Source organism: Malus sylvestris, chromosome 1, assembly GCF_916048215.2.
Source record: "Malus sylvestris chromosome 1, drMalSylv7.2, whole genome shotgun sequence".
Lineage (NCBI taxonomy): Eukaryota > Viridiplantae > Streptophyta > Magnoliopsida > Rosales > Rosaceae > Malus > Malus sylvestris.
The window spans coordinates 4,652,993-4,725,081 of record NC_062260.1 but is presented as its reverse complement, the minus strand read 5'-3'; the positions used below and the strand labels follow the sequence as shown (position 1 = coordinate 4,725,081).

Sequence of the window (72,089 nt, the reverse complement as noted above, 5' to 3'; positions counted from 1 at the left end):
CTTGGCATAAGTGGTTGGATTTAATGGAATTTGCCTACAACAACAGTTTTCATTCAAGTATTGGTATGTCACCTTTCGAGGCTCTTTATGGTAAATCTTGTCGTACACCCTTATGTTGGTCGGAGGTTGGTGAAAGAGTTTTGGTGGGCCTTGAGATCGTGGATGAAACTACGCAAAATGTTCAGGTGATTAAGTCTAACCTGAAAGCAGCCCAAGATAGACAGAAGAGTCTAGCAGACAGACATGCCACTGACCGGGTGTATAATGTAGGTGATTGGGTGTTTCTGAAGCTATCACAGTGGAGAGGTGTAGTACGGTTTGGAAAGAAAGGCAAGCTAAGTCCTAGGTACATTGGACCGTATATGATCACCGAGCGAATCGGTGAGGTTGCTTACAAACTCGAGTTGCCTCCAGAGGTGTAGTACAATGCATGATGTTTTTCATGTCTCTATGCTTCGTCATTATATTTCTGATCCGTCGCATGTGATACCTCTTCAACCATTGGAAATTAATCCGGATTTAACTTATGATGAGGAGCCAGTGACAATATTGGATTGGAAAGATAAGGTTCTGAGGAATAAAATCGTATGCCTAGTGAAGGTTTTGTGGAGAAATCACTCAGTGGAAGAAGCCACCTGGGAGACAGAGGACCGAATGAGAGATATGTATCCAAGGTTGTTTTATGATTATTAGTGGTTTGTAATTATTGTATGGAAATTTCAGTGAGGAAATTTTCTTAAGGGGGTAGGTTGTCATAGCCCGTTCCGAATTATTTCTATCATGGTGTGAAAAGACTAAAGTACCCTTGAACGTTTGTGGTGTTGTGTAGTTTAGGTTTTGGTTATGGACCAATTAAATTTTTTCCTAAGTGTTTGGACCCAATTAGAATAGATATTTTTGTTAGTTTTGGTTGGTAGCCCAAACTGGACCACACACGCACACACTCAAACTCTCGTTGACCTTTCTCTCTCTCTCTTTCTCTTGAATTTTTCTACAAATCCGTACAACTGTACGGACAAACCTCAAACCAGACCATTTCTTCACAGATCGACATCAAGGAGCCAGTTTTCGTATTCCTTGTGAGCCTAAGAGTCGAATGGTGGAGGTGGTTGGACGTGAAAACCCCAGAAACCTGAAAACCCAGAATTCCCGAATTGGGTCACTATTCATGCAGTAGTGATCATGGAATTATCAATGAGCTTTAAGGTTCTAGGAAGCTTTAGGACATCTTCACGAAGCTCGAGGAAGAAAGTTGGAGTGTTTTGGACGTCGGGAAGTTTAGTTTGACAAGTTTCAATTTTGGCCAGATTATCGAGGTTTCACCGGTGAGATTATGTGGATTTCAAGGCTTGAAAGTGGTAAGAATATGTTCTACTCACTCTAAGCTTCATTTTGAGACAAATTTCATGAATTTTGGTTGAGAAATGAAAAAGATATGAAGTTTTAAAGTTTTTCCAGAAACCGACGATTGCAGCGGCGCCGGCGATGGTCTCCGGCAAACCTGACGAAATATTCCGTCAAGCCTGACGAAATATTCTAATGGTGTCAGGTAACACCGTTAAATTCTGTTATGGTTTTAATGGAATATTTCAAACGACAGTTAAGTTTCAGTTAGGGTTTAGCCGCGCGTGGGGGCGCGTCTGGCCGTGCCTTGGTCGGCGGGTGGGTGGTCGGAAATTTTTTCTAAAAATATGGGGATGTTCTTGAGGTTGAGTAGGTCATGGTGGTATATTCAAATACCCCATTTGAGCAATGTATGAGAAGTTATTTCCTAGTTTTTTATATGTGCTTTAAATAACGTTTATTAGTTATTTCGCATATAGGTGAGACCTATCTTGAGGACAAGCGCCATCAATCGAGGCTTGGGGGCTACGACCCTTTGACATATCAGTGAGTGGACTTTTAGTTTTCTGTATATACCTATATACTTGAGATTTTTCCCAAAATATGAATTTGAATGATTATACGTTTTGAAATGCCATGCAAAGTATCTACCTATTTTATTTATGCATTAGTAGTTGCATATATTTATGATTGGTGCTACGGATGCACAAGTAATTGCCAGGTAAGTTCATAAATTAAAGATATGAGATTGCTTTAGTTATGCGAGATATGATGTGATGCATTGAGAGCTCATAAACCTGCACCCCAATGTGAGTGCTCCTGCCCAGAGTTAGGGCACAGTCCTTCAAGTGATGTTCACCTACCACACCATATGCTCACCTTGGATCCAAGTTAGGTGCACAGGCTTGTCGTATAGACCACTTTAGGTGGTTCCAACTCATAGGTGACCCGCGATCATTCACACAGCCTTCACATGATCGTAGCACTAGAGCATATTTATTTTACACCCAGTCTTGTCATACAGACCACCTTAGGTGGTTACGAATCGTGCACAGAATTTGATATGATTGAGATTGGTTATGAGCTATATACTTAGTCGTGCAGGTAACGTTAGTTGGATCTGGCTGATATGATATTTGGCATTGATATATTTTAACTGGATTACTTATGGCATTTCATTGAGATACTTGGGCATGGTATATTTCTATGGATTTTCATCATGAGCATATAACATATATTATATTGCTGGGAAATTATACAGGTTTTACGAAGAGGGGTTAGAACTTTTGAGAAATGAAATGATTTTGAAAAGCTTTGTTTTTGCCCACTCACACTTTCTGTTTTGCGCCCCTCCAGGTTTTAGGTAGAAGTGATTTGGTGGCTCACTGGGATTTCAACGGTGGTTCTGACAAAACATCACAAATGTATGATCACCTTTAGGTGTTGTATAATTAATACTTGTCCAGTCGGACTGCACTTAGGCTATTTATGCTCTGATTACGTATTTCACACTTAATCTCGCACTAACACCTTATCTTAGCTAGTACTTTTAGTAGTTTGGTTTTTATTCACTCATATTTGTCTATATCAATTTTGCTTCCGCACTGTGCACATGGTTACGTCACTCTCACGTGACGGCCAGCACGCCCTGATTTAGGTCGGGGTGTGTCATTATAACTATCATAAATGAAAATTTTATTATTTTAAAATTTTATATTGATTAAAAATAAATAAATAAACACATATTTAAAATTTTTTTTTTTTCACTCTTGAGCCTAAAGTCTAATGAACCCAATTCCCACGAGCCATAAATTGTTTGAAAGAATAATAACAACAGACTACAATCTGAAGCTCTATCATTTTTTTTATTATGGATTATGCTCCATCACAGGCAAGCAACAAGATACAAAAAAATTCAAACAATTTGTTTCAATGCATCACAAAGCACATTGTCTGGCACATAAACACACATGAACATCTGGTGTACTTTATCATGTCTGATTTTATTATTTTAAAATTTTATATTGATTAAAAATAAATAAATAAGCACATGTTTTAATATTTTTTTTTCACTCATGACCCTGTCGGATATAACCGACACGAACAAAGCAAAATTTTGGATGGCCACCAGAATAATCTCTTGATGTATTTTTTTTTTTTTCATTTTTTACACATGTTATCTCAGAGTACATACAAACATATTTGATGTTGGATCGTTGAAACTAGTTTCATAGAATGCATATCCTATCAAATTGATAGATTTAACAAACACTTAAGAGTTAATGTTATACTTCCATTAAGTATAAAATCAGATTTATCCACTAGTATAAATATTTTAAATTGAAGATCAAATTCATTCATTTCATTCTTATAGGGTCAAGGAGTGTAGCTGTAAAAAATCATCAAAATCGGAGCTAAAATAACCGTTAAATTGTGATTTTTCGTTTATAACCATCAAAAACTTTTGTTCCGTTACCAATCTCTGAATGTTTTTTTTTTTGTGATTTTTTACGTATGTGATCTCGGAGTGTGTACAAACAAGTTTGACGGTTGGATCGTTGAAAAACGTTTCGTAGAATGCTTATCGCATCAAAACGGTAGATTAAACAAACAGTTAGAGTTAATATTATACTTCCCCTTAAAATAAGATTTTGTGGTATCCACTAGTGTAAATATTTTAAATTGAAGATCAAATTCATTCAATGCATTCATATAGGGTCAAGGAGTGTAACTGTAAAAAATCATCAAAATCGGAGCTAAAATAACCGTTAAATTGTGATTTTTCTTTTATAACCGTCAAAAACTTTTATTCCGTTACGTAATCTCTGAATGTTTGTTTTTTACGATTTTTTACGTATGTAATCTCAAAGTGTGAACAAATAAGTTTGACGGTTGGATCGTTGAAAAAAGTTTCGTAGAATGCATAACGCATCAAAATGATAGATTAAACAAACACTTAGAGTTAATATTATACTTCCATTAAGTATAAAATAAGATTTGTGGTATCCACTAGTGTAAATATTTTAAATTGAAGATCAACTTAATTCATTGCATTCTTATAGGGTTGAGGAGTGTAGCTGTAAAAGAATCATCAAAATCGGAGCTAAAATAACTGTTAAATTGTGATTTTTCGTTTATAACCGTCGAAAACTTTTGTTCTGTTACATAATCTCTGAATTTTGTGTAAACACGAAAAATTCCTGAAACGAAAGAGACAAGAACAACGTGCACAAAATAATATTTTGTATTTGATGATTTTGGGTTACAATCTCTCTCAAATTTGATCCTCTGATTCGATCTCCGTAAGGTGTTGATTTGTGGATGTGCGATTGATCCAAAGGGCCGTTGGGGCTTGATCTTAGGATGAATGAATGATGAACGATGAACGCTTTCTTCAAGGCTTTTGGGGCTTGATCTTGAAGAATTGTTGATGAACGGATCTTCAAGGGCCTTTGGGGCTTGATCTTGATGAACAGTTGATGAATGGATCTTCAAGGGCTTTTGGGCTTGATTTTGAAGAACAGTGATGAATGGATCTTCAAGGGCTTTTGGGCTTGATCTTGAAGGACGGTTGGATGTGTGGATTTGTCGACGTTGTTGATCCAAAGGGTAGTTGGGGCTTAATCTTAGGATGAACGGATGATGAACGATGAACACTTTCTTCAAGGGCCGTCGGGGCTTGATCATAAATTGGTGGAAGTTCTTCAAGGGGCCGTCGGGGCTTGAGCTTGAAGGCGGATTTGGCGAAGAACGAAGAGAGTTTTTTCGATCCTTCGGAATTTGCTTGAGAGCTTTAGAGTTTCAAAGCTTCAAGGTTTTGGTGTAATATCAATTGGTGAAATGAAATGAATGAAATTAGCTTCTATTTATAGAATTTTCCAATGCCTAATTTTGAATATAATATTCCATATGAAATAAGTCGCTTCTGCCAGGTGTTGACACGTGTCCTATTGAAGGAAAAATTTTGTCCTAGCTAAGAACAAGTATGAACATTTGAATACACATGCAAGCTATCAACACTTTAAAGTAGGCATGCATCCAAAAACAATTCATAAAACCCATGACTTTCAAAGCCTAGTATATGGTGAACCAAAATAAACTCTTTAACAAAATTAAAGAGAAGTAAAGATTTAGTGATTCTTTACCCTTGAAGCTCATCCTTGTTTACACAAGGGATTCACCCAAGTGGAGGGCCTTCAAGTCACCTCCAAGCTCCTTGAATCCTCCTTGTGCTTTCCTCCCTTTAGTGCTCCTTTGATGATTAGAGGAAAAAGGATTTGTTCTCCAAAAACATCAAAAGCTTGATGTCTCTAAGTCTCTTCACCAAGGTTGTATATTGTGAAGATGATATGGATGACTTAGAGAGATTTTAGATGCTAGTAAAAATCCTTTAAGTGGCCGGCCTCTATGTAGAAAAAGAGAGAAAATGTTTCACCCAATTTCTATTAGAAAACCCTAATGAGAAAATTGCTATAAAGTTGCTTTTATAACATTTTCTTTGGTGAGTGGCAAACTTGTAATTAAGCAAGCTTGCCCATTCACCCTAATGGCCGGCCTCTCCTTGTTATTGGACTAATTTGCCCATTTTGTTTTAGTTGTCATACAACTTAAACATAATGGGCCTTGTGGACCAAAACACTTTTGGGCCCCGAAACCCAAAACCAACATATAAGCCCAATACGAACCTTTCGTATAATTAATTAACTAATTAATTAATCTTGACCATTCTTCAATTAAACCATTTAATTGCTTATCCATTTCATATAATTTCTTCACTAACATCCTTATGTGGTGTGCGATCCATTAGGTTCCAATTAGCGAGGCAGTGGGCGATGTTACTCTTAACGATCGATTGTGAATTGAAACCACATTTCAATTCTCCCTTAAGATTAGTGTTTGCTAATCTTCAGGGCTTCCACAAACCATGAGTGACACCTAGCAGCATATCATGGTTACCCAAGCTAAGTAGAATTGGTTGGATAACCTATCCAGTTACAACTACAATGCAATACGGTCCTTCTCTAATACAATACTCTTAATCACATTGTTTAAGTGATAGTTTGTTTCATGTCTACTATCCAATGTGATACTTTCCTATATGATTCCCTTGAATATGATTTGGAACAAACTTCCTAAGTCATATTCATATGCTTTGGCCAAAGACTTTAGAATCATATCTTAGAGTATTCTCCTTCCACCATGAAAGGTTAGAGATCCCTTGTTGTGCATTCATATGCCTACATGACTAGATAGCTTGACCCCAACAATGCCGTGGACAATCCGAAGGAATGCCATTGACATGATCAAAGATCAAGGACCTAACCATTAGACATCTATGATGCCTCAGGTCAAAGGACTACTTTGCATATTGCAACTTTAGAGTTCATACATGACATGTATGTTCGAACTCTCTTTTGATCGACGTTGAGTGTACTCGATTACTTTTCGAGCACCTATGTGTTTGTCTCAGTGTCCAACACCAAATGACTTGAGACTAGTTCACACTCACGTTTGAGTCAACATAACACATACTAACCTTAGCGGATTGTCAATGCCCAATTGACAATCCTATGGCTAGGAACGTTTTAGGAATGAACATAAGAGAGAGGTCTCGATAATCTAACTCATTAGATCACTTCTCTCTTAGAACAAATACATTCCTTGGATTCCCTTATTGCTTAAACACATGATACAATAAATAGTGATTAACAATAAGCTTTGCCCTTCATTAAACATATAAAAGTTTAATACAATAAGTATTCCAAAAGCTATTACATCAAATGAGTGGCTTTGTGGGCATACTTCCAACAATCTCCCACTTGCACTCAAAGCCATCTTCCCATGTATCTAATACCCATCTTATCCATATGACGATCAAGCTGGATTTGAGACATTGGCTTTGTCAGTGGATCTGCTACGTTATCGGCTGAGGCAACTTTGAGGATGTTGACTTTCCCCTCGGCAGCATATCTTCTAATGATATTAAAGCGCCTATCAAAATGCTTGTTCTTTTGATGTGCCCTGGGTTCCTTGGCTTGAGCTATCGCCCCACTATTATCACAGTACAAAGTTACTGGTGATGTAATGGTTGGAACCACTCCAAGTTCAGTAATGAACTTCTTCATCCAGAACGCTTCTTTGCCGGCTTCAGCTGTAGCGACATATTCAGCCTCTGTCGTGGAATCAGCAATTACACTTTGCTTCTTGCTTTTCCAACTGACAGCCCCACCATTCAGAGTGAATACATATCCGGAGTTGGAACTTCTATCATCGACGTCAGATTGGAAATCTGCGTCTGTATAGCCTTCCACTCGCAACTCTGATGCTCCTCCATATACGAGGAACATGTCCTTAGTTCTTCTTAAGTACTTAAGGACCGTCTTGACAGTTGCCCAGTGTTCTAATCCTGGGTTAGATTGATATCGACTAGTAATGCTCACAGCATATGCGATATCAGGCCTTGTGCATATCATGGCATACATGAGACTTCCTATGGCTGAAGCATAAGGAATTCTACTCATATGCCTTATCTCTTTAGGAGTCTTAGGTTCCATGGACTTAGAAAGGTGAATTCCATGTCTTACAGGAAGAAAGCCTTTCTTACATTGTTCCATCTCGAACCTACTTAGCACCTTATCAATGTACATAGATTGGGATAATCCAATTAATTTTCTGGATCTATCACGATAGACCTTTATCCCAAGTACATAAGATGCATCTCCTAAATCTTTCATGTGGAAGGTTTTGGACAACCACACTTTTACAGAAGAAAGTATTACAGTGTCATTCCCAAATAGTAATATGTCATCTACATATAACACTAGGAATACAACTGCATCCCCAACGACTTTTTGATAAACACAATTGTCGTCTTCGTTTTGAGTAAAACCAAACGTTTTGATTTCAGTGTCGAAACGAATGTTCCAACTCCTGGAGGCTTGCTTGAGTCCATAAATGGACCTTTGAAGCTTGCATACCTTAGTCTTTTCAGACTTGGACACGAAACCTTCGAGTTGAGTCATATAGAGCTCTTCCTCTAGGTAGCCGTTCAGAAAGGCCGTCTTCACGTCCATTTGCCAGATCTCATAATCATGGTACGCAGCTATAGCAAGCAAAATCCGAATGGACTTAATCATGGCTACAGGAGAGAAAGTTTCTTCATAGTCAATCCCTTCTCTTTGCCTGTAACCCTTGGCTACCAATCTAGCCTTATAAGTCTCCACGTTCCCATCAACGCCTATCTTCCTCTTGAAGACCCATTTGTTTCCAACTGGTACAATACCTTCTAGAGGGTCTACAAGAGTCCAGACCTGATTTTGATACATGGAATCCATCTCGGATTTCATGGCCTCTTGCCATCTCTTTGAATCAATGTCGGACATTGCTTCAGTGTAGTCTCTAGGTTCCTCCTTTGTTTCATTGTCACCCAGAAGGTACAATTCATCAAAGTCATTGTCTAAGCCATACCTCTTAGGTGGCTTACTAACCCGTTCAGATCTACGTGGAGCCAGGGGTTCAGGAACAGGGTTGTCAATATGTCTAGTGCTTGTTTGTGGTTCATTATTAATCTCATTAATTTCCATCAGTTTGCTTATAGTCCCTTTGAGAACGAATTCGTCCTCTAGAAACTTAGCAGTTTTGGCGACAAAGACTTTCTGGTCGTCAGGATGGTAGAACTCATATCCCATAGTTTCTTTAGGATATCCCACAAAATAGCATCTTACTGATCTCGCTTCAAGCTTAGTAGCTTCAAGCTTCTTGACATATGCTTCACAACCCCAAATCTTAATGTGTTTAAGACTTGGCTTTCTTCCATGCCATATCTCATAGGGCGTTTGTGAAACTGATTTGGAAGGTACTCTATTAAGCAAGTAAGCTGCTGTATATAGAGCGTATCCCCAGAATGTTACTGGTAGATCAGCAAAACTCATCATAGAACGAACCATGTTCATCAAGGTTCGATTTCTCCTTTCAGAAACTCCATTGAGTTGTGGAGTTCCCGGTGGAGTCCACTGTGATATTATTCCACACTCTTTGAGGTAATCTAGGAACTCGTTACTCAGATATTCACCCCCTCGATCCGATCTTAGGATCTTTATCTGTTTCCCAGTTTGCTTCTCAACTTCATTCTTGAATTCTTTGAACCTTTCAAAGGATTCTGACTTGTACTTCATAAGATACACATAGCCAAACCGAGAGTGATCGTCGGTGAATGTGATATAGTAAGAGAAGCCTCCTCTCGACGTAGTAGACATAGGTCCACATACGTCAGTGTGGATTAACCCTAGAATTTCAGTGGCACGCTCTCCTTTTCCAATAAATGGAGATTTGGTCATTTTCCCTTTCAAGCAACATTCACAAGTACCCATCCGGTCATTACCTAATGGGTGGATGTATCCGTCTTTCGACATCTTGTGAATCTTTTCAAGGTTCACATGTCCAAGTTTAAGATGCCACATCTTTTCTTGGTTAACTTCTTCTCTAGCCCTTTTGGGTTTTGAGGTATTCCTGCTCGCAATACAGTGCATCCCACTATTCGTCTCTAGGTGAAAAAGTCCCTCTATCATATTACCATGATAGATAATACGACCGTTCAAGTATAAAGTGCAACTCATTTTGTCAAACAATACTGAGTGCCCATCTCGTAAAAGCTTAGAGATGGAAATCAAATTCTTTATACATGAAGGAAAATATAAACAATTTTTAAGTTCCAGGACTTCCCCAGAGGGTAGGTTAAGCATGTAGGTGCCTATTGCTTTTGCAGAGATTTTAGTGCCGTTCCCAACTCGCACAACCATCTCATTATTGCGCAGTGATTTGCTCCCTACTAGTCCCTGCATCGTATTACAGATATGTTGACTAGCGCCTGAATCAAATATCCAGGAACTGGAGCTCACTCTAAAAGCACTCTCTATGACAGAAATAGTCTCTTCAAAAGTTCGTGTCATAAGGCTCGCAATGCGCACCCTGTATTTCTTCTTCCAACGTTCATCCTTTCCACAATGAAAGCATGTTCCTTTAGATTTCTTTGCCTTCTTCTTATGCAACCTTTTCCTTATGTTTGCATTCTCACTCCCACTGTCTATTTTGAAACCTTTTTCAAATTTACAGCACATGTCAATCATCTCTTTCAAAGAATGATCGAATCTATTCACTTTATAGTTTACAATAAACTTAGTGAAATCATCCGAGAGAGATGCAAGGAAAAAATCTTGGGCCATTTTCCCATCGATGGAAGTTCCTAAACTTTTAAGATCTTTAAATATCTTTTCCATCTTTTGTCCATGTTTATGGACCAATGTCCCCATTGCCATTTTGGCATTCATTAGACTACAAACATTTGAGAATCGTATATTACTAGTCTCAATGTCATGCATCTTATGCAAACTTTCAACCATGGCACAAGAAGTGTCCATGTGCTTATGTAGCTTCATAAGCTCCTTACTAAGTGAACTAAGGATTAAGCATTTGGCTTGTAAGTCATCCTCATAGTGTCTAACATAGTTTTGACACTCCTCCTTTGAAGCTAATTTCGTAGGAGGTACATGAGGAGGGGATTGCTTAAGCACATACAATATGTCTTTCACCTTTGAGACATTCTCAATGTGGCGATTCCAAGCAAGGAAACGTTGGCCCTTAAGGCCCCTTTTGTCAAGTATAATGGTGGGTATAATTTTAGGCATGTCGTTCACTACATAACATAACAGAAATCGTATTAGATTGTTTGTTTAAAACTATTTGATTGGGTCTTTGAATCAAATAGTACCACCCACTATTTTTGGCAAATTCCACATCCCTCAATAGAATTCGAGAGTTATATTGAACTCTTAGCGGGTTATGGGAGACTCACCATTACCAAGCCCACCTCACGATGATACGATGTTGGCTAGCAAAAATAATGATGAGAGAATAACGCATTATTCATTTACAACTTTTGTAATTACCCATCCGTTTGGCCTCTAGAGAATGTTGCCTCACGATGATACGATGTCGGCTTCATTGCACTTAGTTAAGTTATTCCCACCATGCTTAGTTTGTATAGGGGTTCAAGAATAGCCTCACGATGATACGATGTCGGCTATCCTCGTTGCCTACATTCACCTCATCATATGTATATGAATTCCTCCTGGATGTAAGCACATGCTTTGTACTTCCCCATGATAGGGTGAAGCCGGTGCATGAGTCACAAACGCTTGGAACCCACCACGGTGGAAGGCCTACGAAGAGATGTTCAAAACATCTCTCGCTTATCAACTTAATATTTGATTTGAGGGAGTAGTTTTGGGCTACATCAAAACATTTTAATCATATTAAAAGAACTTGGGCCTATCACAACTATTGGTCCAAGTCAATATGATTTAGTAGCATATAATACTCCCACTGTTTCGTTGAAACAAGCGAGACTATATGGAACTACTAACGAATGCATTGCATCCTCATATGGACTATATAGTCATATTAGGTTTTAGGATGATTATGAACCGTTTGATTTGATCCAACACGAGCCTTGTGTTGGACCTTGGGTTTAAGGTAGATAGTTGTTGATTTTAGTTACGCGTTTAATCCAATTAAACCGTTATTTCCTATTGGGCGTTGGACCCAACTATTCCATTTTGCATACATATAAACAAAAAGGAATACATGAAATAATAATAAGGGCTTATGCCCTTTTACAACACAAATCAAATGATGGACTTATGTCCATTTACAACAAATTGAATTAATCAAATTACATTCAAATCTATACTACTAAAACCCAAACATTCAAAATGTATATCGGCCAATCACATAGCTCAATTATCGAGGCCTTTGGTTCATAATCACCCTTTTCTTAATCAACCACATTAACTAAGAAAACAACTTTAAACAATTGATTTTTGGATCCATAGAATTGATTTAAATGGAACTAAATAGAATGAAAATCCAATTCTCATTAAAGAGACAAAACAATTTTGTTCTCATTTTATTTGGGCCAAAAGGAAACTATGACCACAACATTTGGGCCATAATGCAAATACAAAAATTTTTGGGGTCACTTTGAAAAAACACGAAAGTCCACAACTTCATTTAATTTCAACTAGAACCCAAAATTTTATTAATGTAAAAACATCATTAAAGGATCAAAAACAATTCGTCCTTTAGCGTTTTAGGACCTTAACGTAAAAACGTAAACTTTTGGGCCAAAATGCAAAAACACAAAATTATCACAACTTTATGTAATTGCACAAAAGGCCCCAAAAGTACCCCACTTGTAGGGGTGGCCGGCCAAGGGGTGTGTGAACAAGTGTGAAAGGGTTTTAGTGCATGCATGTGCAATATGCAAGTTGATTTTGGTGGGTGAGGTGAAATTGATGTTTTGTAAGAAAATGTTTTGTAAAAACATTAATGAGTTTAGACAAACATTAAAGCCAATTTTAATGCTTCACCAATATCCATCACCCATCAAAATTAAACCAAAACTTTATGAAAAACATAAAACTTTTGAATCAAAACTTCAAACCCATTTTGTTCTTGGCAAGAACTTCAAGAACATTGAAGAACACCATGAAAACTCATAATAGCTCCATGAATGTTTTCATTCACCAAAACACAATTTTTCACCTCTCAAAAGAGGGCTAATATCCTAGGGTACTTAGGGGTTCCAAAAGTCACCTTAAAACCATTTTAACAAGACAAACATGAACCCAAAAAGTCACCCTAAGGATTTGGCCGAATTTCCCAAAACTCATGGCACCAAATATTAGTTCCAATATTCATGCTTATATGAAATACATCTACAACATTTGAGATGCTAAATTTTCTAGCAAAATTTATATATTCAAAAGCAAGAACAAAGCTTGTAACATTTACAACATTTAAATCACAAAATATGAACATCATAAAATCCAAAAGGATTCACCATACACTAGGCCTAGGCTCTGATACCACTTGAAGGAAAAATTTTGTCCTAGCTAAGAACAAGTATGAACATTTGAATACACATGCAAGCTATCAACACTTTAAAGTAGGCATGCATCCAAAAACAATTCATAAAACCCATGACTTTCAAAGCCTAGTATATGGTGAACCAAAATAAACTCTTTAACAAAATTAAAGAGAAGTAAAGATTTAGTGATTCTTTACCCTTGAAGCTCATCCTTGTTTACACAAGGGATTCACCCAAGTGGAGGGCCTTCAAGTCACCTCCAAGCTCCTTGAATCCTCCTTGTGCTTTCCTCCCTTTAGTGCTCCTTTGATGATTAGAGGAAAAAGGATTTGTTCTCCAAAAACATCAAAAGCTTGATGTCTCTAAGTCTCTTCACCAAGGTTGTATATTGTGAAGATGATATGGATGACTTAGAGAGATTTTAGATGCTAGTAAAAATCCTCTAAGTGGCCGGCCTCTATGTAGAAAAAGAGAGAAAATGTTTCACCCAATTTCTATTAGAAAACCCTAATGAGAAAATTGCTATAAAGTTGCTTTTATAACATTTTCTTTGGTGAGTGGCAAACTTGTAATTAAGCAAGCTTGCCCATTCACCCTAATGGCCGGCCTCTCCTTGTTATTGGGCTAATTTGCCCATTTTGTTTTAGTTGTCATACAACTTAAACATAATGGGCCTTGTGGACCAAAACACTTTTGGGCCCCGAAACCCAAAACCAACATATAAGCCCAATACGAACCTTTCGTATAATTAATTAACTAATTAATTAATCTTGACCATTCTTCAATTAAACCATTTAATTGCTTATCCATTTCATATAATTTCTTCACTAACATCCTTATGTGGTGTGCGATCCATTAGGTTCCAATTAGCGAGGCAGTGGGCGATGTTACTCTTAACGATCGATTGTGAATTGAAACCACATTTCAATTCTCCCTTAAGATTAGTGTTTGCTAATCTTCAGGGCTTCCACAAACCATGAGTGACACCTAGCAGCATATCATGGTTACCCAAGCTAAGTAGAATTGGTTTGAGAACCTATCCAGTTACAACTACAATGCAATACGGTCCTTCTCTAATACAATACTCTTAATCACATTGTTTAAGTGATAGTTTGTTTCATGTCTACTATCCAATGTGATACTTTCCTATATGATTCCTTTGAATATGATTTGGAACAAACTTCCTAAGTCATATTCATATGCTTTGGCCAAAGACTTTAGAATCATATCTTAGAGTATTCTCCTTCCACCATGGAAGGTTAGAGATCCCTTGTTGTGCATTCATATGCCTACATGACTAGATAGCTTGACCCCAACAATGCCGTGGACAATCCGAAGGAATGCCATTGACATGATCAAAGATCAAGGACCTAACCATTAGACATCTATGATGCCTCAGGTCAAAGGACTACTTTGCATATTGCAACTTTAGAGTTCATACATGACATGTATGTTCGAACTCTCTTTTGATCGATGTTCAGTGTACTCGATTACTTTTCGAGCACCTATGTGTTTGTCTCAGTGTCCAACACCAAATGACTTGAGACTAGTTCACACTCACGTTTGAGTCAACATAACACATACTAACCTTAGCGGATTGTCAATGCCCAATTGACAATCCTATGGCTAGGAACGTTTTAGGAATGAACATAAGAGAGAGGTCTCGATAATCTAACTCATTAGATCACTTCTCTCTTAGAACAAATACATTCCTTGGATTCCCTTATTGCTTAAACACATGATACAATAAATAGTGATTAACAATAAGCTTTGCCCTTCATTAAACATATAAAAGTTTAATACAATAAGTATTCCAAAAGCTATTACATCAAATGAGTGGCTTTGTGGGCATACTTCCAACACCTATTTGATGACTTTTCCGACTCATTTCAATTTTTTGTCGAGTCACACGCTACGTGTAAAATTTATGTAATACATGAGCGTTGAAACTTTGATTTATCGGTCAACATTTATTTACCAAAATTTTGATGTCTACAAATGCCCCCACTTCAAGGTGCGTCGTATACATGTGCTTGTCATGTGTAGGAGATGCGTTTTGAAGTCCCTTATTGTAGATGTCGATCCAATAGCCATTGGGGCTTGATCTTGAATTGGGCTGGAAATTTCTTCAAGGGCCATTGAGGCTTCATCTTGAATTGGGCTGAAAGTTTTCTTCAGTGCCGTTGAGGCTTGTTCCTGAATTTTTTTTTTTTTTTAAATTCCTTCGAGGGCCATCGGGGCTTGATCTTGAAGGTTGGAATTGGACCACAATGAGCTTCACGTGGTAGATGATCTTTGGCTTTGGATGAATCGGCACGTATTTTGTTGTGCTTGTTGACTTTCCACAGCTTTGATCTTGAACTGGGTTGGAGGATTTTCTGGATTCTTCCATTCTTGGCTTTCCATAGCTTATTCTTGAACTGGATTTGATTCAAGGGTGGTGGATGCTTGATCTTGAATCGGACTTGTGATTTCCTCAAGGGCCATTGAGGCTTGATCTTGAATTTGGCTGGAAGCTTTTTCAAGGGCCGTTGAGGCTTAATTCTTGCAGGTTGACTAGAACACATGGCAAGCAGGCACGAGGTGAAGGTGATGACTTGTTGCTTTGTTCAATCTTTCTAATTCACACCTGAGCAGTTTGGTCAACGGTATGATCTTCAAGATTGATGGGCTCTTCTTCCAGTTGGTGACTTGATCTTTAAGGATTTGATTCAAGGATGGTGAATCGGCATGTGCAGCCCATAATGCCTAGCGAGTCGACCCAAGAATTTGAGGGTCAAAACGAGTCCTCCACCCAGAATGATTGCAACCCTGATGATATGAGATACTTTTGATTTTGAAGAAGTAGCGGATGAATCGGCACGTGCTTTGTTGTGCTTGTCTCCACATGCTTCAATGTATCATTTTCCCTTGCCTTATCTGTTCTTCTGGCAGATGTGATATCTTCTCTGGAAGCATAAGATGTTGAGATAATGGGTACTTCGAGAGCAATGCTAGGTAAGCAATCAGGGAAGGGTTCCAGGCAGTCGATTTCAGATCGGAAGATTGATACCAAGTGCTGGCTGATTGCTTTCTTTCTCCTTGTCCCGCAGGTAAGAACAAGGACAAAGAAAAGGACAGGGAGAAAGCATGATATGAAATACTCTTGCTTTCGAAGAAGCGGTGGCGATTTGACAGCGTTGCACAGTGAGGCTTTGCTCTTTGGCGATGGTGCCGTCAATATGTTGTTGAAGCTTTTCGAGCTCTTAGATTCAACTCAGACCCCTTCTTCTCTTTAATTTTTTCAACTCGGACTCCTTCTGCTGAGTTGATTGTGCATGTCGCATTTCCTTATTTGTTCTCCAGGCAGATATGGCAGCTTCTTGAGTTCCTCAACTCAGACTCCTTCTGCTGAGTTGACTGTGTAGGCTGTATTTTTCTCTGCTTGTTTCTTCTGCACGTTGTCTCCACATGCTGCAAGGTATCATTTTCACTTGCCTTATCTATTCTCCAGGCAAATGTGGCATCTTCTTCGGAAGTACATCAGCAGCTAAAGACGAGTACTCGAGAGCAATGCCAGGTAAGCAACCAGGCAAAGGTTCCAGGTAGTCGATTCCTTACCCGAGTTTGAGTGGAGGTTCCGGCATATTGCTTTCTTTATCCTTGTCTTTGCAGGTAAGAACAAGGACAAAGGAAATGACAAGGAGAAAGCATGATATGAGATACTCTTGCTTTCTACCCCGGTGATATGAGATACTTTTGCTTTGGTGTCATTTGTTTGCAGAGGTACCCGAAGGAATAAGGAACACTGAGTGACTTGAAAGGCTTCGTTGGGAAGGCATTCTCGGAGATGAAGAAAAGTTTTGTATGTCTGCCTTGCTATGGAGGGTGAAGGTGGACAGTTATAGGACGTTCTTTAATACCTGTAGAGGTACTATTCTTTCACTTATGTCGGCAACCATTGAGTGATTGATCAGTATGGCTTCACGTGCTTTCTTCTTCATCAGAAATCTTCAACAAATTGTCCGTAATTTCCGCCAAGATGAGTGTGCATGTGACAGGTGTTGACGAGGCTGAAAAAGACTGGTGCCTCTTCGATATCTGGGATTGGCGCTTCGACAAATTGCCCGTGATTTCCACAAAGCTGAATTTGCGTGTGACGAGTGCTGACGCGTCTGGAAAAGCAAGATGCCTCTCAGATTTCTGAGCTTGCCTCTTTGATTTTTGAATTGGCCTCTTCAATTTCTGAGCTCCGTCGAGTGCAGAGGTTGTATGTGACAAGTGTGGACAAGTCTGGAAGGGAAGATTGGCCCGTGGTTTCTGAGCAAGCCCAGCTTTTGAGAAAGCTAGCACCTCTTCGATTTTTGAATTGGCCTCTTCGAATTCTGAGCTCGCCTCTTCGATCTTTGAAATCCCGTCGAGTGCTAATTTTTATAGAGGCACGCAGTTCGTTTCAAAGCACACTTGAATTTTCGCTTGTAGAAAATGTATGGCCCTTCCGACCGTCGTTTTGACTTGAACCTTGGTGAAGAGGCAGTCCCGCCTTCTCCAGACAACATATGGCGCCCATCCTTCATATCCCTTACTGGTCCTCTTACCGTTAGGGATTCGATGATGAAGAATGATATGACCGCTGCGATGGTGGCTAGGAACCTTATCACTCCCAAAGATAACAGACTATTTTCCAAACGGTCTGATGAGTTAGCTGTTAAGGATTCTCTGGCTTTCAGTGTTTAGTGTGCAGGTTCTGTGTCTAATATGGCCCAACGCCTATTTGCTCGAACCCGTCAAGTTGAATCATTGGCGGCTGAAGTGATGAGTCTCAAACAGGAGATTAGAGGGCTCAAGCATGAGAATAAACAGTTGCACAGGCTCGCACATAACTATGTTACAAACATGAAGAGGAAGATTGACCAGATGCGGGAATCTGATGGTCAGATTTTACTTGATCATCAGAGGTTTGTGGGTTTGTTCCAAAAACAGTTGCCTTCATCTTCTGGGGCTGTACCGCGTAATGAAGCTCCAAATGATCAACCTCCGGCTCCTCTTCTTCCTGGAGTTCCGCCGAGTGATGAGGTTTCACACGAGCAACCTTCGTGAAGGCTCCCTCCTGTTTGCTCTTTTTTTTTTTTTTTTTTACTGATGTAAAATGTACATTTCTGTAAATTTTCAGAGAAATCAATAAACGAGTTTGATTTCTTTCAGGTTTTTTTTTTTTTTTTTTTTTTTTGCTTTCGGTGATGCTTACACTTATTCCTTAACAAATGATGGCTAATCATTTTCTTTTTTTTGTTTATTATCTCTTTTGGATGGTGCCTGATGCACCCAGATTCCACCCTATATTTTTTACTTCTTTTCAGAATGGTGTTGATCCACCACCCCAAAACACTTTATATTATTATTATTATTATTATTATTATTATTATTATTATTATTATTATTATTATTATTATTATTATATATATATATATTTCTTTTATTTCTGTCGTGCACCATTCCTGCAACCTTTAAAAAAAATTTATTGTTTTTTTTTTTCCTTTTGTCATGGTGCCGTGCACCATTCCTGAAACCTTTATATATATATATATATATTTTTTGTCGGCCAACACCTTCCCTTCTTTTTATATTATTTTTTTTCTTTATATGGTGCTTTCTGCAAGTTGGGTTCGTGGGTGAAAACCCAGGCCGAGTCCGAGAAAAGACGAAGGAGGAGGGTGACCTTGATGTCGGATCCAGCTAAGACCCAGAGCACAGTCGGGTTGGAGTCAAACTTGAAACCGGGAGCGGAGCATAGAGCTCGCGTGCTCGATAATCGCTGCAGTGGAAGAGCAGCAGGTAGGCTTGAACTTTGTGCAACGGTGGTAGTCGCCTTTCATCTTCAGACAGAAGACCTTGTACTTACTGGCCGACGCAGACAGCGCGAGATTGGGATCTAGAAGCCTCAAGATACTGGCACAGACATTGGAGAGCTCGGAGTCGACCTTGGATTTGTACTTCTTAATGAACGCAACGTGTTCCTCTTTCTTCCGACCTTCTTTTTTCTGCTTCGATTGACGACACGATGCGCCATGCAGGTGGCACGGAGCAAGGAGGATGCAGAGCTGGTGGAGACCGAGGGAAGACGAGGGAGTGGATGGAAGAGGACAGGGTAGCTGTGACAGACAGAGAGGCCATGGCAGGACCTCGAGGAGCTTTAAGATACTGGTGCAGGTACTGTTGAGGTGATCTTAACGAGAAAAGCATGGAGAGGGCGTTGAGCACATGGGCCCGCAATCCTTGAGGTTGATCTCGTACTCCTTGAGCTCCTGTTCAGACATGACGGGGCAACCTTGCTTTGCAGCGTCACTTTCATCATCCTTCACATCAAAGAAACCTCACGACAATGACAGGACAGACACAGTAGAGCACACAGTAGTGACTGACACTGCCGAGCCTGGCTTTGGAGGTCCGCTTCGAAGCAATGAGTTCGCCCACCGAGTTACGGCCTAGTTGAGGGCTGTTTGGCGACCGTGATGGTGACTCAGATGACGGAGATAATGGAGGGGAGGTTGCGGTGGCTTTCATGGCTGAGATGAAGGAGGGAAGAGTGATGACTCGAGAGAGAAACTTGGGCCTGAATTTGGGCTAGTGGAATCTGATGCGTCGAGCGAGCTGGGGATGATGATGGCACTAGGCCAGCCCGTGGCGTGTGGTGGGCTTATTGGGGGGGGGATGCGACAATCTCTTCGACGACGGACTTGGCGATAATGGAGATGTCGCGGTTGGCAATGAAATGCTAGAGAGCTTGGAGTGCTTCTAATTTAGTTGCTGCTGCTAGCTTCATAGCCGTCTTCAGTGAGCTCCAGGGCCAAGTCATTCCCAAACCAATAGAGCAATGGATGAGGCATATCAGTAATCAAGTTGTGGGCTCAGGAACCAAGTTGTGGGCTTGGGCAAGCTTCTTCAGGAGTGGTGGATCTCCATACATTGTTCACCGAGGCCGCGATCAGTAGAGGAGCTTCGCAGTGCTGGAGCTTGGTGTTGGTGGGTGTCGAAGCATTTACTTGGTCCTTCACTTCCATGGTGGTGGAGAGGTTGCTGGGTATGGGTGCGAGGAAGGAGGATGTCATTAGGCTTTATCCTCAACGATCCAGCCCACCATCACTATTTTTTTATAATACATTATAACATATGTATTTTTTTTTTTTGTAATACATTATAACATATGTATTTATTTATATATATATATATATTTTTTTTTTTTTGACAAAATAAATTTGTAATAAAATTGACCTTCTTTAATAAAACATTTAGTTTTTATTTTGATATGACTGAACTCGAAATTAAATGTTCAAGCCGCCTACTTACCCTTCCAAAGAAGAGATCAAGTCATAACGTAGTTCAAATACATTTTTTTTTTGTGTCGTACGCAGTTTATGCTCTTGCGGGCCAAGAGCTTTTGGTGCCATTTGCAGTTTCAACTCGTGCAGGCAATGAGCGTTTGTTGTCGCCTTTTATGCTCGTGCGAACCAAGAGCGTTGGTGCCGTGTTGCAATTTTAGCTCGTGCAGGCAAAGAGCGTTGTTGGTTCGTCAAGCGATCCGGGAGAGTCGTTCCTCACAATCTTCATAGCAAGGAGCCTTGACTGAGTAGTTAAAGAAGTCTTCTGGGAAGATGTCACACATTGTGATGGGGATGGATGATCTTCGTGTCAAAGTTTCATTATCTCTAACACTTTCACATTGTTCTGGAGGTTGACAGGAGCTACTTTGCCCCCTTTCCCATTGGTGAACTTGTGGAATAGATGGTTGTTGCCTGGAAAGGCGTTCCTCGCAATCTTTATAGCAAGGAGCCTTGACCGAGTAGCTGAATAATTTTCTGAGGAAGGAGAGATCGCGCATGGTCGATCTTTGTGTCAAAATTCCTCATCTTCAACACTTTCACATTGCTTTGGAGGTTGGCGAAAGTTGCTTTGCCCTCTTTTCGATGGGTGCACTTGTGGAGAAGACATATGCTTCTTGTGCAGTTTCTTCGGAGTGACATGAGTCTATCCTTCAACTTCACTCAGCTTGACTGGCATGGTTTTGGAGCATGCCCTCAGCAATTGAGGTGAAGATTTTGAGTTAACAAAGTTGGAAGTGACGTCTTCTTCTGGGATTTCATCTTCTTTGTCTTCTTGGGCCTCTTCTTCAGTGCGGTCCTCTTGGGTTTGTTGGTGTGAAGATTGGCCGATGTAGGTGATGGTGCGCCTCCTTACCTTCAGTGGTCCTTTTATGTCGACCTCCAAAGCTGCTTGGCGCTTCATCCTTGAAGGAATCAAGTTTTTAACATCGTCTTTTCCTGCTAGACTGTCGATCTTTTCTTTCTTTGGCGTTGTCTTCCTATTTCTAGAAGGCTTCTTAGTTTCTTCAAGTATGTCCGCAGCCGACCGTTACGGAGGAGATCTAGCTGTGCCGCTATGTTTCTTGGGTTTCGATAACCTTTCAAAGACAGATCTTTTCAATGTTGGCGTCTTAAGCCTTTTGAAGACAGAAGTTCGGTCTCGACCACTGATGTGATCAAGTGCCGAAATTCTAGGTTTTGAATGATTCAGCCTGTCGAAGACTGAAGTCGAGGGATGGGTTTAGGCTCCTCTTTTGGCTTTGTGGCTTGTGGTCTTGGCTTCCTCGTTTTTTTGTAGGTCGCCGATGTCCACCCTTCCTTATCACCAGTAGATGCATCTTGGTTCATTATCACCGATGTCTCCCTCCGTTCCCGCGTTGTTGCAAGTTTCGACGAAATGTGCAACGTGCTACTTTGGGTTTCCTTTTCCATCAAACTGCATGAACTTTGGTGGTTGATAACCCCTTGGCATCTTTAGGGCATCAATCTTCTTGGAGTAGGGCTTCGAGTAGAACAATGAGGTATGTGAGCTCCTTTCGTATTGCGCCTTGATGGTGTTGATGATCATCTCTTGCAGCTGCTGGATAGAAAAAGATCCTATCAGTGCCGCTGCTTGGTCTGGCTCCGGCTTCACATCGATTTTCTCCACCTGAGGCTCCTCTTCTTCGTCAGCTCCTCTCTTTAGTGGATCATCCTCTGGGTTGGGGTTCTCGCCGTCCTGTGGCTCAAGTCGGCTGACGAGTGCAGCGATTTGTAAGTCTTTTTCTTCCACAATCCGTGTTAGCCTTGCGATCGCTTCATTCATTTGAGCCAGTTGTTCTTTAATAGAGGTAACGCCAATGGTCATGACTTGTGCAACCAATAGACGTGACTTTCCTTTAGACATCCAGGATGCTGACAAAGAACGTCGTTGGCTGTTTTGGGATATCATCTTGTGTGCCTCAGCAGCATGCTTCGATGCCCCCAGCGAGGTTAGGTTGATGACAGACTCGCACCTTTGATGCTCCCCTTGCTCCTTTAGCAGCACCAACTTTGAAGTGGCATGTTGAGGAGCGATTGTGGCGCCAATGGATTGTCCGTTCGCGGCAGAAGTGCTCAGGATCCTTCCCTTGGTGGTTGCGAGAACGGCTTGTCCCTTGCTTGATGCCATTGACTTTGAGGTGTGTTTGGATTCCTTGAACGAAGAAAGAGATGAGAGGTAGAGATTGTCCCACTGGGCGTGCCAAATTTGTAAACACGAAAAATTCCTGAAACGAAAGAGACAAGAACAACGTGCACAAAATAATATTTTGTATTTGATGATTTTGGGTTACAATCTCTCTCAAATTTGATCCTCTGATTCGACCTCCCTAAGGTGTTGATTTGTGGATGTGCGATTGATCCAAAAGGCCGTTGGGGCTTGATCTTAGAATGAAAGAATGATGAACGATGAACGATGAACGATGAACGCTTTCTTCAAGGCTTTTGGGGCTTGATCTTGAAGAACTGTTGATGAACGGATCTTCAAAGGCCTTTGGGGCTTGATCTTGATGAACAGTTGATGAATGGATCTTCAAGGGCTTTTGGGCTTGATTTTGAATAACAGTGATGAACGGATCTTCAAGGGCTTTTGGGCTTGATCTTGAAGGACGATTGGATGTGTGGATTTGTCGACGTTGTTGATCCAAAGGGTCGTTGGGGCTTGATCTTAGGATGAACAGATGATGAACGATGAACACTTTCTTCAAGGGCCGTCGGGGCTTGATCTTGAATTGGTGGAAGTTCTTCAAGGGGCCATCAGGGCTTGAGCTTGAAGGCGGATTTGGCGAAGAACGAAGAGAGTTTTCTCGATCCTTCGGAATTTGCTTGAGATCTTTAGAGTTTCAAAGATTCAAGGTTTTGGTGTAATATCAATTGGTGAAATAAAATGAATGAAATTGGCTTCTATTTATAGAATTTTCCAATGCCTAATTTTGAATATAATATTCCAGATGAAATAAGTCGTTTCTGCCAGGTGTTGACACGTGTCCTGTTTGATGACTTTTCCGACTCATTTCAATTTTTCGTCGAGTCACACGCTACGTGTAAAATTTATGTAATACATGAGCGTTGAAACTTTGATTTATCGGTCAACATTTATTTACCAAAATTTCGATGTCTACAGTTTGTTTTTTACGATTTTTTAGTATGCAATCTCGAAGTGTGTACAAATAAGTTTGACGGTTTGATCGTTGAAAAACGTTTCGTAGAATGCATATTGCGTCAAAACGGTAGATTAAACAAACACTTAGAGTTAATATTATACTTCCATTAAGTATAAAATAAGATTTTGTGGTATCCACTAGTGTAAATATTTTAAATTGAAGATCGAATTAATTCATTGCATTCTTATAAGGTCGAGGAGTGTAGCTGTAAAAAAATCATCAAAACCGGAGCTAAAATAACCGTTAAATTGTGATTTTTCGTTTATAACCGTTGAAAACTTTTATTCCATTACCTAATCTATGAATGTTTTTTTTTTTTTTTTTTTGCGATTTTTTACGTATGCGATCTTGTAGTATCTACAAATAAGTTTGACGGTTAGATCATGGAAACTAGTTTCGTAGAATGCATATCTCCGTTAAATTTGCCTAAATTTTGAAGTGGGAAAAGTAATTTGTGCTAAATTTTTATTTATGTTTTTCAAGTATTGATTAGACAATATTTAGTTTGTGTGATGACATTTTCATTGTACAATTATCTTTTTGTTTCTTTATCGCATATTTTACATGGGTTATTATCTATTAAACCAAGCAATTATTTATTTAATTTTTAAAAATGTATTCTATTTAAATACATATTATTTATTTATTTATTTATTAAACCAAACAATTATTATTTTATTTTTTAAAATCGTAACAAAATTTTGGGGAGAGGGAATTTTGGGGTATTTTTGCCGCCATTTTTTTCTTGTCGGTTATAACCGACAGTAATGAAAATTTTCCAAAATAAAACCCCTCCATCTCTTCCTTGCGTCAGTGCCTTCTCCCTTCCCCCTTCCTTCCCCCTTTTCTCCTCTCCTCATTTCCTTCTCCTTCTCGAGAAGCAACATTGGGCATTTGGATGAGCATGGCATCTACACTGGCCAGTGCTCCACCTTCGCTCTCTACGGCTACGTCCGCGCTCAGGTTTGCCTTCTTTCCCTTGTTTCTGTACTTTGTTATTGTGGTAATATTTGTGTTTTTGTTGGGCACTTGTGAATGTATTGGGTGATAAGAACGTAGTACCGTTGCGGAATTTGATCATGTTTGTATTTTTCGGTTCGGTTAATCTCATTTGATTCTATCGTTTGCTTTCTAAGACTGCATTCTAAGCTGTATTATTATTACAAAGTAGATGACTTGAGAGGCTGCATTCGAAACCCACGAGGAAAATAACATACAAATCACACGATGACTGTTACTGCGGTCATAGATCCTGAACTATGCTGAAACAATCACTTTTTATTCAGCTATCATTTTCTTTATTACATCTGGTTACAATTGCTACTGAAGTATTGGAAGTTGTTCAATTACTGATAGATTTAAATAAAAACATGTTGACGCCCGCAGTCAAACTCGAAAAGCCCAGTGTAGCATAGAGTTATATCCAAACTTTTCTAATCCTAAGTATGAATTTTCCCAATGATTCTGACGTTGAGTTTCTGAGGTTTTGTTTTATTAGGTTTTCAGTTGTTCTTCAGCGGTAATTAGCATCCTCTTATAATTTCTTATCGATCATGTGCAATTTTGGCATTCCATCTGTTCTACTCTGATATCTTGTGCTTTCTTTTGTTTTTTAGGGAGAGGCCGACAGTGGTTTGGACCGTCTCTGGCAGAAGAAGAAAACCGAAGTTAAACAGCAGAAAGAGATGATTCTTCTTCAGTTCATGGGGATGAGTTGTTTAATTTCTGAAATAAATTATGTGATTTGGGATCTCCATGCTTTTCTTCGTTCTTCTATTTATGGAAGATGTGGGTTTTCTCTTTTGTTTTTCTGTGATGGATTGCTGTGTTTTGTGTTGGGAAGAAGGTTGGTAAAGTTGGGTTTTGGATCTTTTGAATTCGAGCTTCAAATTCCATCGTGCATGGGGGTTCAAGCATGTTGCCCAATCTGGTTTGCTCATTAGCTGCAGATTCTGATTTCAAGCAGAAGGGGAGAAGAATGCTCAACAAGAAGAAGGGAGAATGTTTTCATGTCCTTTTTATTTTTTTTTATTATTAATATATTTGATGTCGGTTTTATCCGACAAAGAATGCTTTACTTATTCATAATTAATATTTCCTGTCGGTTATAGTCGACACAAGTTCTGTCAGTTATATATATTTTATGTCGGTTTTAAAGTATTTTCTATCGATTTTATCCGATTGAAAACGCTCTTATTTATTCATTATTAATATATTCTCTGTCGATTATATCTAACACAAGTTATGTCGGTTTTAGAGTATTTTCTGTCAAAAAATTCATTTCCTGACGCTGACAATTATGTCGCTTATTATATCCGCCACTGCATCCATTTTCTGTCGGATTTTGCATAATATCCGATGGTAATATATGTTTCTTGTCGGTTTTTGGACCGCCATCAATAGATAATTTTGTAGTAGTGCACGTATAAGTATGAAATCAACTTTAAATAATCAATAATGCCAGACTATGCCAAACTACAATATCTCAATAACAATAATGCTAGAAATACGCCAAACTACAATATCTTAACAATAGTATAATGAAAACAGGTTGCTCATCAATCTACGCTAGCACACAAGTTCATGCAGATAGTTTCTGACATGAACAGGACTGTGGTGTAATGTATAAGTACGTTCTAGTGCTACAATCATATGAAGACTAGCGATAATCACAGTCATCTATGAGTTGGAGTTGCCTAATGCAACCTGTACGATAGGACTGGCACCTACTTGGATCCAAGACGAGCGTGCGATTCAGAGGTGAACATACATGTGAAAGACTAGCCCTGGCCCTGGGAGAGCACTAACACCGGGGTGCAGCAATGATGAGCAGACTACACAAATATAACCATGCCATAACAATTCAATAATTTCTAATCAACAAAGTAAGCTTACATGAGCGTCCTATAGGATTATTTTAGCGTTTCACGGCATTATAACATTTCTTATAACATATTAAATCATGGCATAATCATGGCATAACAAGTGTAACATCAATCTAAAAACAATAATGGCACGATATGCATAAATCAATTCAAAGGCATTTGTGGAAACTATCAAGTTTATATATATACAAAAACAAAATGCCCACTCACTAGTATGTGGTCGGATCGTAGCCTCCTAGCCTCGCTTGACCTCGTATGTCCTCGGGATAATTTTCACCTATATGTGAAATAATTAAACTAATAAATTAAATAGGACATATTCAAAAAGGCTAGTGTAAATCTCCCATACTTTGCTCAAATGGAAGGTTTGAATATACGAAAATGATCTACACGAAGTCACGGATCCATACATGTCAAGCACTCGTGGGCCGTAGGCCGGACGCACCCTCACGCACCACCTAGCCCATGGCCACACGCGCGCCCATGCACAGACCATGCACTTGACAGAGACTGATGGACATTAGGAATATTCCGTCATAATTGACAGAATATTCTTCGTCTTCTCCAGTGAGTTTCGTCATTTGCCGCCATCTGGTTCACCGGTTTCTAGAAATTCTCATCGGAAACTAGGAAAAATTTCAAAATTTCAAAGCTACATATCTTCTTCATTTCTCAACCATTTTTAACAAACTTTATACGGATTTGAAGCTCTTGAGGAGTAAAACAATTCTATACCTTTTGGAAGTCCAAAAATGGACAGGAAATGGTCTGAAAATGCTTCGAAAGTCTTGGCCTAAAACTCTACTCCTCGAACTCGCTTGTTAGAGACCCTAAGGAGTTGTGTAGAAGTTTCCCTACGTCCTAAAACCTTGTAACTCGGCCTAAAACTCACCGAGTCGAACCTTCCAAGTTGGTGAGTCAAAACTCGGTCATTTCACCATCGGCTAATACGACTGGGTCTGTGGGTTCGAGAGGAGTACAATGGTGGAGTTTGTGAGCTCGATCTGTGAAGTTTTGACGTCTTTCTAAAGGGTTACAGGGAAAGGGAGAGTTTCGGTGAGAGAGAATGAAAAGAGAGTGAGGGAGCAATTTTTGATTAAGGGAGAAGTGTGAATAGTGGTTTTGATTAGGTGAAGGATTTTAGGGGAAAATGAATGAATGTGAGGGATTTAAAGGAAATAATTCGATTGGTGAGGTGAAAGGAAGACATAGATCCCATTTAAAAAGGGGATAAAAGATAGGGTTTGCACAAGTGAAATCCGATGAAATCTAACGTACCCTATCAAAAATAGTAGTTCCCTACACTGAAATAATTTGCACACTCGTGTACAATTCTACCTGCTGTTAATGTACTTTATTGTGCGTAACTTTTTCGTTACAACTTCGATTCGTGTTTAACTTGTGCTCACGCGTTCGTAATGATGGGTACTATTTAATTAAGCTACTAGGAAAATAAAATAAACGCTAAATACTACCCACGTTACTTTGCCAACAAGGGCAAAAATGTCAATTTACACACTCGGGGAGAAATTACATAGAAAATTAGGGACTGGTCATCACATCACGTGCATCAAACCTTACCACATAAACACCTTCAATACAATCCCTTTTTTACCCAACAAGTTTTCATCCAAATCAATGCTACAATTGTATAAATAGGTTTTTCACACTTATTTGCCATAACCATTAACCTTATAGGAAAAAAAGGCATTCCACTTCTCAAATAGCCAAAAAATTCACAACACAAACATGTCTAAGTTCAAACATGAAACTGAGGGTTTTAACGCCGAGCTCCATGGGTGGTACAATGTGGAACCTCGTCCACTTCGGGGTCACCCAAGGCAAATCCTACATCATCGTTTAGCTCTGTCGACGCGGAGATGCGGCTGGAAAATATACATCAGTCTGTAAGAGATGGGCGTCGCCAAGTATTGGAACCAAAAGAACTTGTGTACCTTAACGATAAAGCCAATGAAGCGCTCTATTGTGCAAGCAAGCAAAAAATGAAGGTTGACACGTCTTGAGAAATGGTCCCATTCCTAAATTTGAATTGTCGCAAAAGCGTCGTGGCCTAGGAGGGAAAGACCGAAATGGAGGAGCGCAACAAGGGGTTTGAGGATTTTCGTCAGGTAGTGAAGGGAAAGGAATCACATCAACGACAATGGGATTCCTTGACAGTGAAGGAGGTCGAATCATTTGATAAAATTTGGTATCGGTGATCGTTCGGTGAGGGTTATGCTTAATAGCTATGGTAGAATAAATTCGAAGGCTTAGCCTAGCTTGTGGTTGACTTGTAATGTTTAATTATATGGTAAGCAAGGTAATATAGTTGTCCAATGTATTTGCTAACTATTATATGATAAATAAAAAAACATGAGGACTATGTATCCTTGTTATCTTCAACGCTTACCATGTCCTAAACTACCCTAATACGAAGAGTATGAAATATGTATATAGGCAATATATACGCTGTAAGTACATGATATGTACACTACATGTACATGTTATGCACAAAACTAGAGGTCGGGCAATGAGTTGCTTTTCATATATATATAAGACACTTTAAAGGCATGCTATTGGTATAGTGGATACAATTAAAACAGAATCCACATCGATCACATGTATAAGGTTACATTGATATGTAGTGGATACAATTGACTTGGAATCCACAACGATCATATATATAAGGTTACAGTGACAGTTTGCGAGTCTTGTTCGTATATCAACTACCACTTAACCGAGCACGTGGAAAACATTAAACTTGTTGTCGCTTATTTTATGGACACGCATAACCCTTAACGTCCTCTAACCTTTTTCTTAATTTTGTTTTTAACCGAGGCTAGGCCATAACTAAGTTGTGGTGATACTCGCTAAATTCCGAGGCACAACATACATACATCATAACTAGTGAACATTCTTGCTTCTCATATTAAGTTATATCCTTGCACACCATTTGCACATCACGGAAAAATTTTCTCAAATTTCTACAATTGAACACTTGAAACAAAAATTGGAATATACCCAATATTCTTGCACGTCAAAAATAAAAAAATTTCCACAACCCATAACCCCAAACATGAAACACAAACCTTAATTGAACTTCTAAGTATTAATTCATCTTACAAACAAACCCATATATTCCATAAATCATTGATATAGGAACTTGGAATTAAACACCCTACCTTACTATCCTGCCGAAGCTTCCGTTGTAGGAAAAAATGGAACTTTCCGGCCAAAACAGAAATATGGTACGAACGTCCTATGTTTAAGGATGGAAGAATTTGTTGTGTTTGGTTATGGAAGAATAACACATATAGCTTACAAATCTGAGCTCAAACCCAAAAACCCCAACCTCTCTCTCTCTCTCTCTCTCTCTCTCTCTCTCTCTCTCTCTCTCTCTCTCTCTCTCTCTCTCTCTCTCTCTCTCTCTCTCTCGACATCCTTGTGTTCGAAATCAGAGCTATGAGCTCAACCCAAAGGCCAGCTCACTCTTCTCACCTCTCTCTCGACTTCATTCTCTTCAAAATCAAAGCTCACACATCTGAGCTCAACCCAGTAGTCCACAACTCACAACTCTCTCTCTCTTGACATCCCCAACTTCAAAATCGGAAAAAATGACACAATGAGTTGTGAGTTTTTACAATTTATATGTGAGTATTTTCTTCATTTCGCTTTTGTGCATAGTAAGCATGGAGTGTGAATGGCCGATTTGTCCTATTTTGATCCCAAGAGCAAAAAAATGGCTCATTTATGTCAATTTCCCTATTATCTTTTTATTCAGTCAGACAACTTTCCAAATTTGAAAGTTTGAACGTCAATTTGTATTTTGATTGAAAATTTAATGCACAAAAAATGTTATATTTTTATCTCCTAGATTGTTAAAGGGTGAAAGAAATGACTTATTTATTATTTAACTTTTGTTGTATTAATGTTTGCCCCCATATTTTGAATCTTGGTTCCGCCCTTAATGATAGTATCGTCATTAAGTTGGAAGATTGGGTCAAATAGCGGTATCATAATTTGGTTAAAAGTTGGGTGGCAACTATAACTGTTTCTTTTTAATAAAAAAAAATTATAAAGAAACAGTTGCCCATGCCACCAAGCTTCAACTTAATTACAACATTGCCATCACATTCAAACTTCAACTTATTTACAATCCTATCACCACTTCCTTGTTTTTGTCATTATTTTTAGTAAAAGTTCTTGAAGTGTTCATTAAAAATTTGTTTTGTAAAGCACTTTTCTTAGAACTCGCAGAAGAAAATGGTCTCTCCCTCATTGCACCACCTTCCTCCCCATGCCGTCGCGGCCCCAAACTCCCTGTGCATGTAGCCGTCGGGCCACTTCCCGTTTCTCCCTCCTTCTCCCCCGCTATCCCCGGAGAACTTGGTAGAGATGATATGACCTCCGATCTGAGTCCTCCCTCCCCATGGAGAGTAATAGAGGAGACACCCCACAATTACTGATTACCTTCTAAATAGTTTTACACGACCTCCAAACTGAGGCCTTTCTTTCATAATTTTAAATTAACTATACTGTGTGCATGAGCGTACTGTAGCCAATTTAACAAGAAATTTATGATATTCCAGAGGGCTTTTTTTATTAGCACCTCACATATTGTTGAATGCACCACATAAAAAATTTCATATTAAATTATTTATTTATTCTACTGTGCAATGACAATTTCGATTTTAGTAAGTTTAAAAAAAAAAATTCCAAATACACCCCACATCACTTTTAACGTATTATTTATCTTCTTCAATTATCAAAACCCTCCCACCCTCCATTGTTGAACAAAATCCTAACTAATGAAATTACAAACATATTGATTGAGAAAACCCTAACAAAATGTCTATGAATATGTCAATGCTATTGATCACGGTGACTGCAAGAAATTATTTTCTCTCCAACCACACATTTTATCACATCCGGGCATTTACTATGTCGAAAAACTCCATAACTTATGCCTTTAAACCAGCTCTGTGAATTGCAACAATTCCAATAGCTTGAATCTTTCGATAATTCTTTTTTATTTTTTATTTCTTTTGTTATAGAAAAGTTGCATAAGATCTTGAGTTTGGAAGTGACATAAGATTTTCCAATTTGCACAAAGATAAAAAAAATTTAAGATAAGTGTTAGCGTCCAAATCGGTTAATGATAATATGCTCTCAAGCTAGAAACAAAAAACAAGTCAATCACAAAAGTAATTAGCTTGGGAACAAAAGGGTATCTAGATTCAATCCATCAAAATTAAAAATGAGTATTATAAAATTTGAAGAAATTGGGGTGTATATAGAAATATAATGTGAGTTTTGAGAATGTGGGGTGTGAGGGTATTATGGAGAGGTATGTGGGGTGTATAAAGATAATTTTTAATTGAAAAAGTAACTGTGGGATGTATTAAGAATGTGGGGTTTATTCAACAATTTGTGAGGTATTAATATAATAAGCCTTCCAAAGTCTCATATTCCAAATGTTTTAACTATTAGATTTTAATGTTTGTATTTTTAAATGAAAATTCAACGGTTAAAATACTCAGAGGATCTAATCCTCTGGTGCACTGTAGAAAACACCAACAATTTAAACTGGATCCAAAAACGGTAACAATTTGTATGTTTCCATGAGAGAAAAAACGCAGTAGAGCATGGCTTAACTAATTGCAGTAGAATCTCCCTCAACCAGAACCTGGTCTACATTGAATCTACCCCAACCTGAACCTGGTCTACATTCTTTCCTATGCAATTTGGGTCGCCATTTGAGAAGGCAGGGCATGCCTTAAAGCCATAAACTAGGACAAATAACAACACGGTGTTTGGTCCTTAAACATCGACTAGAAGACATCCATAAACGAGGTGCCTTTCTATCCTTATGCCTGACGGAGATGTAGTGTATAAAGTATACATGCTTCGGCATGAACACTAAAAAGAAACGATGAAGCATATTTTAACAGAAAAGATGTCAACAAAGATGTGCACAAACTTGCTCAACAGCATCTATAATACATTCTTAAACAACATCAATTGAGGAGTGCAGATTGAAATACATGGGTGAGACAATAACTATATATGTAATATAAAACTAATAATTAGCCAAACAAACCTCACAAGCTACCGTCCATTACTTTTCGAAAGAGTTCCTTTGGGGCTGCAATTAACAGAAAATTAAATTGATACCGTGTTGTTAATAGAATGTGACTCCTATGCTAATTGATACCGAATTATCAAGTGGTATAAGTTAATCTTACCAGGCAACCCAGTGAACCTCTCAAACTGTTCATATGCCTGTCCAATGAACATCTCCAACCCACTAACAACTGTGGCACCGGCCTCTTTCGCTTCTTTCAAGAGTCTGGTCATTTTGGGGGTGTAGACAGCATCAAAAACCAACGAGTAAGATCCCAGAGCATGCTGCAAAAACAGAAATCTACTAAATCTCTTTCTATAAAGGTGACCTAAATAACATTTGGTGTAACTTTTTCAGTTGTAAAACATCAATAGAATATGGTGCAAGTTAACTTGGTTTCGTAGTAAGAGGTCCCAGGTTTGATGTTCCAAGACCATCATAGATGTATGGGTTTCCAGGTAAACTGTGCCAAAAAGAAAAACAAAAAAACTTCAAGCTGACGAAACCCAAGGACCTAACTAGTCAATTTCCTTACTTCAAATCTATCGAGTCTGCCTCCTTTTACTTCATCAGATGGTAAACTTGAGATACTGTTTTTCCATATTTAATTTTTCGCTCTGGTTGCTTTCAGGTAGATTATCTTGCTTAGCACAAAGACAGTCACTACCCAAAATACAATAGAACAACCATAGCATATACCTTATAGACACATAACATAAAACCTATCCAGACAAAAATACAACCAAAACCAGGCGGCTATTAACAAATAGCATCAACATTAAAGGCAAAACCATGACAAAGCAACCTCAGTTGAAATAGAGTTAAGATAGTCAAGAGCGACATATTTGTCAACCAGAGGTATTTTGGTCGACAGGGCCATTGGCTGGTTAACTGGTCCAACAAAGCCAACCCACCGGTCAAAAACAGCTCTCCAATAAATAAAATATAAAAAAAAACACAGAAGCTCAGTCCTAGAGGTTTTTCCATGTGCCAACCAATTTTTGTGGTTGAACAGTAATTTACCCGAGTTGATCAAACCTTGAGGTTGACCAGTAACTTACCCCAGCAAATCCATCCTTTTAGAAAACTCACATCTGAAACACTGACAAAAATGCCTAACAAAAGCTCTGGATGTGTGAAGGGTGGTTCCCCTCCTCTACAAATGTGGTAATAAAGAGCTCCTTTGTTAGCACTGATGCAGTGAACGTTTGTGGGTCTGCTCACCTCTCATTGGTAAAGTGGATCACAGGTAAGCTTCACATCTCTACTCGGGGCTGCTTCTACTGCTTGTAATTGACTTACAATTTTTCTGTGCAAGGATAGTAGGCACAGACTGATACTATACTCACATAGCTTAACAAAGTTCACGCACTATAGATTTGATCCTTGTCAACGTCAGATATACAATTTTAGGTATGAGTGACTATGTTGAATGAGGATTTATTTGGATGAATTTAAAAGCATGGGTTTCCTAAACTTCAGGTTTGTTATTAAATTGATAAAGAAGGAGATGGTACTTTCAGATTGGCAAATTTGATTACACTTAGCAATGTTGAACTGTGATACTCCAAATTGTGCTAGCATGTGTTGAGTCCCCATCTGTTATGTACTCGCGGATCTGGGCAATATAATCAATTGCAGGTAGCCTCAACAGTGGCTAGTCCCTTTGGGGTATAGCACCATGGTGACTTGTAATTCCTTGGGTTGTGACAAATGGTATAGAGCCAACTCATTACCATGTGGGATGTTGCAACAAAGGTTTGGTTCCTGACAAGGTTGATTTCAGTAACTTGATTGTGGGCCATGCCAAGAATGTCAGAAATTTAAGCAGGGGTGAGTATGTACTAGTGTGTGTTTCCCAGATTCTGCTAGCGTGTGTTGAGTCCCACAACAGCTACATACTAGGCTGACACGGGCTAAATAAGCGACATCATTAATGGACTAGTCATTTTGTGATTTAATGCTAAGATGGTGTGAGCTTTCTTAGGTCAAGACATAAAAATTGACATCCAAATGGAGGGTAAAGTGTTATAAAGAAAATGGGGAGCGAATCAAAGAACACCAAGACTAAAGACAAAAGATAACACTGTTGAGTTACACAGTTTTGTGTAAGAACACACTATTCTTGGCGCGCACAGCCTAGAATTGGAGTTTGGTTTAGAGGAACCTATAGATCTCTGTCATAACTTGCCTTGAACTGATGGTTATTAAAGAATTTAACACTTTCAAGTGCTGTCCATAATTTCTCAACATAATGATCATATCCCTTGTACACATGTTAAATATGATCAAGTATTTTAATACAAGGACAACCCATAATCTATAATTCAGCAAAATGGGAGGGTGGCAAACCTTAGAAATGGGTGTCTCATCAACTTTTGGTTGCATGCCAATAGATGTTGTATTTGCAAGAATCATCCCATCCTCTGGGTGGAAATTATCTAAATCAGCAAGAGACAAAGCATCTCCTCCAATTGTGTCTGCAAGTTCTCTGGCTCGATCTTTAACAAAATAAAAAATCAGTCTTAAGAACAAAAAATCACAGTGATGTTATGTGTATAAGGTTAGGAAAAAATGACAATGGAGAAGAGAGGATAAGAAACAAAGCAACAAATTCTGTAGTTGACATGATCTACCAATCCGAAGTACGGAAATGTCAAGCAAAACTTTCTCATGCAGCAGACTTCATGTCTAGAACATCAAAAAGCATGATAGAGCATGAATCTATACAACAAATTACGATAAGGTACACTTCAACGGTTGGGTAAAGCTTCAAATCTCATAATATTGATGTAAAATGGATTGATGTTTTTTCTCAGAAGATAGGAAAGGATGCAAATTTAATCTGCTCAATGGTGTCATGTTAAATATGTGCATTTACCTCTAAGAGATTGGTTACATAAACTATATGATACCATTTACTCAAGATTTATCACTGCATGAAACTATAAAGTAAATGAAAATGTTTCAGATGACACCACCTGCTTAAATAAAGAAATTTCTCAACCAAATGAATCAAATCTTTACACCCAGATGAATGCACTCTAGCATTCCCGCCAAATATGACAAAGATGTACACCCTGGCAATCACCTAATTACCAGGGGTGAATCTCATTAGCAACCAGAGGAGGCACATCTCCCCCCCCCCCCTCCCCGGCCCTCCCTTCTTCTCCCCTAAAGTTTTTGGCCTGTAAAATGGTGGTCTGTGCAGGAACCAGGGCCCTGCTTAAATCGCAGCTGCCTTCTGTCGCTCGATACGACGTCGAATCGGACTACAGTGAACAATAATCAACTCACCACCACCACCACCAACTGTATCACTCAGTTGTAGAGTTGATTCTAGCAGCTCACGAAAAAGCATTCCCTCCTTCCATGTGTTTAAATTTGACCTCCCAGCCCTATGCATATATAATTTATCTATTTGTTCACTTAACAATATTGACCCTAAAGATACAATTATAAAGGAACAAAGGGTGGAGATGTACACTAAGCACACAATGGGTATAAGTTGGCCAAGTGCTCAACAAAATGCCTCACTTGAAAAAAAAAATTGGCGCTGCATGCGCTCTTTTTGGAATTCCATGAGGACCTGCACCCGCTATTGCTTCATTGTGCCCCCATGAACGTTATTTCTAGCTTCGCCCCTGCTAATCACCAAAGGCGTTAACAATACTACCATTCCAGAAGTAAGCGCTGAGCTTTTCTATCCTAAATTAACCTCCTAGGCAAACATACCGAGCACTGAACCAAAATTGCATGGTAAGTCCAGGTAGGTTATGAGAATATGCCACACAGAAAAATAAAAGAACATTCCGTTTTGCGCTAAGGGTTAAAGATTTAACATTGGAGACATACACAAGAATATCTTAAACAACAAAATCATGTTAGTAAAATTAATCAAACCGATTACTCAAATGTGGGTTGGATACACATAAAATAATCACTTAAGTCAAATAAGAAAATTGAAATGATGGAGAACCATATAATCTTTTAGGGTTAAAAAAAGGAAAAAGAAAGAGTGTTTCTTTTAGCTCTCTCAATTAGAAAGGATCTCTATCTTTGACAGCAAGCTCCTTCAAACCGATTTATCTTCAGATTGGTTTTAGTATCCTTAGTTGTTTTTCCAAAGAATGAAATGTCCCTTCAACCAACTTTACTTATAATCTCAATTTTGATTTTCAAGAAAAAGAAAGATCGCGGTTGACATGCTGTATAAGTGGAGTTTTTACTGTTCTAATCGACCATGGGAAAGAGCAAAAATGAACATGGATAATATAAATTGACACAAAAAAATGAATAACCGTTAAAGAAATGCCATGACAAAATAGATCAAGAAAGCAGATAGCTTATGAGCTAATAAAAGACGGAACAAAAGAAAGTAAAACCAACCATAAGTGCGATTGGCAATTGCAATCCTTGCGCCCTTCTGTTTTGCACCATAAGCAAGTGCCTTTCCAGCACCTCCAGCCCCAATAACAACAAACAGCCTACCAGCTAAAGGTGAAACGGTTAAACTGCCATTATTATGTGAACCTGTAAAGTAAAAGTGGGAAGCCAGAACACATTAAAAAAAAAAATTCTTGCCAGAATAAAGAAAGAAGAAAAAACTTAGCTAGTACAACATAATAGTAACCTTTCAGTCCGTCTTCAATAGCTGAGATTGCCCCTACATAGTCCGTATTGAACCCAAATAACTTCCCATCAGTTGGTCTCCGTATAATGCAATTAATAGCTCCTATGGCCTGAATATTTTAATAAAGATAAAAATCAATTATATGGATAGCATAAGTCAGAGGTACGCTAACTACTCAAATGGAGAATGGAAGCACCACAATATGAATGCTTTCTTCACTACCTTTGCAACTGGATCAACTTCATCACAACACTTAAGTGCAGCTTCCTTGTGCGGAATTGTAACACTGTGTTAGAAGTGAAGTGTATAAGATGGGATCATGATGTATAAATAGCAAGAAAAAATTCAAAATAGATATGCTACAATTTTTATTCGACACTAGGGAAGAGAAATAGAAGATGAACCTGAAACCAGCAAAATCCACTGAAGAGTAAGTATGGAGAAAATTTACAATGTCATCTATCAACAAATGTACATAAACTCCATTGAAACCTACTGACTTGAATGCTTCATTGTACAATATAGGTGATTTGCTGTGGCTGACAGGCTTCCCAATAATGCCAAACACTTTTGTGTCAGTCCCTATCTGCCTGAAATTGTATAGATGTAATATATCCTTCATAGTTGGTTGACCAGGAGCTGAAACTATTCCTGAGTCAAGCGTACCAAAAGTAAGATAACCACCAAATTTTGCGCAAAGGATCCGTGAAATCAACCCCCTCTCACCCATTACAAGTCCTATTGTCGGGACCTGAAATTCCATGAAGGAGTCAATTTTGCTTTTAGCATATAGAGAATTAAAAAAAAATAAATCAAATGACTAAGGAGAAGAAATTTGGCGCAAGCCTGTTGTGAGTGCACAGATGAAAAGAGACAGTGATGTAAACTGAATTCCTTCAATTACCATTGGAAGCTAGGTTTCTAAAGGGAAACCAAGAAAAGCCTTGGGGAGAAACTGATTTTACTGGTAAAATTCATCCAAACTGGTCTGCTCCCTCCAAAACTAGGTCAGACCCTTTTAAAGTACATTACTAAATTCCCCCTGACCTTTCTAGATTGACCCTTTAAGTTCTCCATAACAACTACCCTCTAGAAAATCCCTTAGACTTCTCACACATCATAATTACTTAATACTTGGTAAGCCCGACAAACAATACAAATCCTTTTCCTCTAGAGAACCCCTTACACTTCCCACACATCAGAAATGGACAGTGTTCTTCTATGATCTGCAACCATAATAACAATATTTTTAGGGAAATGAAAAATAAACACCCTTTTCCTCTTCCTACACACACGCTGTTTAAACCTGTCCATTGTTTCCTTTAGATTTATTCAATCTGATGGCCAGAAATAAAGAGGGGTGTGTGAGAGCCTTAAAAGGGTGTTTGAAAATCAGCTCCGTTTACTGCATCAATAGGGTCAGGCAAGCCTTTTTCATCCTATTTTCCTTCCCTTCATCAGAGTAACATGTCACATTTTCTATCACTAACCAAGAGACGATCAGTTAATAAACTAGAGCTGTAAACTGCCAACCAAACGAAATGCTACTATGGGTATCACAGAGAAATAAGGTGGGCTCTAAATATTGTAGGATTTAGGGAAGTCTGAAGTAAGTAGCCTTATACTCACTTTAGGAAAGGCCGTCTCCCATTTCAAAACAGAGTAACTTAGCTTTGTGCCAAGGCACATCTCATGCTTCAGATGTAACTACTAGCATAAATCATACAAACTGCCCACCTCAGTCAACCATCCATACGTATGTACGTATACACCATGTATAAAGTCGATTAGAAACACATCAAGTTCAACTCCTATATATTAACATTCTAAAATGGTGAAATACTAAAAAAATAAAAAATAAAAAATAAAAAAAATAAAATAAAATCTTAAATTCAGCTTACCATGGAAATAAACAATGGGATAAAATTTAAAGGTGCAATGCAAAAGCATATCACCTACACTGCTTACTTGAGAATGTACTGTTATGTGAAACATGCGTGCTACATCAGTGATATCCATAGCACTGGTTGCAATCTTAACTATGTCAGCTCCAGTGGCTTGTATTCTTGCAACAAGATTTCCAAGAGCCTCAACTGATGGAGTTTCTTGATAGTTGTGAGAAGAGACAATAACTTTAAACTTTTCAGGCTTCTTCCCATATATGGAATCAATGAATTCATGAGCAACCTTCAAAGAAAGTTAATAACATAAGAATAAGGGAATCATGATTAACCCTTGGGGTTAGTCCAAGTGGTGTGAGGGAGGATTCGGAAAGGGTTAGGATTAGAATAGGTCAAACGTTCGATATCTTTCAATAACCATAAAAAAAGAACAAAAAAACCTAATTCAGGTTTTACATTCTAGTGTGACAAATTTAACATAGAAAAGGAAAGATAAATGATTTGTCCAATATGTTTGCAATGGTGGCAGTAGTAAGGATACATTGATTAGATTTGCAGCACAAAAGAATGTATTCACATGATTCTTGATTGATACTTCATTTCATTGCACAAGTTTAGAGTTGTTATACACATCTGGCAACCATAAGCAGCTCTTGAACAATTATTCGGCAGTTTGGACTAGGGAGGAATTAAAACGAAAAAGGGAATAGAAGGGCTGTAGTAAGTTTCCTTACTATCTAGCATCTATGAAGGACGAAATAGATGAGATCATGTTACCCATCTTATGATTCCATAATGCCAAACAGAAAACACAGGAGAGAAACCTGAAGCTCAACATCAATGTAATCAGCTCCAAGCTCCATTGCTAATCGAAGTGCATCCAGTCGATATTTTTCATCACCATCATACTGACCACCTTCCCACTTTGGTCTACAAAAGTACATAATATCAGTCTTATCAGATATTATCGCAGCGGGAGTTTCTTAGGGTCATAACAGTCCAAAAACTGTTAATAATGAGCATAGCAACACTTAGATAAACCGAAAGATAATGCAGTGAAATTTAATGAGAATAATTTCTGTATCCATCTGAGTGATAAATCGTCATATGCAACCTTTGACTTAAACTCGTGTCTTCAGCGTTATGAAAAGAGGAGGGGAAAATAAGCTTCGTTTATTATAGGTATCATTTCTTCTGTTTAATAAAATAATGTAAAATTCATCCCTATATCTTTACCAATATAACCAATTCAAATGAATCTGTTTGGGCCCAAAATAGCAGTTTGGGCCGAGGGAGGTATCACTTTCGGCCCGGGAAGACTACGGCGAGAAAGTCATGGGGGCTTCAGCTCATGGGCTTCTAGGCCTAGATCGGTTAAATCAGAGTGCAAGTCGAGTCCTAATACAATAGGGACCCTCGACGAGATCAGTAAAACTAGAAGGCGAATCCGGCTCAGTTAAGGACTAGATTCGTAGTCCTAGCAGAGGTAGGACTGATTGAGGTAACGTTAATCCGGAGAAGGAAACCTAGTTCGAATAGGATTAGAACTCGGGCTCGGTGTTCTGCTTCTATAAATACAAGACATTCAGCAATGGAAAAGGCCCCACAAGAATCAATACAAAATTGCCCTGCGCAAACTCTCACAACTTGAGATCTTTTTCTTTTCCTTTTTCGCTGACACATCTTCCGTTGGCATCAACAGCACTGTGGAAGCAACCGGTGATATCTTAAGTCGGCATAGATAGCTCTGTCACCGTAGAGTCGGTCGGTCTCGCAGTATCTTCCGTTGGCATCAACAGCACTGCGGCGAGAACGGTCGACTGCCTATCCAAGTCTCGGTCGAGAAGGGTTTTCGAATCCTTGTTGGTCGAGGTCATCTCATTAGCCTTCTCGGCGAGGTGAGGTGTTACAGTTATTACATTCGGCACATTGTAAGCCGAATTCGGTTCGTGAACTTTGTAAGAAATAGCAGCCTTGTCTTCAGGCTCGAGAACCCAAGAGGCCGAGACGCGTTCCTTTCTCGGCCGCAATCGCAAGACGCAGAAGTCAGTAGCGCGACCCAACGCAGCATCATCAAATTTACTCCTCGGCCGAGCCTCGGCCGACGAGTTGGCACGCCCCGCAATCACCGAAGGACGTAGTTAGCTTAGAATATATTCGGCCTGCGCGCCACGTAGGCTTTGTAATTTCTAGGGTCAACATTTTGGCACGCCCAGTGGGACCCAGTGCTAAACTACGAAGTTCATGCCAATTGAAACACGATCGGTAAAAAAAAAAACAGCTATGGGAAAGTCGACAGCCGATTTACCGAGTCAGAGCATAGGACAGAGTGTGCCACAGGCGCAGAATCCCCTTAGCGTTGGGACACCTGAGTCCACGAGCGCGACTCGCCGAGAGAGAGAACTTAATCTCGGCGGTCAACTCCGTGGTTTAGAGATCCCAAACAGAAACACATGCGTTCTCAATGAAGGGATAATAGAGGAATGTGATGAGGATGGTGGTGAAGGAACAGACCCACCAACAAGGTCATTCCTCCGAAAGCGACTGGACGAGCAGTCTCGGTCAGTCGAGCAGACGTTCAGTCGAGGCATTGACAAGCTGCAGGACGCGATACTCAGTGCCAATGATCGGCAAACCAAACTGCTCGAAATGCTGGTTAGCCAAGTTGGTGGCAGCAGGCCTTTCGATCTTCGCCAAACTTGCTTACCAGAAAACAACCCGGCACCGATTGTACCGGCCGGGCCTATTCTTGCCCCTCTCAAAACAATTAACTTAGAGAAGGGAGGAGGGTCGAACAGTAGGTCAGACGGGACCGACCAAAGGATCGAAGCAGCATCTGTTGATATGACCGAAGTTCAGCGGATGATCGACTCCGCTATGAAGAAAGGGCCGAAGTTTCCCAAGTTTATTCATCCATACCCAGCTTACGTTGAGACGTTTGGATACCCGAAGGGCTTCAAGATCCCAGATTTTAGTCTTTTTGCTGGTGAATCGTCCCTGTCTTCGTTGGAGCACGTGGCTCGTTTCACCGCGCAATGTGGAGATGTGAATAGTGATTTCCACAAGTTACGGCTGTTCAATTTTTCATTGACCGGCTCGGCATTTGCCTGGTACATCAATCTCCCGCCTAATTCCGTCCAAAACTGGGAGGAGTTGGTCGAGAAGTTCCACGAGCAATTTTATCGGCCGGGGATGGAGATGTCAGTTTCTTCATTAGCACGGATGGCTCAAGCGTCTGATGAGTCACCAATGGATTATCTTACTAGGTTTAAATCGGCTAGGAATTGGTGCCGAGTGCCTTTACCCGAAGTCGAATTTGTCAGACTTGCTTTGAATGGTCTTGACGTCGAATACAAAAAGAAATTCTTGGGGGCAAATTTTCGGGACATGTACGAATTGGCCCAGCATGTCGAGCAGTACGATTATTTGCTCCGCGAGGAGAAGACTTCGAAGACTCCAACTCGGGGAACGATTTACAAGAACCCTACTGTCAATTATGCATCAACCGAGGATGAATGTGTTAGTGTGGATGCGGCTGAGATAGTAATAGACAAACCATACATTTGCAAGGCATTAACTCAGGTTGATTCTAGAGAAGCCAAAAGTCGCTCGGCCACTGAAGGAACATCGAAACCGTCAAAGGTTTATACTTTTGATATTACCAAGGCTGACGCAATTTTTGACCAACTGTTATCAGCAAGAATCATTAAGCTTCGGCCTGGTCATAACATTCCTAAGGCCGAGGAGCTTAAAGGAAAGGTGTATTGCAAATACCACAATTCGAGCAAACACACGACAAACAATTGCGTCGTATTTCGTGATAACGTCCAAAGCTGGATTGATAATGGCAAACTGAAGTTCCCCGAGAAGAGGATGAGTGTTGATACTGATCCGTTCCCCACGGCAACAGTAAATATGGTCGACGCGTACCTACCCAAGGACAAAGGGAAAGGCAAGGCTGAAGTGGTTGAGACACAACGCCCGCGGAGTCAGAATGTTCGGCCACGGTTCATGGCCGATTCGCGTTCAAATAAACTATCTGCGGCCTTAACGGGGCCCGCTATTGTCAAATCTTTGACGGAGTATAGCGCCGATGAAGATAGTGGGACAGCGGTTCTGTGCAGGAAATGTAAAGCGAAGGTCGACAGTGAACCAGAAGAGAAACCTTCTTCGCAACCCGTGGCCGTAACTCGGCAAAAGATAGCCAATGAAGACCAACATCATGGGGTTTTTGGGAGGCTCGGTCCTAAAGTACGGATGGAAGAGACACCCCCGGTCAGGCGGCGCCTCGATTTTGATGCTTCATTTTATGACGATGATTACTATAAGCGTAATTCTAGCAGTTCAGGATCATCACGGAGTCAAAAGACCTTCAAGCCTCCTGAGCCTAGAGATCAACGTTGGTATACGTACCATTCTTCGAAGGGCGTCTATACCGCGTTGTCCAAATCTCAGAAACTCCGGCATCAACGGATGGATTGCATGGCTCGCCGACAAGCAGCCCAAGAAACTTCGGCCCCTAAGTGGCGACCGAAGGATACAGTTGCCACTAATGAAAAGCGACCACCTCCACCAATTATGACAGAGTTGGCTCAGGGAAAACGGCTGGTCGGTCAAGACGTCGAGACCATGTTTGAAGAAGCCGATAAGCGGATCAAACTTCTCATTCGACCAGGGGAAATGAAGGCACGTGTTGAACATTTCAGGCAAAAGGCCGAAAGCAAATTATCCCCGATAGCTATCCAAGAGCCTTTGGTCAAAATTCGACGGAATTTGCACCCCCCGTTCCTTGGGGAGTCTTTGGAATATATGCGAGAATTTCATAAGGAACATTCGGCCAACGATTTGTATGGTTTGCCGAAGGCATGTCAGGACACCATTGATCTTGTCTTGGCTTGTCCGGATGCTGAGCGGATCATCCAGAAGACCTCAGATCCAGGATTGAAAGCAAGGTTCCAGCACATACGAGAAGCTCGTGTCTTTGGATTTGAAGTTGACCCGTATACCGATATCGATGTCGCTGACCTTCCTTTCTCGCTAGAGGACCTTCAGTATTTACGGTATCACTTTGAAGTATTTTCAGCAGTTTCTCTCTTCGGCCTTACGACCGATGAAATCGCCCGTATTGCCCGTCTTGATGCTTATCTCGACACTAGGGATGCTCGGCTACACTACCAGGAGCAGGTTCAGGACTTGACCCCAAGCTCATTGTCAATCTCGACCTTACCTGAGGCGGTCACGCGGAGCCAACAAGTGGCCGAAGCAGCTCCGCCGGGTGACATTGTTGAAGGGACGGAAGAATCTCGTTGTCCGACTCTGACGACAACCAAGTCCGTAGTCGCTAACCAACCGAACGAGGAGGGTCTCGACCAGATGGGCCCGTCCGTCCTGGATAATATGGAAATTAGTATGGTTCATGTATTACCTGCCGATTTTCAATCAAGCACGGCTCAACCAAATTTCCTCGATGGAGATGTGGTTGTCGAGGAACCTGGTCATGTTGATTTTATATCGATTGCTGAAGGCGAGTCAACAGCAAGAGATGATAGCCTAAAGGCCGCTTTGGCCGAATTGTTCCCTCGTTTATCATCGGCCAAGCTTCACCATTTAAAGCCATTGTATGTAACGGCACACATCGAGGGATATCCGGTTTCTAAGGTTTTTGTCGATTGTGGAGCTACTGTCAATATCATGCCCCTGAACATCATGAAGGCCTTACGCCGTTCCAATGACGAACTTATTCCGTCAGGGATCACAATGAGCAGTTTTGTCGGCGACAAGTCCCACACCAAAGGTGTGCTTCCGTTAACTGTGAATATTGCCGGTCGCACCCATATGACCGCCTTTTTTGTGGTTGATTCCAAAACCGAGTATAATGCATTGCTCGGCCGAGATTGGATTCATCAAACCAGTTGTATTCCTTCCTCATTGTACCAAGTGCTTGTCTTTTGGGACGGCAAATCGGTCACTGTTCATCCGGCCGATAGCCAGCCCTTCGAAGCCAACATGATTCAAGCACGGTATTATGACGATCACGTCGGCTATATTACGTTGCAAGGCTTCAATGAAGAAGGACGGCCGACTCGGATTTCCGTTCAGAAAGCTATCGAGGTTGGCGCCGAGACTGTCCAGCAGGATTCGGCGAGACTCGGATTAGCTAACTTTCTCCCCGAAACCGATGTTTGACGCCGATCGGGAAGCACGTAGGGCCGCGGTTTCATCTACTATGGAACGACTGCTGGCCCATTGGTATACGATATCCAAACAACCAAATTCGGGTGTCAACCTCGTCGAGTTCCTTGCTGAGGGAGATAATGGGCCTGTATTATCTTTTGATAAAATTCGAGCCGCCCCGGCCAAGCTCGAAGATCATCGGCCCCTTGTCAAGGACCCTTTGGAAGAGATTAATGTTGGGACGGCCGATGACCCACGACTTTTGTTTATTAGTGCGTTACTTCCTCAACAAATGAAGGACGAGTTGCGGGCTTTGCTTACGGAATTCAAAGATTGTTTTGCTTGGAGTTATCATGAAATGCCCGGCTTAGATCGTGCTTTGGTCGAGCATGAATTACGTATTAAGCCCGGATTCAAGCCTTTCCGTCAGCCACCTCGTCGATTCTCGACCGAAGTACAACTCAGTGTTAAGGACGAATTAGTTCGGCTTTTGAAAGCCGGGTTCATTCGGACAGCTCGATATGTCGAATGGTTGGCGAATATTGTTCCTGTATTAAAGAAAAGTGGTGCACTGCGCATCTGTACCGATTTTCGCAATTTGAATCTGGCAACGCCCAAAGATGAGTATACAATGCCGATTTCAGATCTGTTAATCGATGCCGCGGCGAATCATGCGATCTTATCTTTTCTGGATGGACATGCCGGCTATAACCAAATATTTATTGCCGAAGCCGATGTGCACAAAACTGCTTTCCGGTGCCCGGGGGCACTCGGCACTTACGAATGGGTTGTCATGCCATTCGGCCTCAAGAATGCCGGCGCCACGTACCAACGGGCGATGAACACCATCTTCCATGATTTAATTGGCACCATCGTCGAAGTTTATATCGACGATGTTGTCGTCAAATCTAAACGCCGACAGACACATCTGGACGATCTCCGACAGGCTTTTCTCCGTATGCGTCAGCACAACCTCAAGATGAATCCTGCCAAGTGTGCCTTCGGTGTATCGGCCGGGAATTTTCTTGGTTTCCTCGTACATCATCGTGGGATTGAAGTCGATGAGAACAAGGCACGCGCAATCATCACCGCCCCACCCCCAACAACGAAGAAACAATTACAGTCCTTACTCGGCCAGATCAATTTTTTACGCCGATTTATTGCTAATTCGGCAGGTAAAATGAAAGCCTTTTCCACACTTTTGAAGCTCAAGGACTCCGATAAGTTCATGTGGAATGAGGAGCATCAGGCGGCGTTCACACAGATCAAGGTTTCCCTTACAAACCCACCTGTCCTGGTCCCTCCTCAGCGCGGTAAGCCTCTCAAGCTGTACATTTCGGCGGCCGCCGAGTCCATCGGTTGCCTCCTCGCGCAAGACAATGATGCCGGCCGGGAACAGGCTATCTTCTACCTCAGCCGTAATCTGAGTCCTCCGGAGATCAATTATTCCGCCGTTGAGAAGCTCTGTCTCGCCGTGTTCTTCGCTGCATCCAAGCTTAGGCATTACATGCTCCCGTCGGTCACCCAAGTCATTGCCCAGACCGACGTTATCCGGTACATGCTTACCCGGCCAATTGTGAAGGGCCGAATTGGGAAATGGACGATGGCGTTGTCCGAGTTTAGTTTGCAATACGTGCCGCAAAAAGCTGTGAAGGGACAGGCATTGGCCGATTTCCTTGCCCAGCACCCTTCGCCTTATGATTTCGGGGGTGCTGATGTTGAGATTGGCATGGTGGTGACCCGCGACAACTATTGGACGATGTATTTCGATGGTTCCAGTACTTCGTCCTCGGCCGGTGCAGGCATCGTCATTCAGTCTCCTCACAACGATCGTTGGTATTTTTCGCTCAAATTGGATTTTGACTGTACCAATAATCAGGCCGAGTACGAGGCTCTGGTCATTGGTCTAGGCCTCCTTCTTGACCTACATGCCACTCGTGTCCTCGTCCGCGGGGATTCTGAACTAGTAATTAACCAAATTAATGGGTCTTTTCGCTGCATGAGTTGTACTCTGGCGCCTTACCACATGATCGCCAGCTATTTGGCCGAGTCCTTTGACGGCATTACATTCGAGCATATTTCTCGGGTTCATAATACCGACGCAGACGAGTTGGCTCAAATCGCCTCCGGTGCACAACTCCTGGGGGGCAAGCTAGGCCGGGAGATACCAATATTACAACAATTATACCCGGCCTTGGTTGATCAGCAAATCCTCCGTCGAGACAATGTGATACGCACCAGGGTCATGTCCTTGCCTTCGTTGTTGGATCGGCAAGACCAGGACTCTATAGAAATTTGCGCGGCCGAGGCAGTACCAGATGATTGGAGAAAGCCCATTATGCAGTACCTTGACAATCCTAACGGAAAACACAGTCGCAGGACACGGGCTCACGCCACGAACTATGTCACGTACCAGAGCGAGTTGTACCGAAAGGGTGAAGATGGTTTGTTATTGCTATGCCTCGGCCCTCAAGAGAGTGCTCGAGCGATCGCAGAGGTTCATGAAGGGGTATGCGGAGCTCACCAGTCTGGACGAAAAATGCGATGGCTACTACGACGACACGGTTATTTTTGGCCGAGAATACTGAAAGATTGTATCGAGTTTGCACGAGGATGCGTGCAGTGCCAAATCCATGGGCCTATACAAAGGGTCCCGGCCGAATCGCTACATTCGGTCATTAAGCCGTGGCCGTTTAGAGGATGGGCCATGGACGTAATCGGCAAAATCACGCCGACTTCTGGAGCTGCTAAGCATGCATGGATAATAGTCGCAACTGATTACTTTACTAAGTGGGTCGAAGCAAAATCATATGCCGAATTAACGTCTAAAGAAGTTTGCGATTTCGTGGAGGAACACATTGTGACCCGGTTCGGTGTGCCAGAAACGATCATAACCGACAATGGAACAATCTTCACAGCCGAAAGGTTTAAGGAATACACGGCCAATTTGAAAATTCGGCTGGAACAGTCCACACCGTATTATCCACAGGCGAATGGGCAGGCCGAGGCAAGTAATAAAGTGTTGATTGGCATCCTCGAAAAAATAATAAAAGAGAGGCCTGGCATGTGGCATTTGAAGTTGAACGAGGCATTATGGGCATACCGAACGTCGTCCCGATCGGCGACTGCAACAACCCCGTACGCATTGACTTACGGACACGATGCGGTGCTACCAGTCGAGTTGAGCATAAATTCGTTGCGATTAATTGAACAAAGTAGTTTGTTTAGCGCCGAATATAATCAGTCCATGAGACAGGAACTAGAAGATTTGGAAGAAGCGCGACTTGACGCTTATAACTTACTGGTGGCACAGAAACAGATTGCCGAGCGAGCCTATAACCAAAAGGTACGACAGAAAACGTTCGGCGAGGGTGAATTGGTGTGGCAAACGGTGTTGCCCGTAGGAATAAAAGATCCTAGGTTCGGCAAGTGGTCGCCGAATTGGGAAGGGCCGTTCATTGTGCATAAGGTATACGGTAAAGGGGCGTATCATCTTAAAGACCGGACTGGAGTAGTTCACAAATTACCAATTAATGGGAAGTTCTTGAAGAAATACTATCCGGTCACATGGGAAATGCGTGAATAAAAAGTTTGTTGTAGGAAAAGTCATTCCATTAAAATTGACAGGTATTACAAAAATGAGTAGGTCTAAATACATTCAAGGAGACGAGGGAAGAAGAGTGCTGAGCAGAGCTTTCAATTCCAACCACCGCACGTCGGCCATGATGACTTCGGCTTGCCGATTCTTTTTGTCTAGCCTCAGGCGCTCGACCCGTTTTTTGGCCGCCGCATACTCAGTTAGGCGATCCTTCCCGCCTGACTCGAAGTCCCTCGCAAGTTCAGAAGCAATGACCGACCGGCGTTTTGTTAGTTCGGCCATCTGACGGTCGAGCTCGGCTAACGCTTCTCCTTTTGCCCGTAGATCGTCAATCTTCGGACGGAGGGTGTCTTGAACGGCCGTGGCGGCTTGCAGGTCCTGTTCGGCCTTCAGAGCAGTCTGGAAGATGCCAAATGTCTCCCGAACGCGCTCCAAAGCAGACGATGCCCGAACAATGGCATCTCCGCTTAGGCGACCGTCGGCCCCAAGGTCGTTCAGACACACGCCGAGCAGATCAAGACCGTTGCGCTCAAGTACTTGCGATGAAGAGAGCGACAGGACTTCTCGCAACTGGGTTAGGGCGCTTGGATCGGCAGCCTCAGTTGGAGCGGCCGAAGGGCCAGACTCTGCAGTCGTACTGGAGAGGAGAGCTTTGAATTCAACCTCCCATGAAGCCTGCACGAATAAACAAGGTTAAGCTTAAAGGAAGTCATGACAAGAATAGCAAGAAGGTGTCGTTTTTTAACCTGCTGAGAGGAGACCTCGGCCATGTCCCCAGGGTCGTTGCTCGAACCTAAAGAACTCAATGGCCGAGCCCAGTGTCTCAGATTGCTTCTCACTTCACGAGGCCGATGGAGGTTATCTACGTTTGATGGCCACTGAGGCGGCCAGGAAATATAGATAACGCCCTTCGGCGCATAGAATTGACGGTGAAAAGAATGTACAGGCACCTGACATTTAGTTTTTCCTTGTTTAGAATTCTAAAGCAGAAAAGCAATCAGGAGGAAAATCGAAGGTACTTACAAAAGCCGAGGTAACCTCTTGTGGAGGGATGTGGAAGCCTTGGTCTTGAGGATGGATCGGCGATTCCGCCGTGGCCTCGGGTTCCTCGAGCAGGCGTTTGCCACGGTCGGCTGCCGATGGGCCGATTGGCGCAGCTGCTTCAGTGGAGGCAGGGACGTCCTGGTCTTGAGAAGGAACGAGAGGTTCGGCCGCCGGGGTCGGTTCCTCGACCGTGTGCTTGCCACGATTAGCCGAGGAGGGGCCGGGTTGAACCGCCATCTCGGATACTGGAGGAGTTCGTTGACGAGTAGGAGGACGACGCGCCAGCGGGACCTCGTCGCTCCCCTCACTCTCTTCCAGCACGAAGACCGTGGGCTTTGGATTCTTGGGAGAGGTTTCCTCGGTCGTAGGAACCGCCTGGTGTGAGACAGGTGCCTTCTCGACAGAGGGAGGTACGACTGATTCGCCGGCCACAGAAGCAGGCCGCGCTGGGATCGTCTCTATGGCTGAAGCCGGCTGTTTCTTGACCCCAGAATGGCCGGCGGCGGGAGAAGGGGAAGCACTGGGAGTCGTCGTGTGGCTGGAAATAACGTGGATCTCCCGTGCACCTTTCTTCGCCAGTTGCTTTACCCGCTTGGCAGGCGGGGAAGGCTTGATAGCCGGCCCGGCCTCTTGGCGAGGCCGTTTGGTCAGCCCGGCCCTACCAGCAGGTTTGTCCTTTTTGGCCACGACCGATTTTTTCCCGGCCATAGCAGCGGCAACTACCTCTGTCTTTCTCAAAGGCCGACTACCTAAAAGGATAAAGACAATTCAGTAAGGCGTACAACAGGCAAGGTTGAAGAAAAAGGGGGAATTGAACAACTACCTTGAGAATGGGGGGCCGGGGCTTTCTTAGGTCGGTTACCGAAGAGCCTGTTTAGTACATCCTCGACCGGCGCACCGAAGAACTCTTGAGTGTAATTTTCCCACCACTCACCGAAGGTGTCAGTGCAATGGGTTTCTGGGGTGGCCGGTCGTAGGCGAAATCTTTGGCAGTACTCTTGAAACTCCTTCGCGGCAGTCCTGCACTCGTTCTCTGAAGAGCGAGGCTCGCGTCCGCGGCTCAATACTGTGCGGGAAGAGAGAAGGGGGACGGGACAGCCCTGAAGATAGCCGAGCTGACGGGCAAGGAAGTTCGGATGGTACACTTCCCACCCCGACCGTTTCCCGTCGCAGCCGAGAGGAAGGTCGCGAGCAAGCACGAACGACCCCCAGGTTCGGCGAAGAGCGGCGTCCTCATCTGCCGCCCACGTAGAGGTAGGCAGTTTGATGGAGGGGGGGTAATCACGACGACGACAAATCAGGAATTCGTCGCTTGTGAGATCGTCAAGGGCAAAGAGGTACCTAAACACCTCTTCGGCCTGATGAGGAGGCGTTGGTCGGGAGGCTAGCTGAGGACCAAGAGCCTCTGTTGCTGAGAAATCAGCTATAGCCGGCCGAAGGGAGGCGAAGTACACCTGCAACCAGAGCTGGAAGACCCAGAGAGGGCCATTCTGGTGGGGGTCCACCGTGTGGAGAGTCGCCTCGGCCAGGCAACGGAAGAGGTGGGCAAGAATATTAGAACTTAGCGCCAGGACGCGACCACTGGCCAGGGCTTCGGCCACTGGCATATTCTCGACCAAACATTTGTTTGATTTGGTACAACAAATGTATTTATTGTACCAGTAGAAGAGGAAGGCTTCATGCTCTCCTTCTCGCAGGTCCTCTTCCCCTCGACCGGCGAAGTGAAGGTAGAGGGTGTTGTAGTTGAGAAAGTTCTTGTGGAGCTTCTGTATTTCATCCCTCGACGGGATGTGACCGTCACTATTCAGGGTCTCGAAGGCTCGACGGTCGAAGAGTGTCTTCAGATCGATATTCGACGGGTGCCCGGAGAGGGTCGCGTCGATAGGGATCCCGGTGGCCGAGGTCCCCAAAATGGCGGTGATGTCCAGGATGGTGGGACCAATGGGACCAAGGGGAAGGACCATTGTGTTGGTGGCTGAGCACCAGAAGCATAGAGCGGCTAGGAGCAGCTCCTTGTCAGGGACAATGTCCATCGACGAAAGGAGGATGGCGTCGTAGATGCCCAGGATTTTCCATTTTTCGCCGAAGAGCCGTTCCATTCGGACAACCCAGGTCGCCCAGGTGGTGGTCGTCGAGGGCCAGGAGCCTTGGGGCTTTGCCGCCTCCCATCTCGACCATTCAAACCCTTGGAGCAAGGGTGTAAGGCAGTGTTCCTGGAGAAGACCAGTGATGGTCGGCGGGATTGTTGCCTTGAAGAGAGGACCCAGGATTTGGTGGACGGTGCTCATGTCGTTCTCGAACCGTATATTCTTGATCGAGCTCCGATCAAGGATCTTCTGATGCTGGTCGCATTCCCGGGAAAGCCTGGAGATGAAGGAGGCCATTGTAAAAGCACAGCGTAAGGAGGTTTTTTGGGTTGGGGATTTGAGGACGAAAGCTTGGAATGGAGGAATGCACTTGAGAGCAAGAGTAGGGGATTTCAGGAAGTTTGAGAACGTAAAGTACAAATGAGGAAATTTCGGTATTTATAGAGTAATGGGAGGAAGAGCAATCGTTCGAAATTCAAAACAAAGGGCAAAATCGACCGGAGGAATCGTTGATCATGATGAGCATTTGGGGAATGCGGTTGAGAAGACCGACGGTTTTAGGTTTTGGGGGCGCACGATCGCGTGTGACGGCGAAGTTAATGACGAAAGACGGTTCGACGCCTGCACGATGACAGGAGGGCTTACGGACTGATGAAATGGCTCGCGGATTGAGATAGTGGTCATAATGACGAGACGGTTCGGGCAGGCGCACGCTTCAGACGTCATTATCGGGGATTGGCCATGTTAGGGGGTGCCACGTGGCGAGTGGTTTAGCAGGATCAAGATCGTGCGAGCATGTTCAATAAATACGCCTTGGAACTCGGGTATTGGGATCCTGAGTGGTAGATTCGCTTCTTCAAGGCCGAAACTCGGCCGAAGGTTTCAGGCCGAGGACCTCAAAAGCGAGGGGGCAATGTTTGGGCCCAAAATAGCAGTTTGGGCCGAGGGAGGTATCACTTTCGGCCCGGGAAGACTACGGCGAGAAAGTCATGGGGGCTTCAGCTCATGGGCTTCTAGGCCTAGATCGGTTAAATCAGAGTGCAAGTCGAGTCCTAATACAATAGGGACCCTCGACGAGATCAGTAAAACTAGAAGGCGAATCCGGCTCAGTTAAGGACTAGATTCGTAGTCCTAGCAGAGGTAGGACTGATTGAGGTAACGTTAATCCGGAGAAGGAAACCTAGTTCGAATAGGATTAGAACTCGGGCTCGGTGTTCTGCTTCTATAAATACAAGACATTCAGCAATGGAAAAGGCCCCACAAGAATCAATACAAAATTGCCCTGCGCAAACTCTCACAACTTGAGATCTTTTTCTTTTCCTTTTTCGCTGACACATCTTCCGTTGGCATCAACAGCACTGTGGAAGCAACCGGTGATATCTTAAGTCGGCATAGATAGCTCTGTCACCGTAGAGTCGGTCGGTCTCGCAGTATCTTCCGTTGGCATCAACAGCACTGCGGCGAGAACGGTCGACTGCCTATCCAAGTCTCGGTCGAGAAGGGTTTTCGAATCCTTGTTGGTCGAGGTCATCTCATTAGCCTTCTCGGCGAGGTGAGGTGTTACAGTTATTACATTCGGCACATTGTAAGCCGAATTCGGTTCGTGAACTTTGTAAGAAATAGCAGCCTTGTCTTCAGGCTCGAGAACCCAAGAGGCCGAGACGCGTTCCTTTCTCGGCCGCAATCGCAAGACGCAGAAGTCAGTAGCGCGACCCAACGCAGCATCATCAAATTTACTCCTCGGCCGAGCCTCGGCCGACGAGTTGGCACGCCCCGCAATCACCGAATGACGTAGTTAGCTTAGAATATATTCGGCCTGCGCGCCACGTAGGCTTTGTAATTTCTAGGGTCAACAGAATCAAACCCTTAAAATAAGAGTATACCACAAACAAGCTGAATCATATAAGAAATTCATGGTAAAATACCTGTATGTGATAAGCATCGGCAAAGGGGATTCTTTAATAAGGATCTTGAGATCTTCACTGCAATTGAAGCTTTTTAAATGATCCAATCTAATCTCCACAAGGTCAGCACCAAGGGCTTTGGCATTGCCCATATCAACCACCATCTTATCAACGGACTCCGCCATTATCGGAGCACAAATTAGGGTCGAACTCCTCCTCACGTCTTCAACTCCCACGCGACCCTCAGAAGCAAGCTGAATCCCAAAAACAAAAAAAACAAAAAAAATACAGAAATTAGACAAAATTCACACTATTGCAGGTAATATTGCTCTGAATCTAATCTAAACAAGTTCAAGAATCTGCTTAGTTTAAAGACAAGAATGCTGAAAAATGCGAAAAAAGTTTGACAATTTGTAACCTTGTACGTTTTCCTATGTATTTTCTTGGCAGCCAATCAGACTAACAGAATAAGTTACAGCAGAAACCAGATCATCCCAATTATTTCAAGTTTCACATCTTTTAGTTGCTGATAGAAATTACAGAAAATAAGAAAAATATACTCCAATTTTTTGGGTTTTATATCTTCATTTGGTTAGTGCCGGCAGCCAAATGGAAGAGAAAATCAGAGGCGCATTGCAGAGATAGTAGTAATTGCTGAGAGAATTTACTTACCAAAACGTTTTGGGGAGAATCCATCGGAGAGTTTGACGGCCGTCGGAGAGAGGCTGCTTTGGGTGTTCGGTGCGTTGCACCGCACAGTGGTTTGGTAGGAGTCTAAATAGGGATGAGTTTGGTAGGAATTTTTGAGTTCTGGTAGGCGCGCTTCGTGCTATCGTATATTCTTTTTTTTTTTTCTTTTTTTTTTCTTTTTTTTTCTTTTTTTTTAAAGAGAAAAGAAAAACGCAAATATAATTTATTTTTTTTAGAGAAAATTGTGACAACCGTCCATCAACTAAAAATTTATGATCATTGGTCTTTAATCTCATTAACACGTGCAACTATGGTCATTTTCGTGAACTCCTTCGTGAAAATGAGTCAGGTTGGAATGACCATTACTACAATTGGATTAAAATTAAGGGACAATTGTTCCAATTGCGTTAAAGTTGAATGATCATTTCTCCGATTAAGTTAAAGTTGAAGGACAATTTCTTCAATTGGGTTAAAGTTGAGGGATTATTACTACAATTTTTCTCATATTAACCCCTTGATTCAGCCTCATGTGCATAGCATGTGACTTATCTTGACAGAAATTATAACGAATTTGACAAAAATGACCATAGCTACACGTTTTGATGAGTTAAGGGACCAATAGTCATGGATTTTTAGTTGAATAATCATTACTCCAATTGAGTTAAAGTTGAGAGACCATTACTACAATTTCCTCTTTTTTGTACAAGTGACATATTCCTCTTAAATGTCGGCTCTTTCTAGGGCTACCTGCATTGTAATCTATTCATTTGAACTTTATTTAATGAATGTTCTATATCTTCTGACCAAAAAATAGCATTAGTGGGTTAAATTGTTAAATGTTAAGAGGGTGGGATTGGTGAGAATCAAATCTACACCACTATATTAAAGTGGGATTGTTGGGTTCATGGACATTATTATTTCTGGCCATTGCGGTAAAACGATATTAAAGTGGAGAGATTTTTCAATGTCTCCAAAACATGGGGCGGCACACCATATTTCCTTATACAAGCGGAGAGAATTTTTTTTTCCAAGTGTCCATCTATTTTTATAATGTCTTGTGCCTGTATTTCAGGCACTAAAAAATCTTAAGGTAACAATATTTTGTAGACCACATCTACATATTGGATAGTTGTAGCGTCCAAAATATAAGTAGGTCCTACTTTTATTGGAGAGATTGTTTATAGTCTCTCTAACATTTTTCACAATATAATTAAAAAAGGGGACTATTATTGTTACTCTAAAAATCTAATTGTGTACTCCTCGTAAATGCATTTTTTTTTTCTAAATATAAATTGTTTAGAGATAAATCTTATATTATTTTTTTTTTAACAAACGATATTATCTATACTAAAGGGGATGGGGATGGGCTAAGCCTCATAATTGGCCAACAATAATATGGTTTAAATTCGCCTTTAAAGAGAATCAAATCTAAGACCTCTCACTTACAAGTAAAAAAGAATATCACCAGACCATAGTATTAAGTAGCTAGATAAATCTCATCTAAATGAAGTACTTAACATACTAAGCTACTTGAGTTAGCTTAGTGACTAGGGTGGGTAAGGTAGATGGGTAAGAGTACAGTAGATTCAATGTTTAAAATCCTCTACTGTAAAATAAAATTACTTAACATACTAATCTAAGAGAACATTTAAATAGTTGTAAGGATCATGAAGGTGATATGATGAAGTTATAATAGTTTATGACAATCAAGATTTAGGTTTTTTTTTAAAATTATTTTTAAGAAACAATATAGTTTCCACAAGGTTATCTTACGTTTAAATCTCATACGAATCGAATTTAATGTCAACTGAATTTCTCACACCCTTTAATATAAATATATTATTATATTTAAAAAAAAAACAATAATAGTTTGATTTCTTTTAAGGATTTGGTGGGAAATGGATGGCACAAGTATTTTTGTCACCTAACATAGTAGACGGGGAGTTTGTAAAACGACAAAATGGTTGGCAACAACTTGGCCGAACCACATCCTTACAAGTACATATGAAAAAGTGAGGATGATTACCTATTTCCAAATCCGACAAATTATGAGAATCCGCACCCCCACTAAACATTGTTTTTCTCTACCTCCATTTCTTTCCCTTGATCATTTCTGCTTTCCATCTCTCTTCTTTTTCTCTTTCTCAATTTTTCTCTTTTATTGCGGGTTTACGGGAAGAAAATAGAATGAGAAGAATGGAAATTGCACTCATTTCAAGTGATTTAAGTATTTACCAACACTCATAAAAGTCAATAAACAAGTAAGACATATTCCTAATCATGAATCACTTTGAAATTCCTGAAAATAGGTAGGATAAGATCTTTTTAGTTGCTACATGTGTGTAGTTTCAAAAACTCAAGAGAGATGAGAGAGGGTTCAAGAATGACAAAATGTGAGAGACTAGGAGAGAGACTGAAACCCTAAGTTAGATTAAATCTCAACCAATATTCCAGTTCACATAATTCTTAAAATTAATTTAAAAATAAAATACATATATATTATAAAATATGTTTCAGCTTGGTTTGGGATTACCGAATAATGCATATGGGATATTGAATTCCGTACTTAATTTTCGGGTACCCAACAACTCGGGATTTTGGGTTTGGGCCTTTTTCGATTCTGTTTCGGTACATTTTGGGATTTTTGGTATGTTTTTTTTCCACCCCTAGAATTACCAAGAAAAACAGAGCATTGAAAATGAACTGCCAAGAAAGATAGAGCAATGAAGCAACACAACCTACTTGCACCTACAATTTATCAAACATGTCACCCACCAGAATTGGTGCAAGATGCTCTTTTTCCGTTCGTCCGGTTGAAATTCTCGGTAACGTTTTTATATAGGCCCACTTTTAGCACATTATCCTCAATAGTTGCATGTATTCCTTTTTAATATATGAATATAGTACATCTGGGCTAAGATGCATTTGATTAAATAAAGTATATATGAGCTTTTTTCATTAAAGCTCCGTATTATTATTTAATAATATCCAAGGTTCTAAAAAACGTTAGGCGCTAGTCGGGCAGTGGACAGGGGCCTAGCCTATGACAGATTTATGTATATTTATTATATATTATTATAAAATATGAGTATATTTGTAAAATTTTGGGATTTTTATGTTAGTTTTATAACATTCTAGGCCTAGGCGAATTTATGTATATTTATTATATATTATTATAAAATATGAGTATATTTGTAAAATTTTAGGATTTTTTATGTTAGTTTTATAACATTTGCTCAGCCCACATATTTTAATTATTATTGGGCTTTGCTTCTTTTCTTGATCAAGATTGGGTTTTGCTTCTCATTTAATAAACAACTTTATTTCTTTATATAAAAATAAATTTCTTATTCCTGATGACAAAGACAAAAAATGACCCAAAAAAAATGACACAGACGTGGCAAATGAACAGCCACATCTCTCTTCCCACAACTCTCTTCCCATTTAATTTCTTTTCATCCGTTAACCACACAAAATCCCAAAAATCTCTCTCTCTCTCTCTCTCTTTCTTTTTCTAGAAACCTTGTAGATTCGATGAGAGTTCAAGACGACAAGAGTTGCAGAGCCTTCAACGCTAGCAAGAGTGGAGACCATGGAAATTGGGAGAGACGATCGACGATGATGACCTAGAAAAACTCTCGAAGTCGCAACGGGTGAGTGCACTGCAGTTGAGGAAGAAGAGACAAAGCGGCTGACGACGAGACTTGGTTTATGAAATAAGGGTAGCTACAGGGCAAGGGAAGTTAGAAAGTTAGAGTTAAGATGGGATTTTTTTTATTTTTTATTTTCAAAAAAAAAAAACGCCCAGCTTCGCCTAGCCACCTAGCACCGCCTAGGCGCTAGCTAGGCAGCTGCCTAGAGCCCAGCCGATGTTTGTGGCCAATTTGGAAGAAAACGCCTCGGATGGTGACCGCCTAGTGCCTAGGCGATTGCCTAGGCCGTTTTTTAGAACACTTATACTATCTTTGGAATAATTCTTTCCTACTGTATCCAACAGATGACATGCCATGGACAAGTGGATGTTGATATATTGCATGTTAAACTTGACACATGTGGCTAGCCCTATGGTTTTCAAATACACCATTCCTCACCAATTTTTTGTAAGCTTTTGGGTACGCAATTAAGTCTAAACTCTCTCTGTTTTAGAGAAACTGATTTAGGTATCGGAGCTCGTGGCTTTGATCTTTGATAAAAAGTGTTTAATTGTTTTGTATGTACAAAATCGTCAAGATTAAAGACAATTTTTGTTTCCATAAATTGGTGCTCTGGTTGTGACAACCCATCCCTAACTTTACGTTTTTATTTAGTTTAATCGAGGGAATTGACGAAAATGCCCTAGAGGCAAGGACTTGGACTTTCGTTGACCATCGTTAAAGAAATGTATGACTTATTCTTTTAGTGTATTTAAGTAGTACTCGTTGGTACGAACATATAGGCGAAAGCCGTTTGCGAGTCCAGATTATATTGGTACAGTTATGAACGTTTGAAATTGGTTATTTTAAGTTTAGTTTAATTAAATTGAGCTCCCATCTTGTGGGAATATAACCAATAAGAAAAGAAGGAAAAAAAAAGGGAGGAGAGGCGCCCGGATGGCAGTGAGGGAAAGGAAAATAAGAGGGAATGGAAGAGAGGAGGGAGGTTGGACAAATCGGGGGAGGAGAGAGGAAACAGGGGAACGAATCAGAGTGGGGAAGAAGGGGACGGGAGAGAGGGAGAGCAACATGGGATCAAGGATCCCTACTTAGCTTGTGCGACTTGACCCGATGGGAAGTAATGGAACCGTGGGTTCCTCTGGCCAAATTTCGGCGAATTAAGTTGAGCCACCACTTGGGAATCACTCCATGACCTTCCCTCTACTCATTCCACTCCAAAATTGATGGAATTTGGCCTTGAAATTGTGAAACCCGCACGGTGGGTACGACAGGTTCGTGGCGGCAATCCATCAATTGTGAAGGTAACTAAACTAATTACCACCACCAATAGGTTCCCCTCAACCCCATGAACAAAGCCCAAATCGTGGTGGAGGCGTCGAGCTCACATGGAGGTCGAATTAAAACACACCCATTTCTAGGGTTTCCGATGGGTTCGAGTGAAATTAGAGCCTTTCTAGGCCAAATTGGACTGGCTGCAGGTATAAACTTTGTTCTACTCTTTGAGATCTTCATTTCTGAAATTTTGAGAATTTTTAAAAATAGTTAAATTTTTTGGTAAGTTAGGGCGGCCGACCGCCACCCACGGCGGCGCGTGGCCAGGGGGTCATCGATGCTATTCTTAGGCTAAATTAGATGCCTTGAATTCAGTTCTGACAATAGTATGACACAGGTTGATTGTTAGAACCTAAATACTCTACAATACGTGATTAGGTCATTATATGAATCGACGATCCGACTGTTGGATCGTCATCAAACTTTAATAGGTTATTGTTCATAATATTTGAGGATTATAGGAACTTATAGATCAAGAACCCGATGCACGGATCTTTCAAAATTTAATTTGTAAGTTCGTAAAATAAAATGTTAACTACCACTTGGTTTTGACAATTGGCGAAGATCTGACCGTTGGATCGTCCCAAAACTTTAGGATATTGTTCTAGATTAATGGATCGGAAATCTGTGATGCGGACCTTCTAGATCGAATTACGTAGGGATGTGTTTTACGCAAATTATGTGTTCTATTGTTACAAACTCTGAGACGTGATTTGATAATTTTTCTAGGCGACGATGATTCGTGATGTCTTGATATTCGTACTAGGGAGTCGTAGCACGGACCTCAGGTGAGTGGGTCTTTTCCTTTTATTGTATATATATATGATTGATAATGCTGCAAACGCTTTTAATTTGATTTATGCATATGTATACCATGTCACACATATATTTATATAGTCTAAGATACTATGATATGGTTGAGTGTTAGATTGCATTATGGCATATCTATATGCATATTACCTACATATAATGACTGTGAATGCTTTGACTTACTAAGTTGAACTACGAATGGCTTGATCCCGTTTGAGGGTACATAGGCAGTCTAACAAGACAGTTAGATGTAGCCATAAAATAACCTGAATTTAACATGGTACTTGATTTCTTTAAGGAAAGAAGTTATGATGGTTAACAACATAGAGATTAAACGTGATTTTATTTTGGCCTATTACCGAGTTTAGTTCCGATTCAGAATTTTGGGATGTTATAGTGGTTATGCCAAATAACGTTGCGGATGCCCAGGTAAGCTTCATGTGAGTACATGTTAATGATAGTGATTGCAGTGGGTATGGTTATGTCGATTTGTAATTATAGCTCATTATCCTGCACCTCGGTGTTAGTGCTCTGCCTAAGGACAGGGCCTAGCCTTCACGTGATCGTTCACCTCCCGCACCACATGCTCACCTTGGATCCAAGGTAGGTGCCATCTTGTTGTACAAACCACACTTTAGGTGGTTTCGACTCGTAGGTGACTTGCGATACTTCGCACATCTTTCAGGTGATCGTAGCACTTGAGTGTATTTATTTACACCCAGCCTGTTGTACAGAGCACTTTAGGTGGTTCCGACTCGTGTGCAGAAATTGGTAGATGAGCTATATAGGTGACTCCGACTTATGTGCTAGCATTGACTGATGAGATATGGGTGAGTCGTACATGTCACTACTATAGGTGACTCCGACTTATGTGCTAGCATTGATTGATGAGATATGGATAAGTCGTACAGGTCATTATAGGTGACTCCGACATATGTGCTAGCATTGATTGATGAGATATGGATAAGTCGTACAGGTCACAATATGTGACTCTGACTTATGTGCTAGCGTTGATTGATGAACTATGGGTGCAGTCGTATAGGTCACATTAGGTGACTCCGACCTGCGTGCTAATATAGATTATTGAGCACATGATTATTTATATTGCTGATGAAATGCTGTGTTGTGGTATGTTTATGGATTTAATGTTAATATACTTTTGATTTCACATTGATACGTGGTATGATTAATTGGAAACTATACAGGTGTTGCAGCGAGGGGTTATAACATTTTAGAAGGTTTCTATTAAAATTTTATTTCCAGGGCCATCTCACCCTTGTTTTGTTTTCACCTTCCAGGTTTTATTAGCTGAGCTTTCTTATCGACGAGGATTCGTGGCAAACCTTAGTATTGGGGATTTCTTTCGATGGCATGATTCTCAATTCACTCTACTGTACTTATGCTTTAATGTCACGTGTGAAGTGGGTTCATTTCCGCTCACCAGCGCACTTTGGTTTTTAGGCACTCTTAGGTTTAAATTTATTCACATTTTCCACATCATCACAATTTATGGTTTCGTCACCTTACAGGTGTCGGCTAGCATAACTCGATTCGGATTCCTAGTGGACATCCTGGGTCGAGGTGTGTCACTAGTTGAGAGCCTAATTTAATTCTCTTATAAGGCTTTTGCAATTCCTTTCGGAATTTCAACCACCTTGATTTTCTCACATCTCCTAGTTTTTTGAAATTTTTCATAAAATTGTTTGATTAGTCCCTGGAGAAAAGATACAATGACTAGAAATTCTGAAAATAAGATGAACAGTGCACTCTACGTACCTGGATATGGACCAAGAATGGAGGAAACGATGTGGCCCCGCGCCGCCGTCCTCACGGTTGAATACCGTGGCCAAACCACCGCAAACTGCCACAGCATCCACTGATGCAGCCTAAACCCAGGAGCAAGCCCAGGAAACCACAGCATCAGAGGCCCACTTCTTAAAAGCTTAGACACAATAACTCTGCTTGCTGCCTAACAACCTTTGCAGGCCTAGGCAGCGCCCGCCTAGCTCGCTGCCCAGCAACCTTTGCATGCTGATGTAGGACAAAAATTTGATTATTTCACATGCAATAAAATTAAAAGAATGAAGTAGTGAACAATAAAGAAAGGTGATTTAGTTCACATGTTAATAGATTATTTGCTATTGTCATATCTCGAAAGTGGATATTTTGGACTTTTCAGGTTGTTTGGATGAACGTTACTTTCATTTCTGATGCGTTAGTAGAAGAGGTGTTCAATCTCCCACAAAAGTGGTTTGAGCCATTGTTTGCAATAAATAGTCAAAACAATAGTCTACTTATAAATGGAGCTCTTTATTGTTTGTCTTCTGGGGTTTCAAGGGCTTTATTATTTGTCTTTTAGTTTCCATCTTAATTACTTAAGTCTTTTGAGATGCTCAGGGGTTTGTAATCTACTTATTTAAGCCATTTGGCTTCTCATTTGTAAGCATCTTTCATCTTTCAATCAACTAATCAAATTATTCTTTGGGATTTCTATCAAACTGGTGAACTCCAAAATTTTAATCTTCAAGGATTTACTCTTCTAATCCCTACTAGCTTTGTTTTGCATCAATTGGAATTAGAGCAGGGATTTTCTCTGTTCTAATGACAATCGATCGTGGGAGAAGGTAACTTAAGCAACATTGATCGCGAGGTTGTTCTGATAGATGCGAAGTACGCAGAGGGAGTTGACCCAAACCAACCTCATCTAGTTAATGTTAAAGATATTCCTATTTTCTTAGGAAGTGATTGCATTGAAGGTTTTCTATTGTGGGTTGGGGATGTAGAGAAACTTTTCAAGACACTACCAATTCCAGAAAGGGAGATGGTGAAGATGGTTGCTTCTTGTTTAGATGGCGACACACGTTTATGGTGGGATCAAATGCAAGAGTCTAGTGATGAGCGCATATTTTACTATTTAATTTACTTCGAAAGTTACATTTCTTGTGATATATTAGACGTAAATGAAATGAATTATATGGTTTGTGCCTTTGTGGCTAGATTAATGAGAGAAATATTTATAATATATTTTTGTAATTTCTAGTCAAGTGGGTTTGATGGAGTTTAACTTCTAGTCACCAACTCATTCATTTCCTCTTGATTTCTTTTTGGTGTGGGATTATGTTGAATTGTGTGGTTAGCCAAAAAGAAGATTTGAATAGTCATACATATCTCTACCATGTCACTTATTTCAAGATCTTTAGGGAATCATCCCCTTCATTTTTGTCTCTTCCAAAAGAAAGGGGGATTAGCATCTTTTCTTTCACAATGCCAAGAAGGCAGCTGACATACACCGTTCAACAAAAGAGGGATTTTTCAGAGAGAAATTCAGAGAGATGGAAAATTATCATGCTAAAACCCATTCTAGTTTGTGTTTTTCAGATGAGGAATGATTTGGGGCAGTTTGTGCATTTGTTTTCTTGATCGAATTATGCGAATGAGGAAGTCCTGGATTGGGGGATGTCATCAGAGGCTGCAAGCTCACAACAGGAGATCAAGGGCACAAGTGTGATGTTAACAGATGAAGAAATTAATGGGTACTTTAATATAGAAAGCGGTAGGTGAAGAGTTCAATTTTTTTTCAGTTTCTTATCTACTATTTGTTATCAATAAATGGGCTTTAAGGTCTCGTAGGTTAGGGAAAAGAAAATGAATCTGAAGGGGAACACAAGGAAGAAGAAGAAATGGCTGATTGGAGGAATCAAAGATGCAACTTGGTCATAATTGAACAAAACAAGAAAAAGACAAGTAGTTGGAGACGAAATTGGCAGATAGAGGTGCGGCAGTGCAGGGGATTTTTCTGGCTTTTCCTAAACTAAATTTTCCTTTCAATTTTATGATGAATTCAGTATTGTTTCCAATTATGTTTCGGAACTAATTTCTTTTCACTAGAGTTACGTGAAGGAAATTTTGTGAAAAACATGTTCATTTGAGCAACATCTATGGCATGCAATTAACATTTAAAGGCGGAATCATGCTTGTATGCACTCAAAAACAAAACATTACCCATGCAATTCAAAGCCTAGTAGAAAGGTGAACCAAGACTCAACTCAAGAACAAAGTGAGTTGAGATATACCTTTGTTGATTCCTCTTTGCATAAGCAAAGACTAATCACCCAAGGAGAGGGCCTTCATTCCTTGCTTTTTAGTTCCATCGATTTCTTGGAGGAGGATGGTAGAAAGGATTCTCCAAGTTCCCAAAATTGAGAACCTCTAATTTTTCCACACCAAGGAGGGACTTGAAGAAGAGATGAGTGACCTTGGAGGATGAGAGATTGCTAGCTAATCTCCTCCAAGGGGGCCGGCCTCTTAGAGAGAAAAGGAGAGCATTGTGTTCTCATCCTTTCCCCAAAAGAAAACCCTAAGGATGAAATGGCTATAAAGTTGTCTTTATACCACCTCACAATGGAGTGGCAAACTTGCAATTAAAGCAAGTTCACTACCCTCCTCTATTTGGTCGGCCTTAAGGGTTTATTGGGCTTTCAAGCCCTTTGTTTATTCAAGTTGCCATACAAGTTGATGAAGGATTATTTTGTGAAAACGTGTTCATTTGAGCAACATCATATAGCATGCAATTAACAATTAAAGGCGGAATCATGCTAGCATGCATTCAAAAACAAAACATTACCCATGAAATTCAAAGCCTAGTAGATTGGTGAACCAAAACTGAACTCAAAACAAAGTGAGTTGAAATCATACCTTTGTAGATTCCTCTTTGCCTAAGCAAAGGCTAATCACCCAAAAAGAGGGCCTTCATTCCTTGCATCTTAAATCTATGGATTTGGATGGAAGAATAGGTTTCTCCAAGTTCCCAAAATTGAGAACCTCTAAGTATCTTCACCAAGGTTAGATTGGAGAAGAAATGAGTGACCTTGGAGTAGTAGTATGGCTAGATAACCCCTCCAAGGGGCTGGCCTCGTTAGAGAGAAAAGGAGAGACAAGTTATCACCAATTTTCTCCAAAAGAAACCCTTAATGAATTTTGGCTATAAAGTCATATTTATACCTTAATTCATTGGAGTGGCAAACTTGTAAATAAGTCCAAAACCCACTCCAAAAGCATCATGGCCGGTCTTGGGGTTTCATTGGGCCTTTTAGGCCTTTGTGAATCATTATTCATTAAGTTGTCATACAACTTAAGTCAATGGGCTTGACGTTCGAAGCCCATTAGGCCTTAAGGTCCAAAACTATCCCGAGGTCTTTAACGAACTTATTCGTTTGATTAATTAACATATTAATTAATCCTTGCCATAAATAATTAAACCATTTAATTATTCTTACTCATCTCCATTGTTTCTTCAATCTCCACCTTACACGGTGTACGATCCATTAGGTTCCTTTTAGCGAGGCAGTGGGCGATTAAAACCATTTTACATCGATTGTGAATTGAAACTTACTTTCAAATCTCCCTTTAGTGATTACACACGTTTAGGGCTTCCACAAACCATGAGTGACACCTAGCAGCATATCATGGTTACCCAAGCTAATCAGAAGAGGTGGAGAACCTATTCAGTTTAGGATTACAAATGCAATACGGTCTTTCTCTAATACAATACTCTTGACCACATTGTTTGGTTTGATAGTTTAGTTTATTCATGTCTACTATCCAATGTGATTCGTGTGCTTATATGATTACCTTGAATGTGATTTAGAACGACTTTTCTAAATCTCATTCATACTCTGGCCAGAGGTTCTAAATCATATCATAGAGTATTCTCCCTCAAACGGTTTGAAGGTTAGAGATCCCTTGTTGCGCATTCACTTGTCTCCATGACTAAGTGGCTTAACCCCAATGGTGCCGTGGACACCCCGATGGGGTGGCTTTGACATAATCAAAGATCAAGAACTTAACCACAAGACAATTGTGATGCCTTAGGTCAAAGGACTACTTTGCATTATCCCAACCATGAGTTCTCATGTGACATGAATATGAGAACTCTTCGTTGATCGTGTTCAGTGAACTCATTCTCTATTGAGCACCTACGTACTTGTCTTGATGTCACACACACCAATGACTCGAGACTAGTCACTCTCCCTGAGAGAAGATACAACACGTACTGATCTTAACGGACTGTCAATGCCCAATTGGCAATCCTATGATCAGGAACGTTTAGGATGTGTCTACGAAAGAATGGTCTCATGAATCTAACTTCTTTAGATCGCATTCTCCCAATCACATATTCCTTGGACTTTATCGTTTAAGCATATAACATTTATATGAGACGGCTCAAACAATAATCTTTGCCCTTTATAGTTAAACTAGATTAGTTTAACATGTGAAATGTCCGCAAAGTATCATCATATGATTGGTTTTAGGGCACATTTCCAACAATCTCCCACTTGCACTAGAGCCAATCAGCTTGGTCATCAGTGATGATACCTCTTCTGTAGTCATTTCATAAATGGCTGAATAGTAGGCCTAGACAATGGATATCTATATGTTATCCATAGAAGCAACCTTGAGAATAACGACGTCACCATTATACATGATTCTCAATCATGTGGTTCAGTCTCTCATATGAGTTCGGACCTTGATGAGACCTTGATTCCCTGGCTTGAGCTATCACCCCATTAGTGTCATAGTGTCAGTACACTAGATACACTTTCTGGTTGGAACCGAATAGAGAGTTCATAAATGAACTTTCCCATCCAAACAACATTGTTGTAAGCTTCTATATGGCAATATATTTTGCATTCATAATGGAACACACTAAAGTCATTACTTTTAATGTTTCCATCCAAATATCTCTTTAGTCATAATAAAGAGATATCTGATTATCTCTTCATTCATAATGAAGAAACATCCAATGATGGATTAGATTCATAATCTAATACATTTACGCTTCCTTTACGTTACTCTAATTCTTCCTCATTCTTTGAGGAATCTATCCTTTAGTATTTCTTAAATACTTAAGGACTCACTTGACAGTTGCCATGGTTCTGATCCTGGGCTTGCACTGATATCGTCTTGTACCGTTCTAGGTACAACTCATTGTAGACATCGAAATTTCGGTAAATAAATGTTGACCGATAAATCAAAGTTTCAACGCTCATGTATTACATAAATTTTACACGTAGTGTGTGTCTAAACAAAAAATCTAAATAAGTTGGAAAAGTCATCAAACAGGACACGTGTCAACACCTGGCAGAAACGACTTATTTCATCTGGAATATTATATTCAAAATTAGGCCTTGGAAATTTCTATAAATAGAAGGCTAATTCATTCATTTGAAAGAACCAATTCATATTACACCTTGAAGCTCTGAAGCTCTGAAACTCCGAAGCTCTCAAGCATCCAGGTTCCCGAAGAATCAAGAAAGCCTTCTTCGTTCTTCGTTCATCGTTCTTCCAAGATCAAGCCCCGACGGCCCTTGAAGAAAGTGTTCTTCGTTCATCGTTCTTCCAAGATCAAGCCCCAACGGCCCTTTGGATCAACAATCATCCACCAATTCAAGATCAAGCCCTGACGGCCTTTGAAGAAAGTGTTCTTCGTTCTTCGTTCATCGTTCTTCCAAGATCAAGCCCCGACGGCCCTTGGATCAACCATCCACCAATTCAAGATCAAGCCCCGACGACCCTTGAAGAAAGCACCATTGTTCATCATCCGTTCATCCAAGATCAAGCCCCAACGGCCCTTTGGATCAACAATGTCGACAAATCCACACATCCAACCGTTCTTCAAGATCAAGCCCAAAAGCCCTTGAAGATCCGTTCATCACTGTTCTTCAAGATCAAGCCCAAAAGCCCTTGGAGATCCATTCATCACTGTTCTTCAAAGATCAAGCCCAAAAGCCCCTTTGAAGATCCGCTCAAATCCACCTTCAAGATCAAGTCCACGGCCCTTGAAGAACGTTCATCCTTAGATCAAGCCCAACGGCCCTTTGGATCAATCACACATCCACAAATACACACCTTACGGAGATCGAATCAGAGGATCAAAATAAAGAGAGATTGTAACCCAAAATCATCAAATACAAATATTTGTTTGTGCACGTTGTTCTTGTCTCTTTCGTTTCAGGAATTTTCCGTGTTCACAAATTGGCACTCCCAGTGGGACAATCTCTACCTCTCATCTCTTTCTCCGTTCAAGAAATTCGAGCACACTTCCAAAATTAATGGCTTCAAGGAAGGCTCAAACTATTCCCGCAACTGGCGCAAAGAACAAGAGCGTTCTCATCGCAGGTGGTGTCACTTTAGGCATCACGACTCGAAGCAAGGCAAGAGCTACTTCTGTCGCCTCTTTCACCTCTGCATCAACTCTGCCAAGGGAACAAGAGCACCCAAGGCACAAGCCTTTGATCACCTTAGCCTCACTAAAGGCACCAAGGGGGGAAAGCCCAAGGAAATACTCTGAATCCATGCTCTCCGATGCCGATTCAAGCGGCAGTTCAGCCATGCAAGTCATGACCATTGGAGCAACTTCAATCGATGAGCAGCTGGCTCAAATGAATGAAGCAATCGCAAGGCTAACACGGATTGTTGAAGAAAAAGACTTGCAAATCGCTGCACTCGTCAGCCGACTGGAGCCACAGGATGACGAGAACCCTGACCCAGAGAATGATCCACTAAAGAGAAGAGATGACGAAGAAGATGAGCCTCAGGTGGAGAAAAACGATGTGAAGCCGGAGCCAGACCAAGCAGCGACACTCATGGGATCTCTTTCTATCCAGCAGCTGCAGGAGATGATCACCAACATCATCAAGGCACAATACGAAGGGAGCTTAAATACCTCCGAGTTGTACTCGAAGGCGTATTCAAAGAAGATTGATGCCTTAAGGATGCCGATGGGTTATCAACCGCCAAAGTTCATGCAATTCGATGGAAAGGGAAACCCAAAACAGCACGTTGCCCACTTTGTTAAAACTTGCAACAACGCAGGGACCGAAGGGGATTACCTCGCCAAGCAGTTTGTGCGCTCGTTGAAAGGAAACGCCTTTGAGTGGTACACAGACCTAGAGCCTGAGTCCATCAACAGATGGGAGCAATTAGAGCGGGAATTCCTCAACCGCTTCTACAACACCCGTCGCACTGTGAGCATGCTAGAGCTAACGAGCACAAAGCAGTGGAAGGACGAGCCAGTCATTGACTACATCAACAGATGGCGCACTCTAAGCCTCGATTGTAAAGACAGGCTCTCAGAAACCTCTTCAATCGAGATGTGCATCCAAGGCATGCAATGGGGTTTGCAATACATCCTTTAAGGCATTAAACCACGGACTTTCGAGGAATTGGCCACTCGCGCCCATGACATGGAGTTGAGCATCGCCCATCATGGGAAGAAAGAACCGATCGCCGACTACAAGAACGACAAAGTTCTTGGGCCAAAGTTGGAGAAGATTGCGTGGAAACCCACCAAGGAAGCAATGACGGTCAACATAGCTCCCGTCAAAGTCCCTACACGAGGCAAGGCGATTCAAACCGAAGCTTTTCGTGATCAAGAGATGCGTAGACGCACTTTGAAGGAGCTTGAGGAGAGGACTTATCCATTCCCCGACTCTGATGTGGTTGCCATGTTAGAAGACTTGCTGGAAAAGAAGGTGATTAGTTTGCCTGAGTGTAAACGGCCAGAAGAGATGAATCGCACTGACAGTCCAAGGTACTGTAAATTCCACCGCTTCATCAGTCATCCGACAGAAAAATGTTTCGTGCTGAAAGATCTCATCATGAAGCTGGCTCAGAAAGGAATCATCGAGCTAGACCTTGACGATGTGGTGAAGTCAAACTATACCACCTTCACTTCTGGCTCTTCTGACTCAAAGTTTTCACCTCAACCGCTGGGGGCATCCTCCAAGACAAGCAAAGTAGAAGGATGGACTTAAGTCACTCCTAAGAAATTGCACAAGAAGCATACGTCTCCTCCACAAGTTCGCCAATCGGAAAGGGGGCAAAGCAGCTCTTGTCAACCTTCAAAACAACGTGAACGTGTTGAAATACATAAATCCCCTTTATGCATATGCATAAAGGATTCTATTTACGCATTATTTCTTTGGGAGTCAAAGAGTACGTTCTCTTTGAGAAGAGCAACTTCTTAGTCTCACTAGAGTTGTCCTTCTAATTGAAGTTTATCATCATATGAGAAACTTCCTAGCATCTATTGTCTATTATTAGGGATTGATATAATCCAATTATATCAAGAAATATATCATTATAGATTTCCATCCCATGTATATAGACTATATCTCCCATATACATTCTATCTTCATATAATGTTTTAAAGTCATAACTTTAAAGAAGAAGTATTCTTTTCATTTCCAAAATTAATATATCATATATATTTAAATTTTAGGAACATGATTAACTCCCTTATACATTCTATCTTCATATAATGTTTTAAAGTTGTAACTTTAATGAAGAAGTATTCTTTTCATTTCCAAAATTAATATATCATATATATTTAAATCTTAGGAACATGATTAACTCCCACTAATCTTTTGTAAACCTAGTAAACAAAAGATTCATTTACATCTTTACGAGAAATCAAACGATTTGATCCTTTTCTCATAAGATGCTCATAGCTCCCACTAGCTTGCTTAGATTCATGATGGATGGATCTCTACAACTTACATGTCTTGTGATTTATAGTTTTAGACATATATTATCAAGACTATCTTAATAATGGTTTCGGAAACCCATATTATGTCCAAACATTGAATCACCATTTAGTGCTAGCTATCTTCGAATTAATTGAAACCAAGACTACGTCAAAAATGGTTTCTTCAAAGTCAACCATTCTCTTTGATTGTCGTTACTTTAAGCTACCAATTAGCTTATGAAGGTTTCATTATTTCGGGTCAAATGGTACTTTACCATTTCCTTGAGTATATATCGTATATACACTCAATGTAGTCATAAGGATTTTCATTCTTATTTCTTTCGAATTAAGAGGTGCAACTCTATGACATAGTCATAAAGTTCAAACCATTCAACTGAGACGGTTTATAAATCCTTCTCGACTACCTTGGAGCTTTTGGTATAGGAACTAGGTTGTTTATATTTGTTGATTACTTTCTTGTCTCTCAAAGAACCCATTCTTTGAGTTCTATCTCTTGTTCATTTGCTTTTAGGCAAATCACATTGTAGGATTACAATGAACTACCCAACAAAACAACATTTGTTAGTTGGTTTATAGAAGCGATATCAAAAAGTTAATTTAAGGATATCCCACAAGATTGTTATCAAACAAATATTGCTTATTAGCACACAACCCCAAATCTTAACATGCTTGAGATTTGTCTTTCTTTCCAACTACATCCTATAGAGTCATGAAGAATTTTGGAAGATCTTCTAATTGACAATCATATTGTTTTTAGAAGTATATATCCTATATATGGGTAATAGATAACATCCAACGAACTAAATCTTATTTAAGTTCGTTCTTCTCCTTATGGAGAAATCCATTATCATATGATGCTTCTTTCCTTGATATCTTTCAAGGAAATTGTTCTAAAGTGTTACCTTTCCTTGGA

The 72,089-nt window shown here is 40.8% G+C and overlaps 1 protein-coding gene and 1 long non-coding RNA gene across 4 annotated transcripts; one reads left to right on the top strand and one right to left on the bottom strand.

Moving 5' to 3' along the window:
* Positions 1–24,632: 24,632 nt before the first annotated feature.
* On the top strand, positions 24,633–25,980 carry LOC126625637 (uncharacterized). The gene is made up of 2 exons (XR_007624428.1): positions 24,633–24,755; positions 25,409–25,980. It is a non-coding gene; the product is annotated as an uncharacterized LOC126625637 (long non-coding RNA).
* Positions 25,981–31,318: 5,338 nt separating this feature from the next.
* Positions 31,319–54,973, bottom strand: LOC126622496 (bifunctional 3-dehydroquinate dehydratase/shikimate dehydrogenase, chloroplastic-like). Of its 3 annotated transcripts, XM_050291300.1 has the most exons (12): positions 54,815–54,973; positions 54,164–54,396; positions 40,160–40,265; positions 39,394–39,621; positions 37,839–38,185; positions 37,657–37,720; positions 37,435–37,543; positions 37,191–37,334; positions 35,154–35,302; positions 32,923–33,085; positions 32,778–32,822; positions 31,319–31,780 (listed from the first exon to the last, which is right to left on the bottom strand). In XM_050291300.1, the coding sequence occupies exons 1-11, from the start codon at positions 54,836–54,838 to the stop codon at positions 32,779–32,781; spliced, it is 1,611 nt and encodes a 536-aa protein (XP_050147257.1). In that variant the 5' UTR covers positions 54,839–54,973; the 3' UTR covers positions 31,319–31,780; position 32,778. The 3 variants fall into 3 exon arrangements, with proteins under 3 accessions (XP_050147257.1, XP_050147262.1, XP_050147266.1); XM_050291305.1 differs by lacking the exon at positions 31,319–31,780 and having other exon boundaries at positions 32,598–32,822; positions 39,403–39,621; XM_050291309.1 differs by lacking the exons at positions 31,319–31,780; positions 32,778–32,822; positions 32,923–33,085; positions 35,154–35,302 and adding an exon at positions 35,332–36,445.
* Between the last annotated feature and the right edge of the window lie 17,116 nt (positions 54,974–72,089).

Bases quoted from the DNA above. Each gene is read 5' to 3' on its own strand.
- LOC126622496 (XM_050291300.1), bottom strand. From the start codon at position 54,838: ATGGATTCTCCCCAAAACGTTTTG. The intron at 38,186-39,393 runs GTAGGTGATATG...ATGGAATTTCAG, and splicing joins TACATTCTCAAGTAAGCAGT to GTCCCGACAATAGGACTTGT. The intron at 37,721-37,838 runs GTTCATCTTCTA...CTTCTAACACAG, and splicing joins GTGGATTTTGCTGGTTTCAG to TGTTACAATTCCGCACAAGG.